This window comes from Denticeps clupeoides, chromosome 17 (genome assembly GCF_900700375.1).
Source record: "Denticeps clupeoides chromosome 17, fDenClu1.1, whole genome shotgun sequence".
Lineage (NCBI taxonomy): Eukaryota > Metazoa > Chordata > Actinopteri > Clupeiformes > Denticipitidae > Denticeps > Denticeps clupeoides.
In genome coordinates, this window is record NC_041723.1 from 5,344,810 (window position 1) to 5,416,898 (window position 72,089).

The following is a 72,089-nucleotide window of genomic DNA, read 5'->3' on the forward strand; positions in this document are numbered from 1 at the left end:
CTGCTGCCACCCACCAGTGAAGGCCCAAGGATCAGACCCCCCCCTCCAACACTGGTTCACTGTTTTCATTCCTTGGAGCACTGACCACTGGTAGATCCTGACCACCGGAGTATAGGAGCTGTAGTTTTGTAGACATCTAGTCATCACAATTCAACCCAAAGTTGCTCAAATACTTACGCTTGCCCATTGTTTCCTCTTTATTTGCAACCTGATGGGTGTGCAGCGTTGCCAGATTGGATATTTTAAAACCACAGGATGAGTAAATGAGAAACCAGACAGACAACGGAATAATGAATTTAAGAAAGTGTGAGAATCAATATTACACATTAAGGAAAAACAAAAATTGTCATCAACTTTCAAAATAAAAAAAAAACGATTTCAAACAGTACAGTAATTATATATTAATGACAAACATATGTTATGCATATAAAAAAACACATTATTAAATCAAATCCACAAAAAAAACCCCACTACAATTCTTTCGAAGGTTCAGTTTATTACACTCACAAACCTCTTGAGACTGAAAGACTTCTTGCCGTCATTTAATAGACGCTGTCACTTTTCATTTGCCACAGGGAAAAAAAAACGTGTACAATAATTCAATCCAAAATGTGCCTCGGTCAGAATGGTTGTAACTCATGACAGACTGCTGAATCACCAAGGCTCTGAGTTTGCCAGGCGGTTCACAATGCACCATTTTCTGCAGCATTTGAGATCCCGGGCTCTGTGCTCCTGACATGGGCGGAGCATCCTGAGACTGCTGTCATTATTCGCTTGTTAAAAGCAGTCCGCAAATAGTCCAGAGATGTAAACAGAGGCAGGCTGTCCTCTGTTCTCTCTGTGATCCCATCTCCAAAAGAAGAAAACATCATAAATCAACAAGAAATCATTAAGACATAACAAAAAAAGAGCAAAAAGATGATTTCATCACAAGTCTCAGGCCAACGGCACATTTGTCATCCCAGCAAGTTTTTATCCCAAGAATAATGAGTGCTTATTAAATTCTGAAACATCCATCATGAACTCATTTTGACTGCTTCTTTTGAAAGTGTACATGGAGAAAAGACGACCTTCAGCGTCCACAGAGCAAGAAGACAAAAAGTCGCAAATCTTAAAGACTGATTGGGCTTTGTTGCAAGCAGAAGAATTTTCTGCATTAACAGTTGTGCTCAGGACAAAAAAAAATACAAATTAAACATATTGTGTCACAGCAATGTCACATTCCATTCCACGCGGACCTCTTTTTTCCTCTTCCTTCCCTCCCCGCTACACAGTCAGGCCTCCAGGTGGATCCAGAGCATCAACTCAGGTGCCAATTTCCCTGGAAGGAGAGCCGGTTCATCAGGGGGCGTTGCCCATAAAGGAGTCCCTCCCCTCGCCTTCATATCCTCTCGGGTCCTCGGGGTCATGCCTCGGTTCTGGGGGTCTGGGGGGGGGGAGAGGAGAAGGTTTAAGAGGAATTCATAGAACTGACCACACGAAACTGGACATCTCGTTTTCTGACCCCCACACACACACACACACTCGTTCACTCCCTCGGGGTTTTGTCACTGTTGCTTTCCCTCCGGCAAAAAGTCTTATTAAATTGAGAGCTTGGGACCGGGTGGCTCCCCGGGGACCTGACGCCTTCTAAATTGCCACTCTGCACGAGAGTAAGGACTTGTCAGCTAGATTTCTTTTTTTGCTGCCGACAATCTGAACTAATCATATTGCTTAATTGGACAGCCCCTAGGGCTTGGGGCGGCAAGTCGACAGCTCTCCTCCTCTTCTCTGCCCCCCCCCCCCCCCCCCGTCCGTCCCTCGTTCAGTCAGGCTGTAATCGCATCCTCTTTCGCTATTTCCTTCCCTCGCTCTCATTAGCCGGACACTTCTCCCTTGCTGACAGCCTATCTGTTGAGGAATATTCCCCCTGGGGGGAGGGTGCCTGAGGGTGGAGCGAAGAACAGATGAGCTCCACCTCTGCATCATGAAACCGGCTTGCCGACACTCCTGAACATGCCCCCTCCCCCTTCCCGGGCCCGTTCCAGACGCTCATGTTTCACCATGAAAAGCTATTTAGTACGTAAATGCGAGCCCCTGCTTAATGTTTCATGAGCCAGCCCTGATCTTTCCCTGTCTGCCATCTACGGCCGTCTAGTCTTCTCTCTTCATCATGTGGACGATGTGTCTCCGGCAAAGGTGATCTCAGCTCCCTTCGTAGGACAAAGAACGACTCACGTCACTCATGGGACAATGTTCCGAGGCTTCATGTTCTCAAACTGTAATTCTGTTTTTGGCACGGGGGGGACGGGGTGCTTTAAATACACTAGTGCGCAGCAAATGTAAAAGTCCCTGGTGAGTCCTCTCTGTCCCTGCCCGATTTGTCCTGTGATTTCAGAATCCTGGAGAGGGGGGTCATGGCGGCTTTTTATGGGTCATTACTTATTCATGGGCCATAATGTATTCAATGCATTAATGATGAGGCCCAATCATTCCCTACCGTGGCCACTAACAGTGGGAAAGCCCAGAGCCGTGGGTCCGCTGTACAGTACGGTGGGGGAGAGGCTTCAGGAACATCTAGAGGTGCCTTTTTACGATTTCAGGTTCTCATCAAGAAGACTTTCGAGGAGCCTTGCGGGCTAGTGGGATCTGACAGGCCGCATAAAAGCCACAGGCGCCCGTCCTGTATTTGAATTCATGCTTCCTTCTGAAGCCACGGGTCTGAGCAGACTCTTCAGATGTAAAATGCCTTTGTGCGCGTCCCAGAGGACAGCGGCCTCTGTCTCCCCAAATTAAAAGCACCGATTCCCCAACACGCCCTCATAGATGCACAAGACGCATGCATCGTCTTGAACAGGCCCGGTACACAGAGGAAGGTTGATATTTACACCCCGTGCCCCAGGAGGCACAAATGCGAGACAGCGCACGGAAATTAAAAGCCGCATCCGCTGCCGTCTTGCTGCCAACTGCAGTGCGCCGTTTTGACAACACACACTGTGCATAGCGATTGGTCTCGGTGACATAAGCATCGATTATTGGTTGCCGTGCAGTGTAGAGGCATAAAAAAAAAAAAAGCAATGCGGTTCATCTACGTGTTGTGCTAGCAATGCCCGTCATTTTTGCCTGTTGAGTGCTATTAGCTACCTGGCATTTTTTTTCTGCAGAATTAGCAGAATTTGTAACTGTGGTTAGAGATTTTGTTCTGTTATATAAGTGCTTTAAGTTTAATTAAAACATAAAATTAAGTTTCATTTTTACTTTGAATTAACTGTGAATAAATGTACAAGAGCATTATGCACCACACCATGGCCCGGGTGATTATTTGGTTCTGATTGGCTGGTAGGTGTGCATTAACATCATGAAAAATAAAGGCATTTTAATCCTTCACTTTCATTAAAGCTATATCCAAAATGGAAAAACAACCCCCGTAACTCCGTGGTAGCAGTCTAGTGGGTAACACACTCGCCTATGAAGCAGAAGACCCAGGTTCGAACCCCACTTACTACCATTGTGTCCCTGAGCAAGACACTTAACCCTGAGTGTCTCCAGGGGGGGACTGTCCCTGTAACTACTGATTGTAAATTGTTCTGGATAAGGGCGTCTGGTAAATGCTGTAAATGTAAAATGTAACTGTAATCACTTCACTTTCACATTTCTAATGAAACAAATTGTAATATTTGAAAAGCTACGTGTAATTTCTTTTTACTTGCTGAAAGGAACTACTCGTCTGTGGGCGGGTTTCAGATCTGCTGCCTCTCCGCAGTGACGGTGATAGTTATGTCTGAGACTGAGGGGAGAGGAGGCTCCTCTGCTCCTGACTTGATTTCGTGTTTCCTGCTCTTGGCTCAGAAGATCAGGGACTGTAACTCATGAATGGGGAAGAGCTGGCAGCGTCTCTCTCCCTCTCCTCGCTGAATAATCAAGACTGTGGCATTCAGACGTGTTCGGCCCACACAGTGTGTGTGTGTGTGTGTTTGGGGGGGACTGATATATCTGATTATACAGAAAGGTTGACTGAGAATAAGGGCCCGTGGCAATCATCCTGGGGACAAATAGACATCCCAATTTGCATTCTCAAACAGTGTTGATGTTGCCTGGATCCACTCCATCACATTAGCCAGGGAGGGCCATTTCTCATGGCCCCCCGGCCTGCTGGATCTGCCCTAATGAGTGAGGCTCCTTAATGGTTATTGATAGGGCCTGGAGGACAGCTCCTTACCCTTGCGCTCTCAAGTGAGCGCTGCACTCCAGCGCTACTTAATGAACTAAAACTTGTAGCTTACACGGGATGATTTAACATGGCTCTAAGACGCACCGTGGCAGGCAGTGGCTGCAGTGGACCGGCAATCTAAAGGTGGCAAGTGATCAGGGCACGACGGGTAATTTGACGTGCCTGTTGCCCCGCGGCGTCCGTCCACATCCGGGTCCACGTAGCGGCGAGAGCCCCAGCGGAGCAGGCTCGCTCGCTGCTTCTCTCTGAAGCCCTGGGGCAATCCCCAAACTCTGTGGACTTCAAGGATTTAGCTGGTTTGAATCTCACATGATTTTTTTGCGAGTGGAGGAAGTAGAGCAGAAAAGAGGAAAAGAGAAAGTGACGGATGGCAAGAGGAAGCACTTTACATAAGAAACTAAGGGGGGAAAAAAAGCCTCAGACAGCCGGGCCACGTTTTTTTTCTGTTTATTAGCGGTTTTCCTTTCTGCGCGTCCTATATTTCATGCTCCCCTACTAAATGGTTCATTTCTATATCTGAGTTTCGTTAAGGTCATGTGCTACACACAATCATAAATCCACAAAAATAATAAATACACACATGGCAAAGTAAACAAAGTACACACTTAAGTCACATTTGCACACACACACATGAACATGAGCTAAGCTCAAAGGGGATGCAAGTGGGGACATTTGTCACGTTAATAAAGCCATGGGCAGAGAAGCCCTTTCCTCAGAGGAAAACAAGTCAACAGAGTATCTAATGCAGAGATATCACACTGTGCCTCCCAGTCAGAGCTGCCATAATTCTCCCAGCATCCCTGACAACAGATCCTACATGATGAATTTTAAAAATAGAGAAAGGCTCCAGAGAGAGTGAGCGTTTGACATGGAAATATAATTTGCCCAAGTGTCTCTCCTCCATTTGTCTGTTGGAACATGTGACAAATGCACATCCTGACCAAGGGCAGGAGCTCAACCGCCGCAGCCGTGTGAAATAAACAGGCTTCACGGAAATGAACCCATGTGGTCAGGTCATTTTCATCAAATCAAATCTTTAACCTACAAGCACCTGGCTAACCATGAACCTACACTGCATTATTGTAAGCAAGTAATCAGCGCAGCTATGCTCATAAAGCTTTAATTATGTTTGCATTATTAAATAGCATGTGTATTTATCTTTCTGAGTCTTTACAATTTACTGCATTATGAAATATGCAACAATATGCTATTAAGGTTCCTGGTTATTGTATTGCATTCGCAAACATGGGCCTGACTCATGACATTACATAAAGACTGCACAGGAATGAAAATAAAAATATATATATATAAAATACGTCCAGTGTCTCCGCTCCATCCTCTAGGAGGAGGTGTGACAAATGTAGATCCCATGTAAGCAACAGGAGCGCAATAACCACAAAAGTGGTGCATTCCTTCACTTAAATGAGCCTATATGGTCTCCAGGGAGAGGTACAATTTCTTCTTCAGTGTGAAAAATAACGCGAGGTAAAATGACGAAATTGAAATCCATGAGGGCAAGCAGTCTGGCTGTAAGGAATTTCAAATGAATGTAATGGACATGAGAGTGGGTGAGGGGGTCGGTTGTAATCACGTGATGGGGTGAGAGTTCGGTAGGCTCATAATAAAGATAATAAAAGCATGGCACGGGAAAGCTGGTAGGTTGCGTTGGCGTGTATGTGCCGGTGGGCTCTCTGTCAAACACACAACACTGGGCCCGGAGTGGGATGGCGGGGGGGGGGACAGCTGCAGCGGCGCTGTCACCGTTCTACCAGAGCGCCAACTGGAATTTATCTTTCTCTGAAGACCACACCTGGCTCGGCCTCCGCTTCCTTACGCGCTTTGCATGCAGATGAGCATTCGTCCAGCCATTCCCACTCGCCAACCCACAGCTGGAAATCTGTCCAGAAAACTCCGCTAGCCAATCTAAATAGTCGATCGCACATCAGCTCATTAGACGATTTTCACAATCACTTTGCCGCTGGGGTAATCAAGGGAATTAATTGGGGAAGGTTGCCTCATGCGTTGGCCCCTGTAATGAATTGCTTATTAATTAAAATGTGAAAAAATAAAAATAAAAAAATAAAAAAAACAGCCAGCAACAAAGCAATCTCGCTTCTGTGTTAGCGAGAAGGAGCGGCTAATTGTTGCTCGGCAAATTTTTCATGGTGATACGTACAGCGATAAACCATTACGCCACTTCAGCGTCCTCCACGCCCAGCAGACGCCTGTTAGCTCGGTTTACCTCCTGGTTTCTCTCAAGCCATTAAAGTCCAATTAGCCAGCAATTAACGTTTAATGAATGTCTAAAAGCGAGTTTCGGGGAGAGAAGAATGGAAATGCGGTGTTGGCTGAGTTTGGCTGATATGAATGATGGATTCTGCTTTCACAGCCAAGCTGGTTCACCTTCTCCATGCCATTTTTAATGCTGTCCTGCTGGTAAATGTTAGTGAGCTGAAACAATAGATCATAGTGGACAGCAAGCAGCTGATCTACGGACAGCAAACCTTTCACTTGACTGCCACTGCTCTGCCCATGATGCCACGCAACTGGTGCGTCTGGGACTGTAGCAAATTTATTGTAATAAGTGAGTTTTATATCATAAATGAGTCTGGGCGTCAACTTGAATAATAAGGGGTTCAGGAGCTCAAGGCATCATTGTGGAAAATGAGTAAATGACTAAAAAGTCAATAAATTGGCCAGTCAAATCAAGAATAAATCTGGTTCACATATTGCACATTTGTAAAAACATTTAAGGAACAAAACAAACTTTTTGGAATGTGGGAAGAATGTGATGAGATAGCCTACGAAAAATGAATAAATGGAGCACTTTCTATTGAACCGAAGTCACTGGCAGTAAAGCTTCTATTTCTTAAAAAAACACACACACAAAATCTTTGTTGGGTGTGTGCAACCTCCAAAGAGCTTTCAAGTCAATGCAACTCAATGTCTTCTGATAGCTGTGTTCAACATCAATGTGAAATACAAAAAATCCAGACAGTATCGGTTTATGATGCAATTTTGCCGAATTTTTTTGGTATGGCATGCAAGAAAAGCCCCCCAGAAAGGACCAATAAACTGTGTGAGCTGACATAATAAGAAAATGATTAATATGATGTCCAAGAGAACTGTAAGAGAAATGTAAGAAAACTTTGTAACGATGGGTATCATTAACACAAGAAGAGAGGATTTGAATCCTCCACTGGGTTATACCTTTGTTCTTGTGACTTCCGTCTTGGTTGGAACTGTGGACCCTAAATACTGTGTCTTCAACATATAATGGACCAGTGCACTGGTCAAGGGTTGGATAAATTGGTTTCCAAGGGATAAACTGTTGGACTTTAAGGTTCTAATGGAGGCAATTTAAGACTCATTGGTTGCACAAGTAGTGCAAACTGGCAAAGCATTGTTTTTCTGAAAATGATCCAACCAGTTACAAAATCTTCTCTCTTTCCAGCTTTTCTAACTATGGGTTAAACTTAACCTTAAAACTTGAAAAACTGGCATGAGGAAAAAAAGTTTTTTATTCGTTTTACTCAGCAGTAAGTGGGAGTGTTTTCCACCCACTCATCCACATAACTTCCTTTACCACCTTGCAGATATGCTGTTCTGAGATTGGTCTTCCTGGCCTTTTTTCCTTTTCATGGCTTACAGCTGGTTTACAGTTGGGAGAATATTTTCTACACGTTCACCTGTCCAGTTCTGGTCTAGACATCCAGCAAACCCTGGAGAGGGAGTCACTAACCTTGCCTGCTTGTCTTTGGACTGGAGAGGGACCCCATGTAAACGCAGTAAAACATCCAGTCTCTACCCAATGTGCCAACAAGATATAAACTACTGCTCATTAACAGCAAAGGATCATGGGATGTGGGATTAGTGGGTTCTGCATCAGCCTGCTCATTTGTACATTTGTATAGCTTCTCAGCTCTATTAGCCACAGCGGGAGCATTGTTATGCGAATGAGCCTCAGAACCAGTCAGAACCTCACATGGCAGAAGAAGCTGGTGACATACTGCGATGCTGCTGGGGAATTACTCAGCTCCGTAGCCTGAGCTTCAGTCACATAATCCTACTTCCAGCCTGAAGGACAGGATTCGTCCCTGCTGGAGGCCACTCTGAGGAACCATATGCCCCTCCTCCATCTGGTGCAAGTTCTCCAAAGTCTGTGAAACAATTCCCCCCCTCTCACCAAATGTGCCTCAAGTGCACCATATGTTTGAACTGTCATGAAGATACCATCACAGCCTCCAGCTGGCCGCTATCTCCTTTTTCTGGAGAAAAGGAGACACTGCATCCTAAGCTTGGACAGTAACAGATTGGAGAGGATGCTCCCAAGAGCTGTGAGGCTTCTAGCGGAGGTCCCAGGGTCTGACAGGTCACAATGCTCCATGACTAATAAACTTTTATGTGCTCTAGTACATCCTTTGCAACGTCTGTCATAAAAGCCTGTCACACCTTTATAAATAATACTGCTGTGTAATACACTTCATCATCTTCAAGCCCAAAAGCCAATTTCATTGCTCTGGACAAATCCAACAGCATAGACTGCCAGTCTGAAGACGTTTCCTCTATGGCATGATCTCCAGGGCTCATTCATCCTGGCCAGGAAAAGAACAGATAACAACAGGAAACGGACTGGAAAAAACGTGGGGCATCGAGGGAGTGCCGCGCCAACAACCACGTGCATGCTAACGCCGGCCGAGGTAATTAAATGCTGCCCACATTGAGCGTCTAAACTCCACTCAAGGTTGCCTCCTCGGCTTTGGCATACTGATGGTGAGGTGGGAGGCGCCGGCTTCCGCGGCAACACATAAATCGCCACGGTGACAGCGCCTGTTGGGAAGTCGCTGAATTAAACATAGCCACGACAACCTTCATGAAATCTCTGTCTCTCGCTCACCCTTTTACAGCTGTCCCTCCTCCGTGGCCGTGACCTCTGTCAAAGTATCAGATGACATCAACTGCCCTCGAGAACGTATCTACGGTAACAGGCTAGCCTAGTATGTGGTTGTGATGTATATATGAAGAGTGCATAATTCTTGACATAATGGGATTTTATGTCAATTTCACAAAATATCACTTGTACTAGAAAATGGGGTTAGCTGAATATTATATTTAATATTATTTAATTGTATTTCAGTATATACATGTAATTCCAAGTTCTAGATATCTTCTATATAATTATTAGTATTTGAATATTGTATTAATTAGCCTAGAACCAAAAGACCGCAAAGTCACTTGAGCAAGACACTTAACCCTGAGTGTCTCCGGAGGGACTGTCCCTGTAACTACTGATTGTCGCTCCTGATAAGGGCGTCTGGTAAATGCTGTAAATGTGAAATTTGATTTTAAGTATTTATCTGCTGTGTATTTAAATGGCCTACTGTCTGAAAGCATTATTTCCCAAAATATCAAAACCGCCTAATCTGGGAACTGAAGCTGAGCACAACGCACAATCAGAGGGAAGATGGGCTATGGATGCCTCTCTTTTTAACCATTGTCTGCTGGACTGTAGTTGCTGCTGTTCTGGATTCAGAATAACATGAACTGTGACTCAAGGTCACATTTAGTTACACATCTAATGGTACTGCCATGCATGCGACTGTGTATTTTGTGTATTTAACTGCCCATTGCTCTATACACAGGCTACTCCAAAGTCACTGGAATAAGTCACTGTCGCCCGGGTGTTATATATGTGGGCGATTTTTCAACCCACAGGCAGTTCATACCAGGGCAACTCTTTGATAAGCAGCCGATCCATCACCTCGGCCCACAATCTTCCAGCCGCATCTCCCCTAAGCTCACACCGGGTCCTGTAATGCCCCGTCTCTTCTCACCAAGTGTGTGTATAAATCTCAGAGCGCCTCCATTTACATGCAAGTTTATATTACTTTCTGTCCGCGTAAATCAGTGGAGTGTTTGGAGAGTATGTGTGTGTGTGTGTGTGTGTGTGTGTGTGGTCTAGCGCCTGTGAGCTCCTGTGCTGATATTAAGCACGACAGCGTTCATGTATATTTAATTAGCTCCCATCTTAGAGTGTCATGAGGCAGCCATTTATAGAGGCTATTTTCCCCTCTCGCTCTAATAACTCAGAGCGAACAGACGGGCCCGCATCAAATCCAGGTGAAGCTCGATGCCGGACGACCTTCAATAGAACAAAGTCTTATTGTCAGAGGCCTTCGATGTCACTGCAGCCCCTCGGTCCAAGGCCAAGGACCAGAATCTGTCAGGCGGGGCTTGAAGACTGAATGAAAGCAGGTGATTGGATGAGCCTGGCTCCGCTGGAGGGGACCAGTAAATAGACACCCTGACTGGACTGTCTGATTTAAACCGTACCGTCCTGTACGTCCTGATGCTGCCATTAGGCCACTTCCGTTTTCAATTTGGGACGTGGCGGCTTAATAAATGTCACCCTGAGACGCAAGGCAGGACGGACCCAGCTCCTCCATCACACCCAGGCTTTATTGTCTCAGTATTTTCAAGCGTCCTTCAGGCAGCTCCTGTGGAGCTCGGCGAGGGTGCGTGTGTTTGCTGAAGTTCCAGCTGCTTCAGAGCACTGGGCGGCACCCCGGCAGATGCTGCAGATTTAACAGAGCCGCGCCACACACATCTGTCCTGCTCCCGCTGCCTCCCACTTCTCCCCACCGACTGAGGTTGGTGTGTGTGTGTGTGTGTGTGTGTGTGTGTGTGTGTGTGTGTGAACTTTTTTACCAGCGAAGCGCATTGTCTTAATTAACACGTTCCGTCTTTATTTTTTTATTCATGGGATCATGCAGATTATTTATTTTTCCTGCTCTGGGATGCCAGCCATGTTGAATGTTTTCTTGGCTGGCTGGGGTGTGTGCAGATGAAAGAGCATCTGCAGGTTCTGGCCGAGCATGAAAAACAAAGAGATCGTCGCACCTGAAAAAGAGGACAAGAAAAGGGAGTGCACACCGGCGGGAACTAATGAGCAGGTGCAGGAAGACAGCGAGCCAGGGAGGTAGGGAGGGTGAGGGATGAGAAAATGAGAAGAGGGAGAGGGAACGAGAGAGGAGAGCTGGAAAATGGTGAATGAGAGGGGAAAAAAGGAGAAATGGGCAAAGAGGGAGAGAGAGAGAGAGAGAGAGAGAGAGAGGAGAAAAGAAGGCATCAAGGAGAGACAAAGATATAGAGATAACGGGACATATCTTCCGGGATCTAGAGACCAAGTATCACGATGTTTGACTCTGCACTGCAGTTTTATATAAAAACATAACGAAAACGATGCATTTCAGAAATACTATAAACTTAAAAATGCTCAGTTCCTTCTCTACAAGACACAGACAACTACCATGCAGTCCTTTCGTGTTTTTATAGTTCTGTGCTTGACGTGACATAAGTGAACGTAGCCTACAAGCTTCGTTCTATACAGCACCAGGAACATACTACCCAAGGACAACAAATGAGAATATATCAGATATACTTAAAAAAAAAGGTGCAGGGGTGTGAAAGAGGGTAAATAGAAGGGAGGAATTAATGAAGGGACTGATGCATCATTCCAACCGGTGTACCAGCAAACGAATCAGAGAAGCTAACAAAAAAACTGAGCGCAACACTAATATTACACTGTGTAACAACAAGTCTGCACTGTTTAATTCAACAACACAACGCAAGGACGGCCGAAGGGGGTGCTATCTATCAGCCAGAGGAGACGTAGCACAACCAAAACACAGTGGCGGAGAGGAGCCCCCCCATCCCCCCGGACTGCCTCTAACACATCAGCCCATCTGCTGGCTTGGCGTCAGGACTCGAGCGAAAAATGGACCCTTCTCCCGGTCCTACCTGCTCTCGGCCGGGCTTATCATCCCACCTTTAATGGTTAGGGGGGAGGCAGGGTTTTCGGCGCCCATTTATATTTAAAACCGCAAGCTTGTGTTATCCTCTATTTAAAAAATCCCTTCAGATTAGCCACACCTTGCTCATATTCCTGCACGAATACCACCTGATCTTGTGTCTCTGGCATGGACATACACAGTTTCCCAGAAAAAAAGACACATAGGAACACACAGAGTGCCCCAGCAGTTGATGCAAATTAGCTCAAATGAGCAACTAAAAAGGCCTTTATCATTTAAAGCATGGGAAACCAGCTTTATTTTGTTAAAGTACCATGCTTAGTATAAGACTGTTACTGTATATTCCTCTATGCACATGACCTGCAATGCAAATAAATTGACTTTCCTCTTCCCTAAAGTTTCGGATAATTACCCAAATACAAACTGCAGAACGTGCAGAAGCTGCAGAACGTTATACATTTTAGTCCCAGGAAATTGATTTCACAGGCCTGAAAATATTAAAAGTCCAAATATCTCTGTTCCCAATGCAGAACCACATAATGGTTCTGATAAGGTCCCATGTTATGGAGATTATTCATACATTAATATGAGTTCCCCTAGCCTGTCTATGGTCCAGCGGTGGCTAGAAATGGCGATAGGTGTAAAGACCGCTTTGGCCATTCTGCATTCAGCTCAGATGGTTGGATCTGGAATTTCTCCCCTTATGTTATGTTATGTCATTTCCGCGAATGCCTGCTCACTTCTATAGGCCTCTCTCCTCCTCATTAGCATTTAAAGTTGCAGACACCAAAAGGGCGCGTCCTGGGAAACTCTCATTGTGTGACTGGATCAAAGTGGCTTCAATTCTGCACCAAGACTGAATTTCGGAAAGAGACTTGAGATACAGTAGTAGGGGACAACTAGGGCACCATGTTTTCCAGCATCACTGTAACAACTTCCAGCAACAAACAGGCCTGCTGTGACCTCTGACCTGCCACCAATTCATACTGTGGTGGGCAGTCAGGATGAATGTCAACTCCACTGGTGTAGAAGACGTGGCGGTCCAATTGGTTTCTGGGATCCTGTGCGAGATTTAATGCAGAGAATGGGAGGGTTCATGAGGTTAGAGGAGGAAGGGGTGGGCTGCCAGGATGGATCACAGGTGCGCCGGTTCCCCTCTTTCCCGTAATAAAGCTTATCGTCCTCAGCAGGATCTGAGCGCAACAGAGAGAGGCTGTCACAGCACATCCCGACTTTCATAAATATAATCTTCCGATTTCATATATTTCCCTTTGAGTGTCTATTTAGTGCAACACCTTTTGCTGTGCGGCCCATATTCACGGTCTTCACTTTTCATTTTGAGGTCCATGTGTGAGAACCGGATAAGAAATAAACACAAAGCACACAAATTCACCCACTTCCACATACACTACAAAGTAATAAAAATAAGTGTGGGGGGAGAATGTGTTGCCATAGCAACCCCACAGAAAAGCGAGATGCTATCAGAGTGTTTATCATGGTGAGATTACTGCTTCCATATTATAAAGAGTCCCAAACAGATAAAAACTGCTGTTAATTTAGATGCTCACACATAATTCTTGCCCCAAAACGTACTCACGCTGTGCTCACATGGGTGCCATGATGTCCTGAGGTCAGTGTAGCATGATACACCCAAAATGCTCCATGAATAGGCGCACGTGTGTGGAAGTTTGTCCCAGTAAGTTACTTTCACTATTTCACCAATCAGGATGTTTGAATTAAGATCTGCATGATTCCAAGACATCACAATTAGAAAATCATGCTTGTGATCCATAAACATTCGACACTGCAGGACTGTTTGCTATGACGCTATCATGAAATGTGTACAACTGAAGAAACAGTAAAATTTTAAACCTTAAAAAGCAGAATGTTCACCGTTTCTCCTTCGAGATACAGACATCTTTGTGTTGGTCTATTTCTGTGAATCCAGAAAACTGCCACCTACTCTGTGGCAGTTATGGAGCCATTTTGAAGAATCCAATACAAAAAAACAAATTTATTGTGGCAGGAGAAAGCGAAGTATATCTGATGCCATTTTACCTTCATTGTCATCATCAAAAGAAAGTAGAAATTGTTCAGCATGAACATGCAGGACTGTTGGAAACCATCCCTGTTGTCAAACCTAAGGTGGTGGAGAGAGGCCAAGAGTGTGAAATGCTGACACCACAGCACAAGCTCCTTGATATTCAACTTTTTGCCAATTTTTTTTTTGCTTATTCCATAACCTCATGTGTTATTTCATATTCATGTGTTTCACTTTTGCTGTATAATGTAAAAAGACCCATTAATGACTATGTGCGTCCACACTTTTGACTGGTACTGTAAATGTTGTAACACTCCTGAACAGGCCCTGTGTGCAACGTCTTGGATTTTTTACAAGCATCTACATTACAGAACAGAACATTTATACAACATTAGCGCACACACACACACACACACACACACACACACACACACTGAGGAGAAGGGTGAAGGGAGACAGCACCACTAAACTCCTCAAAGAGACGTTTAAAATGTTTAATTAAAAGGGTAACAGCCACTGGGTGCCAACAGCTTGCCACTCAACCCCGCCTTCCTTAATAGGCTGGAACCCACAGCTAACGCAGCCCACCTCCACTCAACAGTCTGCTCTCCAACCGGAAGAAAATGCAAACTGGCACCAACTTTCACCCAAACGCCTCGCCCCGTTATCTCCACAGCCCAGTCTGCAGAGCACTGCGGCGCTGCATTATGAAATAAACACGAACCTTAAAGGCTGGTGGCAGAGCAGACATACCAAACCACTGCAAGTGGGTGAAAAGGAAGGGTGGGGGCAGACTGGTATGATAATTAGGGGAGCGAGCCAGGGACTCCTGGAGAGAGAGTTATCATATTAGTATGATTGCATTGCCTGATTTATATTCCACTTTATTTCCCAGATTTGGCTCTTTCCTCTCCCTTGCTTTGAGGCACGTCCGTGTCTCTGGCGACCGCGGCTTCAAGGCAGGCTGAGTTTGCCACATAATTGGGCCCAGTCTCCTCGCTTCTCCCTGCAGGCCTTCCCAGCCAGCGGTTGACGTGACGCCGAGACACAGGTAGCGATTAGAACAGCAACTTCTCAAAACTTTTCAGCCTCTGACCCCCCTTATTAAATCCCAGCGTAATTCACAACCCCACCCCCTGTATTTCAAAGATGACTGATTGGATATTGGGGCAGGCCGTGGAGCACCAGTCCAGAACATATTCATCATCCTGCAAACCAGAGAATAAAACCTGGCCTGCTTTCGCACGCCAGGCCTCATTAAACTTCATTAGCCTTCCTGCGCTGAAAGCCGCGCTGGTTTCTGTTCATGTTGCTCGCGTTGACTGGGGCTGATACACCAGCAATGGACCTTCTTTCTAAATCCACCGTGTCCTTGATAACGGTCACATCATCATTACCATTTCATGCATTGGGCGAAACTGAAGATATACTCTAACAGTCAAACATTTGGATGGACCTACTCATTTGTTAGCCTTGCTTTTTTTTTTAATTCTAAAACAAAACTCAAGACACAGGACTGGAGGTTTATGCTGAACACTTTCTTATCATCGACTCATGAAGTGGCTTTTGATGGTGACACTTTCATGAAGGTAAAAAGAGGCGATGGAGGTAAAAAACACCTCCATCAAACATACTTCACTTTCTCCTGCTACAAAATCGCTAAATATGTTTCTTGCATTGGATTCTCCAAAATGGCTCCATCTTAGTCTCTACAACCACCACAGAGTAGGTGAGTTCAAAAAATTTTGACTAGAAAAAGTATATGAACAAATGTAAAATCGTTGAAAACATATTCATGCCTGAATTTATTTAAAATGAAATCAACACACAAAGTTAGATCATCACTTCCGCCCACATGGTTCTGACCCCTGGTAATGTAACTGTAAAGCAAGAACATACACTGTGAGCTACGAATTTCACAAAAATAAGCCACACCTTGCAGCACAGACTCACTGCATGCTTTCCAGCAATTTCTGGAAACCCTCCCAGCAGCCTTTCAAGCATGCAAAGTAAAAGTTAATGTGCTTAAAAAAAAACAAAAAACACACACTCGTGATACATCTTTTTCAAAACCAGCGTGGAGCCTATTTGGCTATAAAATATTGAAACCCATTGAATTACATCTATCTTAAGCACCCCTTGTAATGTTCAGGTCTTTATAATAACGTTGCACATTGCATCTGCTGTACAACAGGTACAGTACAGGCTCAGGCACCATTTAGAACCCGCTGAACTGTGCCCTTTACCGCAATTTAAAGTGAAAAGTGAGGGTAGAGTGAAGTAGTTCACCATCGACTGGAGTCTTACTTTCTAACTTGTATTTGTTCTGCTCCTCGGTCTCGCATCTTCTCATCTTTTCCCTCTCCCTCGTCCTCTCATGTTCTGCTGCGAGCTCCCCCACCCCACTGAGAAACATAAGCCTGGGAAATGCAGCCACTCGGTTCTGCACAGAGCACATTCTGGGCTGAGTTTCTGTGATGAGGCTTTTTGTGTCAAGAGTGTGTGTGTGAGATGGATTCCTCCCATCGTGTAATCGATCAGTCCCAAATGAAAGTGTTTCAGTGATACCAGAACAAAATCATCGCTACACACTAGTGAGAGGGAGATGAGAAACCAAATCAATGCCATTTGTGTGTGCGTGTCTCTATTTCAGACACACACACACACACACACACCTATGCTCATCAACTCTGAAAGCAGGAAGGTAGAGGGGCCGCACAGCACTGATAATGGAGGAGCGGCGTGCTGTGAGGGTCGACTCCACCTGCCGCTGAGGGGAACGGAGGTGAGCAGTGAGCAGGAGTGGGAGCGCTGAAGGAGAGATGAGCTTTTGGCAGGATGCTCATGTGGATGAATGGGAATGTGGATCCGGCGGCCGCGGCACCGGCGCTGGCATCAGACGGAGAGGATTAGTGCTTCTGCTCTGTAATCGCTTACCTGTCGAGTTACTCCCTCCCTCCATCTCTCTCTCTCAAACACACACGTTCCTTCCCCTGTCTCACAAACGCTCTCCCTCTCCATTCAGCGTTTGGGTGACTGTACGTGTCTCTTTAACAAGTTCAATTACCCCAAACCCTGACAAACATAAAAACGTATTAAATTTAAATCTGATATTTTGATTTATCACAAATCTGGAATTGATTTATTTAAACATGATTTAATTATTTTGTTCACTTGGTTGCTTCGCCAGTTAGAAAAGTCCAATTTATCATTAAGTTGTATATTTTACTGCAGTCACCAAAATACCAAAAATGTATGGATGCCTTAACACAAGAGGTCATTTGCAAGAGTTCATTTAAATACTTATCTTAATCCATAATACATTTCTACTACTACCACTATGACTAATAATAATTATAGAATATTGTATCATATTCATTATAATAGTATGCCTTATCATGATTCAACTGGATGCCAGTATGAATAATATAATTTCATGACTTGCACTTACATTTACATTTAGAGCATTTATCAGACATCCTTATCCAGAGCGACTTACAATCAGTAGATACAGGGACAGTCCCCCCCTGGAGCAACTTAGGGTTGCAAGTGTCTTGCTCAGGGACACAATGGTAGTAAGTGGGGTTTGAACCTGGGTCTTCTGGTTCATAGGGGAGTGTGTTACCACAAGGCTACTACCACCTTATCACTTATCACTTATGACATAGATATTTATCTTATAATATGTTTACACACTGTGCACACCTTAATATATTCGATCACCTGCTTTATTATAAGCTCCCGAAGAATAAAGGAACATATAGATACGTACATAGTCTAATCCACCATCTCTCCATCACCATTCCCCCCTCTTCGCTCTCTATCCACACAGGACCGCATCACATTTTTTATAGTGGAGCTGCAATGCTTTATAGATGGAGATGGAGCGTAGTTAAAGTCATGTGGGTGGTGCGACCTTGGCCAAAAACATAAGAGTCTCCTACCCATGATCCTCCACAGCCTCTGAACATCACCCTTCTCTAGCACAACAAAATGGTAATATCTCACATTTGCCTCAATCTTGCATCAGTTGGGTGTTTTTTTTATTGTTCCTGTGATGCAGACTCCTCCAGCTTTGACAGGTTGTCATGACTACTGCATACTGTTGTGATGCTGATGGATGGGGGCTGTCTGAGAGATGGGACTTTCACAGATTTCAGACAGACAGGCACTCTGCCCTTGAGTGAGTGGATCTGCATTGAGATGGGGGGATATGTGCAGAGGCATGATGGGAAGGCCCCCCACTCAGTGCCAATCCCAGTTTGCTTATAAATGAGAGCACATTAGCTGTCTCTATTGTCCTGTAAGCTAAGAGAGAACACACACAAGGCCCAGGAAATGAAACACACACACACACATACACATACTTAGAATCTAATCACTTATGTGACTGAACATTAAATCACAGCTCAACTTGAATGAAATAAAGCTCCACGCTCAGAGATCTGATGATAAATCCTGCAGCTCATGCACATAAACACACACACATTGTAAACATCTTATTGGACAATGCAGGTCATCACCTTGCACAGCCTTTAACTCCAGTGGGCAGAGAGATGAGAGAACCTAATTGCTTGCCTGCACTGAGAACGTGACTAGAATGTGAAACCGTGTCTGTGTGTATATATGCATGTGTGTGTGCATGACTCAGAGAAATCTTATGCCTTAATTCAATATATATGTAATAAAGCACACACATGCATGCATACATATGTGTGCATGCGTATAACTCTTTTTTTTTTTTTTCAGGTGAGACTATGTGTGGGTGCATGAGTGTCACAGCCAGATTATATGAATAAATTACATTGTGTACGTGTGAGAGACTGTGTATTTGTCCATGTGTGGTTTGGGCGTGTGAGAGGGAGGCAGAGTAAATTAGAGTCCCTGTGTGTGTGTTCATGTGTGTCTCTGTCAGCGAGAGATTCTGTCTATTTGAGCAGGTGTGATTGTGGCTCTTTGTGTGTGTGTGTGTGTGTGTGTGTGTGCCGTTGGATCCAGGCTGAAATTGAGAAGGTGCAACTGGGAATACTAATCCAGCTCCTGTCCTACAGTAGCAGCACCTGGCTCTGAGCTTTTATTCCTTTGTTCTGAAGGTTTTCCCCCGCACGCTGCCAGCTGCTATAAAGGGGTCAGAATGAATCACAGCTGCAGTCTTACCTTGGCCGGACTTCAGCGTCGACCTGAAAAAGAGCGGAGAAGCAGCGCATTTAATATGGCGCAACCAATAACAGTGAGATGGCGTTGATAAAACAAACACTGATACTCATCCAGACCGAGAAAGGACAGTACTGCAAGACTACTGCACTGAGAATAATGATGAACACTCACAAACACACACACACGCTTACACACGCGTCTGGTTTTATTGTTTTGAGAAGCCCTAGGATAACTACGCTGTAACTCATGTGAAGTGACATTTATGAAAAATGCATTTTCTTAACTTTAATCCAATTTCACGACACACTCAATCATATACAACACACACACACATGCAACACATACACAGGGACATTAATAATGAGGATATCCATGGTAACTAGCTACCAAAAAGTGCTCCAAGGAATGGAAGCATTACACCTTCCCTTTTCGGGAGAGTTACGTTTGTCTCATTATCCTCGTCTCTCTCCGCCTCCGCTCCAACAGATCCTAATACTTTGTCAGAATAGCATACCGGTAGAGCAACCTGATAGACCCAACCCTGACCCTAACAACATGTACACTGACATTAAGTACAACTTCTTACCTTTATTCTGTTATATGACGCGACCAAATGTACGTAATGTACATTTATGCTGATCTGTTAAAACGGCCACTATTTGAGAAGGGCTGCCTTAGAGAAATGATTGTGTGGGGATGACTGGCGGTTTAAGATTTGAACCCTCAACCCTTTAGTTACGAGTCCGCTTCCTTACCCGCTAGGCCACCACTGCCCTCCCAGGTCAGAATTTGGTGAAAACTAGGAAACTTCATGCTGGTCATGAAAGAACAGGATTTAAAAAGCACATCACAGTTTTCCATGCCAGTCAAATTAATATCAAATAATATTAAATATTAGTCAAAGACAACACAAGTAAACACAAAATGCAGTTATAAGTGAAGGATTTTATTATTAAGGCCCTACATGGCCATGTGTGACAAAGTGATTTCCCCCTAAACCTAATTGCTTGGGCCACCCTTGCAACAACTGCAATAAAGCATTGTGATAACTTGCAATGAGTCTTCTACTGTGCTGCGGAGGAGTTTTGGCTGACTCATCTTTGCAGAATTGTTGTAGTTCAGCCAAATTGAAGGGTTTTCAAAGTGTTTTCATCTCAGAAGGATTCAGATCAGGACTTTGACTAGGCCACTCGAAGGTCTTCATTCTGTTTTTCTTCAGCCAATCAGAGGTGGACTTGCTGGAGTGTTTTGGATCGCTGTCCTGCTGCAGACACAGGGAGTTTCAGCTTGGGGTCATGAACAGATGGCCAGACATTCTCCTTTAGGATTTTTGGTAGACAGCTGAATTCATAGTTTCATTTATCACAGCGAGTCTTCCAGGTCCTAAAGCAGCAAAACAGCTCCAGACCATCACACTACCATCACCATATTTTCCTGCTGGTATCTGGTGTTACTTTTCACCAGATTTAATGGGATACACACCTTCTCAAAATCCTTGGGGATAATCAAGTTGTATTCTGGCAAAATTGAGACGAACCTTAATGTTCTTTTTGCTCAGCAGTGGTTTTCATCTAGGCGTTAGATTTTCATTTTTGCACAGTCTGTTTTTTGTGATGGAGTTATGAACACTGACCTTAACTGAGGCAAGTGGGGCCTGATGTTCTTTGGATGTTGTTGTGGGGTCTTTTGTGACTTCTTGGATGAGACGTCACTGCGCTCTAGGTGTAATTTTGGTAGGCTCGCCAGTCCTGTGGTTCGCTGGAGTCCCAAAGCTTTAGAAATGGCTTTATAATATTTTCCATTCTGATAGATCTCAATTGCTTCCTTTCTCATTTGTTCCTGAAGTTCTTTGGATCTCGGCATAATGGTAACTTACAGAAAATGTGTTTCACTGGGGTGAAATGAAAACAAGATCAATTAAATGAAAATAATATCTAAATTAAAAGTTAAGTGTGAACTTAATTATCATCTCGGCCTATTGATCTGTTTGCTGCTGCTTGTTGCAACTGGCTGCGGGGAGAGGGGACACTTGTCCAGAACATTTATCACTGCATGTAATGTGTTTTATAGCTACAATTATGCTTTTGTATTATGCATTATGCATTTAATTTCTATCATTTTACTTGTGTGGTAAATGTCTGAAGTCCACCGCCACAATAATGTGGGGTTTTGAAAAGCTGTACATGCCTGGCTCAGGTTTAACTCTTAAGGCCTTTTTAAAGCTCTAATCCATAGCTACATCCACTTGGTCTGTCTGTCTGATGGGTCCAGGCTTCACTCCTCTCTATCTGAGAGCTGCAGCCAATCAGGGATTGGCCAGTCAGACCATACCTAATATGTGTTTCTGCTGGGAGAGGCACAGGGAGTGCCCCCAAATGCCATAATTTCTCAATAGCACTGGTGCGACCTCCGATTTCGCACTATTGAGAAATTATGTTGCATGGGCAAACAAACTGGTTGCACTCTGGAGCCCTGCTGGGTGTCCCTAGAAATATTGAACTCTAGTGCGATGAACCACTGTCAAGTTATGTTTTAACATGGGAGGGACATTTTTTCTCCCTTAATAATAAAATCCTACACTTAAAAACACATTTGGTGTTTACTTGTGTTGTCTTTCACTAATATTTATGATTAAATGTCACAAACATGGGAAAAAATAAGAAATCACCACTGTCAATTGCCTCGGACCAGTCAGAATGACACTGGCACACCACCAAGTGTATCTCATATTCTCATTAGTGGAAGCCAGTGAGCTGGTCTGATGAGTACTGATGTTCTCATCATGTGGAGTCCTGGTATGTGTGCAAAAAAGGAAACTTAACAAGGCACTCATGCGATAAATCACATAAAAAATGGTCAAACCGATGTCGGTCAAAGCTTGTGCCCCTGTGGGACCCGAGGTCACGTACCCAACCACATTGGCAGGAGGGCACCCGCAAGATAAAAAGCAGCAGCAGAGAAAGCTTCTCCTGGTTTAATTAGCATGAGGACACTGTAATAATGGGCCTATCGCCGACCACTGCTGCCTCCCCTCATCTTGCCATTTTAATTACAGTGAGCAAAAGCAGAGAAGAGAAGAGAACAGAGCACAGTGGGAAAAAATGGCACCAAGACGGCTCAGCTTTAACGCTGGGGCTGTAATTGGAAAAGGGACGGGAGGTAAAAGGTAGGAGTTCAACTTGATGCTTTATTCATGACAGTGATGGGGAGTTAATTACACTGGTGCTCTGCGTGTGGGCTGCTGAAGAGCTCATTAGGGAGAGCAGGATCCGGCTCGCCGACGCTCCGCCCTTAGACCCCCCCCCCCTACTGTCCTCTGTTCGTGTCTGCCCCCTATTTCTCCACAGAATGACCTGTGACCTTTAACCCAGGTCTGGACAGGGCAGCAGCTCCCTAATGACTGGATAATGAGGCTGGGCCTCAACATGGTCCCGACAGACCACAAGTTCTTACAGGAAATGTACAGGGGTCTACCAGCACAGGAAATTGAGGTGAGGTGCCAACTTTACATTTAAAGTAGAAACTGTACATGGCAACAGCTGGGTTACCATCCTATCCTCTACAGCAAATTGATATTAACCTTATGACATTTATATGCTGTATATATACTAATATATTCACATTCTGTATGACACCTTACAAAAGTTTGTACAAATTTCTATGTTGACTAGTTTAGATTTGTACAGTCTAGAATTGTCTTTGCTCCATGCTCCACAACCCATGTTTATTCATATAAATATATATCTAAATAAATAAAAACTCAACACACACGGACTGAAAAGATATTTCTACTGAAAATTGCTCTTAGGATGTTTATTGGTGGCCAGGTAATGTACATGTGTATGAGTCGAAAAGCACATGTGAGCACATGTGAGCACATGTGAGCAATCTGCTCATATTCAGAATATACCCCACTGCTCTAAGACTGTTTAACCAAAAATAATGTGCATTTATAGTTAATTATCACATTCAATTTGTATAATTTGTATAATGTATAATACTGAACAATTGCTTACCGCTAAAGAGAAGCATACAGCAAGAGTTTTATTGTACCCTGTACTTGTACATACGATTGAATCTTGGAAAAAAGCTACAGCCAGTTCCCAGAAGAACGCACGCTCATTTCCAATAATGCAGAAAATGTGCTGTGAGTAGTTGCTGTGACCTTGCCTCCTGCAATAAGATTTATTTTAAAAGTGCACCACTGGGGGGAAAAAAAAAAACAGAAGTTGTTCCACATTTTGTGCCACCACTTCTGTGAATGTGCTGAATTTGTATTTGTGCGCGCCCAGGTAATTGCGAGGATGTCTGATTGGAGACAGTAATCCTCTTTAGCCAGCAGCACTCTTTATTGATTTAATGACAGATCTGCAGATTACGCAGCCACAGAGCAATTTTTCTCCGTCCGTCTTTCTTTTTCTTTTTCTTTTTGCAATTGCAAAGGACGTCTAGCCCATTGTTCTCTTTTCTGTCTCTGGTACCTGGGAATCACACAGGATCCTATCAGAAAATGACTAGGCTGTAATTTGGACTTTTTTTCAAGTGTGTATTGTTTTGCAGATAATTTATACCCCGACCATGTATGAGCAGCCATACAAAAAGATTGTAATTGTTAAACTCCAGAGTTTTCCTTAATTTTCTGCAGCCTCCCCGTTTCTGGCCTCTGTGCTTCAAAAGGAATTACGATAACATGTGAGACATTCATGCACGTCTGATCTGACACAGAGTTAATGCCGAGTGAACACTACCTCAGCCGTGACAACGAAGGCAGGCTGGGAGCGGCCGCGTCATGCATTACTCACCCCTCCATGTCTTAAAGCCACAAACAAACAGGGGCCTGCATCGGCATTCAATTAAGGCCTTAATGACCTCAGGCCCGGCCAGAACCATTCCTCACTGCGAAAAGCAATTTCTTCACCTCTGCTGCAGCCATCACAGCCCACCCGCCCAGCTCTAGCACGGCTATGAAAAGTCCCGTCTCGTCTGCAGAAAGTGACAAATGGGCCACGGGGATCTTTTAAATCTGCACTATAAGTAATTGAAGTTCACCATTAACTGTGAGTGTGTGTGTGTGTGTGTAGTTGCTTTAGCGTGTGTATGTGGCACTATATTAAATGTTCCTGTTAATGTTCTTGTGTGTGGCTGCATTGTCGCTGGTATAGAACCATTTGTGTGCTTGAACAGGCATATAATCTGGGCAAAAGTTTTAGGCAATAGTGAAATTAATTAAATGTTTTTTCCATCTTCCCAACAGTAACTGTTCAGGAAGGTTCTATGTAAATGTGTAAAAAAAAAGGAAAAAAAAAAAAAAGAAAAGAATAAAGTGTCCATAATTTAATGGTCTCTCCCAACTCTGTAAACTAATGAACAATCTCCTACATGCGGAAAACATCTGGAAAACAATATTGTGTTGCTGCTTAGAGAACAATAGGATAACAAGAGTATCTTCCTCTGCACACATCATGTCATTGTTTTATGAAAATAAAGAAATTCTGACATAAATGATTTAGGGATTTCTATATTTGATCAATGTTTGATATGCATTTTCTCTGCATGTCAAAATAACAAAATTGCTTGCAGGTTAGATAAACCGTTGTGCATAGGGTTGTATATCTCTGTGTATATCAACAGACATTTATAAGAATTGGCTTGTTTTTATAAGGTATTGAGGTCTGAGTAAGTGAATTGTCTGTGTGCAGGTTTATAGGACTCTGGCCTGACTCCAGAACTCCTTGGTTTGTTTGGGTGTCCTTCATCTGAGCCTGCTGATCAGCTTGGCCTGCCCTGCCCTGCGGTAGCAGAGCCATTAAACCCGCCACATCTGCTCACCTTACAGACGCACTCCTTCAGCTGCACTCCAGCAGCGCTCCTTCTGTCATGCTAAAAACACCCCACTGTAAACACGGAACAGCACATGCTCAAAGATTAAGCTTATTATGGTTCCAAAACCCACACACAGATTGTGCACATTTATTTTCTACATAGATCTCTCCGGCTCTGGCAGTGGGTCTCAAATGAAACCATACATAGCTATAATGTGTTTAAATAAATGAAGCATATATATAAAGTGAAAAAAATTTACGCCTGCTGATTTTGTAAGTTTGCAAATAAACGATCAGTCAATATTTCCATTTTAGTTAGGATGACCCGGATATCCTTGGAAAGCTATTTGGTCTTGATAATGTTGCAGAGTTTAAAATCTGAATAGATTGATTGCTTCTATGGAAAGGTGTCTTTTAAGGTCCCAATATCAGCGCCTTTCCAGTATAAATTAAGACAGGGAGCCAGATATCTTTCTGGTTGGTTGGGGATCAACACTTCCAAGTTCAAGTTGAGCTTTATTGTCAGTTCAGCTACATACATGTTAGACAGGACACAGTGAAACGAAACAACATTTCTCCAAGTGCTACATGTAACATTTAAACAAAGTTACATACTGTTTGTGTGTGTGACATCGAAAAAATGTGCAAACATGGGACACAGGCAGTACAAGACAACCAGTGCAAGAAAAACAACAGTAACATCAAGTAAAAAATGTAGACAACAAAGAAGACAGACCGTGCAAAAAAAAATGAAACATGTAATTAAGGTAACAATGTGCAAATACTGCTGTCTTCACTGTCCACTGTAGGGTCTTGTGGTCCAATGCGGTGTAGTTCCCAAACCGGACAATCGTCCCTCTTTAGAAAGTGGTGAGGATGGATGGTGGGAGATGGGCTTTCCTCAGCCTCCGCAGGAAGTAAAGATGCTGCTCAGCTTTCTTGCCCGTTGAGCTGGCGTTGAGAGCTCAAGAGAGGTTCTGCCCTTGTCTCCACACAAGATCTGTCAATATTCAGTGGAGAATGGTCTCTCCGTTCTCTTCTGAAGTCAACAATCCATGTTCAGATTGTTGACCACACAGATTGTTGACCATCTTTCTGCTGATGAGACCACGGTCGTATCATCGGTGAACTTGGTGATGTGGTTGGAGCTGTGCATCGCAGCACGGTCTTGGGTGAACAGCATTGGACTTAGGAGGTGCTGCAGATGCTGTTCCCGATCTGGACAGAACGAGGTCTCTCAGTCAGGAAGTCCAAGATCCAGTTGCAGAGGGAGGTGTTCAGGCCCAGCAGGCTCAGCTTCTCGACCAGGTGCTGAGATATGATGGTGTTGAATGCTGAACTGAAGTCTATAAACAGCATTTGTTCATATGTGTCTATATAGTCCAGTCCAGGTCAGATGCTGATGGTGAAGGCATCCTTTGCGGAGCGGTTCGGACGATAGGCAAATTTATGTTTATTGCATTCATGAAAATGTGAATTAATTACCATTGAAAGTACCATTGAAATTATAGACTGATCATTTTTTTTTATTGGCCAAACTTACAAAGTCAGCAGGAGTTCAATTAATTTATCCCTGACCGTATAAAACCTGATACTGTAAATAACCTGATGCCTCCTGTATCTATTTTGTCTGTAGTAACATTAGTATTTAAAGCTGGCATTTCATGCTGGTGGTGGTACCAGAGGAGCAGATGCATCAGCCTGTACCATCTATCAGAATGCTAGATTAAATGAATTATCATGGCTGGCATGGTAACAGACAAACATTGATAGAAAGAATTCCAACTGATCTTGCTAAACTACAGAAATCTAAAAAATAAGTAATCTTTAATACGCTCATATTTACACAGTCATTCCTTCATTAAACATAGCAGGTCATAATTAAAGCACAGTCACTGAATTTGGCTCAACACACAAGGCCTAATTATCTATCAAAACGTTGTGTTTACTGGTAATGGCCACAAGTCAGGATAAGATGGTCTAGCAGATTCTATGGTATGATAATGGAATATGAGTCAAATAAGACATTTTAATTCATGGGTTATGTGCTGCCCTGCATAGAGGTGTTATATGATGTGCTGTGCTTATTTAAAATGTAGCCTGTGAATCAGTTGTATGAAAGACATTTTTTCACCACACCCCTGCCCTTTTCTGAAGCATCAGGTCCTGACATTAACAGATGGGCAGAATTATATCTGCCCCATTTATTGTAACTTGCTGCAGATTCGGATGGAAAACTCTGGGGGCGCTATGAAGTCTAGATTATATGTTTATTGTAGAATTTTTTTGAAGTGGATGAATGCTTATGTGGACAGTATTTATATAAATTGTATGAATCACTGCTTGCTCATGTACACACATTTGTGGAACACAATGCAGAACTACAGCTACTGCACCTTATGGAAACATCTTGTAGGACCCGCGAAATATATATAAATAAAGGGAGGGAAAAAGTTCTATATTTACATAATGTAGGTAATTAAAGTTACCTAAAGGTTAGGTCTTTGACTTGAAATCCATAATACAATAATCTAAACAACATCCAGAAAGTGTTCATGTTGCTCATATATTGATTTATTATCTATGTGCTGCTCACATTCAAATTAAGTGTATATTGTGAGAAGTGCATGGCAGTGACTCTTACCGCTGGTTGGACGACCATGGCAGCAGGCTGCTGCAGCATGTGGATCGGTGGGACCCCATCCTGCTCGACCTGATCCAGCTCCCCCAGCTGCTGCGTGATGCAGGCCATCTCCTCCTGGAGACGTTCGGTGTGCACCGTAATCTCTGCAATCTTCTCAGCAGCCTGCGCTGTCAGAAAGGCCTCCTTCAGGTCCACCAGATGCAGGGTGCGCTTCTCCTCCAGTTGAACCAGGCGGTGGAGCTCATCAAACTGCTGGTTCACATAGAGCTCCAGCTGCTCTGGACTCATCTGAGGTAAAGAGAGAGAGAGCGAGAAAGTACATTGATGGGAAAAGTGGGATTTCAGGATGAGAATGTCTCAAAAATATAGAATGAAACCATAGCAGGTGCCAAACAACACGCATTCGGTTCACAGAATCACTCTCAGTCATGAACCTGAGTGTATTCTGCTGTGAGGCGTTCCACCAAATACAGCAGACAGAGATAATACACTGTCCCAGATGAACATTGTGTACCTTTGTTTCTCCAGGGAGTCTGGCTATATAATTAGTCACTGTAAGAAGCTCTGGTAAGAGCAGGTAAACAGCGGTCTCAGTGTGAATGACAGGTTCAATGGAAGAATGACAAAAAAAAATGTGATGAATCTCTTTCTTGTTCCGCTGACAGTGTCATGGAGTGACATTGAATTGTACTTTCCCCCCTTTTTTCCCCATTATGGGGCAGGCGATATAGGAGGCCCTCGTGAGGCTGGCGCTGCTGCAAACCCTACAGAAAATATAGAGCTCGGGGCCTGCCGCGTAGGTGAACCATCTGTTTGGGTTTCGGGGCATCTGAGCGGCGCACAGATTTCTCTTTTATCCCCAACCCAACGGTTCCCCACTGCTGCTCTTTAGCTGCGGCTCATGTGGCACCTCCACCGGAGGCTCCTCACTGCTATGGGATGGCGGACAGCCACCCTCTGCTAACCTGATGGCAGGCCTGTCCTATTCTGCCAACGCGCACCCCACCTTACCTCCATCTACAAGCCTACACTGTCTGGGAGAAGGATCGATTCCAAAAGGGATCATAAATCTCTGGGGCAATACGCCAATGTCACATACAGTAAAAGCCTGACATGGTAGCTGGGAGGAAAGCAAAACCTGCCTCCACCCACTGTATAATAATTAAAAAATTAGCTTAAAATTTGTAAGGGGCAGAGAGAACACATTTTCAAGGGGGCGTGGCTTCACAATAACATTTTTTTAACGTTTAAAGTTTAAGGTTTTTGTTTGTCCTGTAGTCAAACAGGTAATAAAGAGTTTCATTCTCATAATTTCAAGGGAAAATGATTGATAAAAGTCTGGTAAATAAAGTTTCTATTGTGCTCCTCAAACCATTATTGAACCATTATGGTAGTATTATCTTTGTAAAAGAGGGCATTGCATTGCAAAAATACAGGACTCAAAGCTTAATGTCTTCCACAGGGTGGGAGTAGAATAGTGGATAGCACACTCACCCATGAACCAGATGAACCAGGATCAAACCCCACCTTAAATACTCCATGAGCAAAACACTTACCCCTGAGTGTCTCCAGGGGGACTGCCCCTGTAACTACTGATTGTAAATCGCTCTGGATTAGCCCGTCTGATAAATGCCGTAAATGTTAATGTAGGTATGTCAATCGAAATGTCGGATTTTAAAGGACACATACAGTCGTAGCCAAAGGTTTTGAGAATGAAACAAATACTGGTTTTCACAAAATTTGCTGCTTCTGTTTTTATTATGGCAATCTGCACATACTCCAGAATGTTATGAAGAGCGATCAGATGGATTGCAAAGTCCCTCTTTGCCTTGAAAATGAACTTAATCCCCCCAAAGAATAAAAAAATTCCACTGCAATCTTAGCCCTGCCACAAAAGGACCTGCTGAGATAATTTCAGTGACCATCTCGTTAACACAAGCGAGAGTGTTGAGGAGCACAAGGCTGGAGATCAACCTGTCATGCTGATGGAGTTAAATAGAATTTAAAAGGAGGGTGATTCTTGAAATCATTGTTCTTCCTCTGTCAGTTACCTGCAAGGAAACACGTGCAGTCATCATTGCATTGCATAAAAAGGATATTGCTGCTATTAAGAGTTCACATAAACCAACCATTTATTGGATCATCAATAACTTCAAGCAGAGCACTTCAAGTGTTGTGAAGAAGGCTTCAGGGTGCCCAAAAAAGTCCAGCAAGCGCCAGGTCCTTCTCCTAAAGACGATTCAGCTGCGGGCTCGGGCTGCCACCAGAGCAGAGCTTGCTCAGGAGGGGCAGCAGGCAGGTGTGAGAGCATCTGCACGCACATTGAGGCAAAGACTTTTGGAGGATGGCCTGGTGTCAAGAAGGGCAGCAAAGAAGCCACTTCTCTCCAAGAAAAACATCAAATACAGACAGATATTCTGCAAAAGTATAGGGATTGGACTGCTGAGGACTGCTGGGGTAATTTTCTCTAATGAAACCCCTTTCTGTTTGGGACATTTGGAAAAATGATTATAAGAAAAGTTGAACGCTATAATCAGTCCTGTCTCGTGCCAAAAGTAAAGCATCCTGAGACCATTCATGTGTGGGGCTGCTTCTCATCCAAGTAAGTGGGCTCACTCCCAATTTTGCCTAAGAACACAGTGATTAATAAAGAATGGTACCAAAACATCCTCCAATGGCAACGTCTCCCAACCATCCAAGAACAGTTTGGTGAAGAACAATGTTTTTTCCAGCATGATGGAGCACCGTGCCATAAGACCAAAGTGAGAACTAAGTGGCTCAGGGAACAAAACATTACAATTTTGGGTCCATGGCCAACTTTTGTGCACCACTGTACATCAGACCAGACTACATTCTTCCGTAGCTCTGTGGTCCGCCGATGCTCATGTGCACAATGTAGGTGTTTTTTGGGTGGGCATGAGTCAGCATGAACACCCTGAATGGCCTTGGGCCAAGCAAACTGTGATGCACTGTGTTCTTTCTATCAGCATTCACTGTTTTCTATCAGCATTCAATGTCAAATAAACGCTGCACTCAAGGTTTTCTTGACATCAGTTTCTTCCAAAATCCCAATGAACATTAAACAGCGATGGCATTAAACATCGTCATGCGACTGCCAATGGAACACCAATCGCTAAAAAAAGCATATGCCATTCAGAGGGTGTTCATTTCGATTGTCTGTACTGTACACGGATCAGGCAGCCACAGTACCTACTTTTTAACAAAATCACCATGCAACGTCATTATGATATAATCGATTATGCAGACTCGTCACAATGCATCGATTATGAGATTCATTTCAACACCCCTAGTGTTGGGACAGTACCTTGCTCAAGGCAATCTCATTGGTACCTTGGCGGTTCAGCAACCATTTGATTATGAGTCCGCTTCCTTACCCACTAGGCCACCACTGCCACCAGTATGTGTCATTGTGAGGCAATAAAAAAATGGTAATACAAGCATTGCTGTGTTTCACTACAAGAGAGTCCTATTATTTAGTCTATAGCTTAAAAATAGGTTTTAGAGTTAAATAGAGTTGTCCTTCACTAGGTTCACTAAGTGCCTCAGTCTACAGCTCTCTCCATCTTAACACATGCCTGCCTGCAGCAATTTATGCAGTACTGGTAATGATGGCAAAAGCCTAAAAAAAAACTTGACCTTCAGCTGACCTCAGCAGTTACAGATGGGCAGCTCGTCTCCTCAGCTTCGCTCCTCACCCCGCCAGGAGCGCCCAGGTACCCCCCGCTCTGGGGCAGCCATGCGTGCCAATCGTAAATTACCGAGTGCAGACAGGCACCTCCTGCTGGGCCAACACAGTGGAAGAAACCAGGCCGTGCCATCTCCGAGCTCGTAAAGGTCAGGACATGTGGGTCCACTGTCCCCTGTACCAGCTACTGTAGGTAGTACCTGGTGCAAAGCTTTTGCAACATTAGCCAAAATGCTGACATAATATACTGAGGCCATTTTTGTACTAAGATTTACCCCCATATCTTTAAAATTAAAGAGTGAAGTTTGAACCTGGTCAACACTGATATCAAGAGATATTTTGTAAGGTACACACTAAAAACATATTTTGTTATTTATCATTATAGTTTATTCCAATGCCAAATAAGTCAGCATCTGGCATCAAACCATTTTAAGCTAATTTGTTCTAAACCGCGATCTTCACCATAATAGTACAGCTACAGCTGCAAGTAAGTAAAGTAAATGAATATGCTGTAAACCATGACAGATGTTTCATCCTGATTATGATGGACAATTGTCTTAGGAATAACAGATTTAAATAATAAATTATGCATACTCGTACTTTGATGAGGTTAACATAGTGCATTAATTAATGTAATGATAATACGAAGGTCCAAAATCCCTCTCATTCGCTTTCGTAATCCTAATCAGGGTGGTAACTTCCGGAGCCCATCTTCCGGAGGGACATGTGAGCAGGGCGGGGACTCACCCGGGGCACCCGCCCACACACACTCGCTCAAAACCCCATATCTACAGATATTAAGAGCCCCCTACAGTACATGGATTTGGATGGCGGGAGAAAACTGGAAGGTCAGCATTCAAACTCTCGACCTTGGAGGTGTGAAGCCACCGTGCATCCCTGTTTCTATTTTATGGTTATGCTGTTATTGCATTTAGTTGCAAAAATTCTTACCCTTTTTTCGTCCTTCATTTTATAAGGTGGTGCTACCATTTTCCCCTGAATAGAGCACCGCAGTTCAAAAGCAGCTAAATCGAAGCACAGGAATATAAAAAAAAAAAAAAAGCCATGTTCCTGTCAGACAGGGAGAACAGCGAATCCTAAAAAAGCCCTTGGCGTACGAGTCCTGCCTGGGGACAAGGCTGCAGCGCCGCAGCTGAATGCTGTTAATGGGAGGAAAATGCATTAGGGTTAAATTAAGAGCAAACGGCTTTGAACTGTTTGTTGCCTGCTGCAGCGAAGCGGCCTCGTTCCAAACACATTCGCTTCACTTTCCGCCGGCCCGCCGATCAGATCCCGTAAAAAAAAAAAAAGAATATTGCCTCGGTAATTCTGCCGAGAGGTAGCATTTTTAATTTAGCCCAGGACCTGAAAGCGAGGCGAGTCGGAGGGAGCGGGTTGAGAGGCCCTGATAGGCGGCGCGGTGGTTCACACCTCAATCCCGGAACCTCTCACCAGCAGTACTATCTAAGCAGGCTCCTGGGTAATGGCACATAATGTAATTAAATTAGAGTTGAGAGGGATTTCGAGCTGCGCCTTCAAAATACAGATTACTATTATTTCTCATGCCAATAAAGCACATTAAAATGAATTGGGGAGGGAAAAAGATTTCCCCGGCCACATATTTTTTATGCGTCTGGAGACGTTTTGAGGTTTAAAAAAACAAGAGAAGAACAGATTTAGGTACCGGACGGCTTTAGAGTCATGTTTTACTGATGGAATAAGGAAAGGGTGAATGTGGAATAAAAGGTGTTCCGGGCCATAAATTAAATACGGGATGATTAAACATGCTGACTACCCTGCTGGCCACGTCAGACCTGCAGGGACTGTTTTCCGTTCTTAATAGAACACAGAATAATCAGGAGAACGGGGACGCGAGCGGAAAAATGGTGAGTATGGAAAAGAAAGATGAATAGTTGCCCCAATATTCACCAATAAATATGCATAAAGCTTCCACGGCCGCTGTTTTAGATATTAAGTTCCATTCCCTCAGTGGGAAATGTAAATATGCCGTCAATGTGATGAAAATCCTGCTACCTGAGGCTCCCACGTTTAATTAGTCAACTTTAATGAGGATAAACGCATCCCCCTCCACGAAGCACACACCTCACCCCCCCCAAATCCCACATGTCACGGACAGATACGCCAGGCACTGCTTCCCGGCCTGGTCACGGGTTGTGCATAATAAGGCCGGCTTGACATTTAACCGGGGAGGGGAGGACGCGGCGACAAATGCGGATAATGCCTCCTGACACATCACTCCGGCAGTGAAAAGAGGAGCCGTTTCCTGGCCGCGCGCTACCCTCCTCCTGGGAGACGCTGAGACAAAAGGTCCGGGGAGGGCCGCGGGCCAGCACTGATATTCCAGCCTGATAATACACAGCGGCCCGGTGAGAGCCGGCTGCGCTAATGCTATTACCTTCTGCCGGCCCTTCAAATTAACCTCTCTGCATTATACACATGCTCCGCTGGGCTATATCTCCATTGTACTTATATTACACGCCGCCGTTACGTTACGCCCTCTACGGATCTACGCTCCTATTTGTCGGAGCTTGTAAAATACGCTTACGTATGGCGATGTGTTGTAACGTAGTAATGTAACGAAAATAGTTCACAAGGAGAACAGTGGGCAGTGGTGGCCTAGCGGTTAAGGAAGTGGCCACGTAATCAGAAGGTTGCCGGTTCGAATCCCGATCCCCCAGCCTGCCCACTGCTAACCAAGGGTGATGGGTTAAATGCAGAGGACAAATTTCACTGTGTGCACTGTGTGACAATCACTTCACTTTACTTTAACAAGAAGAGGAAAAAGAAAAACGGCTGCATTAGAGTTTTCAGTGAGACAGACGTAAAAAAAATAATAATTCTGTTTCTGAATAAAATAATGAATCACAACAGAAAAAAAACGGCCATGAAACATTACATTTCTTTAATTAATGTTTCTTAGAACTTTTTATTTTGACTCACTCACACTGGACTTAAGCTTGTTGACTGTATTGAACTGCACTGAATAATGAACTTATGTTGTCTAATATAGAGGTACGTTGTTGTCATCCCACCGCTTAGAATAACGGGGTGCAGACTTTACACTGCTATTAAAGGTGTAATAATTACGTAATGTGGGTGGAGGGGAAAACAGAAAAAAGGTCCCTGGGAGACCCCACTCTGAACTGCTCAACCGATTTTAGCTCATATTTGTGCTTGTAAAAGGAGGCTTTTGAAGCCTTGTACGTCTGAACCTGAATTCACCCCAGCACCTCCCCATTCAACAGCCCCTCCTGACAGATCTGCACACTTACGTAACCCTCGCCCGTAGCTGTGCTGTGATAGCTTTTACATTACACCGCCCATTTCTCCGGTGCAATGTCCCGGCGCAACGCAACCGCCGCCAAACTGGTACTTGACATCCAATACCCCCACTCCTTTTTTTTTTACTAACAAATGAAATGTTCAAACATGTCCTCATCCCCCCTTACTTGGTAATGAGAGACGGGTGAAAAGGGCTCCTGGAGAGCTGTAAATATCAAAGAAGAAGAAGAAGAAGAAGAAAAAAAACTTACATCTGGGCTTGTCCACTTAGTTTTGATTTTCTCTGCCATGTCTTGGGTGCAGCCAAGCAAGTCAATGCCTTGTTTACTCTGGAAGGGAACAAGCCGACACAGGACACCCTCATCACTCTCACGTTCCACACGTTCTTCACCTTACCAGCTATTCCATCCTGGTTTCATCTTCTAAAAAAAACTTTTTAAGCTGTTACAATGCAAAACCTCTTTAAATTTGACGAGCTCCGCGTCCATATCTACTTCCTTCTTTCAATATGTGTAGCGTTGTGGTAACGTTGTGGTAACATTGTGGTAAAAGAAATGGTGGATCTCACATGTGTGGCAGCATTTTTTAACTTCTATTTCTCAGTCAACTTGATATATTGTTCTCTGGTGAGAGATCGCTGACATTGGCTTGTGACGGCCGGCCTTTTAAGATCTATTTCGCCGATTCGGACCCACTCCTGTCGCTCAGCTCAGACCTGGCCGACCCAGGGCGGCCATCTGCGACTGGTGCCATGTTAAATCTCTGTTCTCAGATCGAGGTCTGGCCGAATTGATCGAGTCGCCCACAAAGAAGGTGACTTTGTAGCTTCGTCAGCAACATTTCAAGTTCCTGCTGGCAGGGTGTTTAATTTTCAACACCGAAGCTTGGTCAGGAACTGCTGTTTCGCTTTTACAAGACATGCTGGAATGAGTTTATTAATACGTCATATAGGGCACATGTGAGTCGATTCGAAACTTATAGGGCTGGGAATGTTTTATTATTATTAATAATAAAACGCTTGAATAGGGACAGGGCCGCCATCGGGCAAGTGCTGTTTTTTGATCAGCTTTTTGAAGTGATAGAAGGTTTTCTTCTCAAAAATAAAGATGAACATCATAATTCAGAGCTTTGTGTTGTTTGCAAAGCCCCATTAATCTGCTTGCCGCTGTCTCCTTCTCATGGCACCACGGGTTTCACTGCTGCCTTTGGATGTATTTTTTCAGACTTTACTTTGGGGCGTTTAGCTTTAGGGCGCTTAGAGGACAAGCTCTAATCTCTTATTTACAGACACCTGTGGGAGGACAGTTAAAAGCCCCTTTAATGTCATGAGACGTGACTGAGCATTGAAAGGGACTTTACATGTTAGAACGCTTAAAAGCTCACAAGCTCATGGTCAAACAGGTCAACGTGAATCCATTCGCTGTGGAGCCGAATACGTGCAGTAAACGGTTTATATGGATCGTGCAATGGATTCACGTAATACAATGGAATTTTAGTCCGAAAGGCGAAATCGGAAGCATTTCCTCCGGTGGACCTTCATGCACCATGCTGTAAACGTACTGCTGCATGGCGGTGGGTTACAAGAGACTCACCTTCTGCCACAGGTACGCTTCGCGCAACGTTATAATCTCGTGGCCGCGGTGCTCGCCCTGCACGGCACACACCACGCAGACGATCTTCTCGTCGGGTTTGCAGTACAGCGACCCCTCCTGGCCGTGCTCCTTGCAGCGGAGCCTCTCCACGGTCACGGTATCTCTTCTCCCCGCCCCCGCCTCCTCCGGCTCCCCCTCCGGTCCGCCGGCCCCGTTGGCCTCAGCTCCTTCGCCAACGTTCCGGGGTCTGTGGTTTTCAGCCCCCTCAGCCTCTGGCTGCTGGTTCCCAGCGCTGGGGTCGTGTGGGGCGTATGGGGTGAGTGCGTGAAGGATGTGTTTTTTGGCATGGATGTCACAGAACGCGAAGGAGCAGGTCGGACACACCTGCGATGCTGGCTGAGCTTCGTCAGGGTCGCACACATCACAGAAACCATCAGTCTGTGGCAGGTCACCGGCTATATCCCCTGGGCCTTCCCAGCATGCACCTCTGTCAGTCATGGCAGGCAGTGCAAGATGGGAATTTCAAAAAGCCCTGGAAAAAAAAAACAGAGGACACGTTAAAAATAGCCACAGCTAAGGGACCATGGCCACCACACACACACACACATACACTGAGAGGCTAAGTTACAGTCAGCTGTTCAGTGCTACCACACACACTGAATGCATTGGACCACAGAAAGCCTGTGTGCATTTTTTTGTCAGACGAACCACACCAAGCCCCCCCAAACGCACGCAAAAAACTTTACACAAGACACACAAACTATAGCAACAGGTGTTATGCAGGTTTATCTTCCTCTAAAGCACAGTGGGATGTGTTCGGTCCAGCCCCGCCTTGATTGCCTTATTGATGTCAATAGATGAATTGAATCTTTCAGATTTTAATGAGAATAAGACTGGAGTCATGATGTTCAGTCCCAGTGGTGTTAGCAAACCCCCCTGAATCAACCTCGCATCGATGGCCCCGTGATTTTAGAGATGGACCCTACTTTTAGACCCTACTCTAAAATCGGAGGGCCAGGTTGAGGCGGCGCTGTCAAAACGCAGTCTCGAATCAGAGACTGAAAGACTGAAAGAATCACCTTTCTTCGGAATCAGGTCGCAATTGGCGCCAAACGCCACAGCTCGATTTTTAACTGGCATAAGCAGGTGAGGGGCATATTTCTCTCTTCTTCACCGGCTTCCAGTTCGTTTTAGAACCGGGTTTTAAAATTCTTTCATTTGTTTTTAGGTCTTTCAATGGCTCTGCCCCAGCTCATCTGTCTGAACGTCTGCAGACCAGAGGCACTTATCTTTACCAACATCACGTTACAAACTCGTGCAGTCGAAGCCCCACGTCTATGGGATGACATCATTTACAGCATTTAACAGACGCCCTTATCCAGAGCGACTTACAATCAGTATTTTACAGGGACAGTCTCCCTGGAGCAACTTAGGGTTAAGTGTCTTGCTCATGGACACAATGGTAGTAAGTGGGATTCAACCCGGGTCTTCGGGTTCATAGGCGAGTGTGTTACCCACTAGGCTACTACCACCCTATGGGATGACCTGGCAAGCCATGTTAGGTAGAACCCTTCACTCACTCACACTTTTTTAACTCCCTGGCTTTCCACCCAGTGTAAGGTGGTGACTTTTGTGTGTCTTTTTCTGCTTGTATAGATTTGAAAGTGAAAGTGATTAGCTGTCACGTGTGACACACCACAGCACAGCACCCAGTGCACACCTAAAAGGTGCCGGGGAGCAGTGTGTGGGGATGGTGCTTTGCTCAGTGGCTCCTTGGCTGGTCGGGATTTGAACCGGAAACCTTCGGATTACAGACCTGTTTCCTTAAGTCAGAAATGTACTTGCTGTTAACTACATACACATGTTCTTTGCATAGGTTGGAAGGTTGCCATTTTGAATCCTGAGCCGCCAAGGTGCCACTGAGCAAAGCAGCATCCCCACACACTGCTCCCCGGGCGCCTTTCATGGCTGCACACTGCTCACCGAGGGTGATGGACACGTTTCAGAGGACACAATTCAGAGGACACGCCGTGTGCTGGGCTTGCTGTGTATCACAATGACAATCGCTTGACTTTCAAAGATGCAATACCTGCATAATTCTATAGGGGCAGTGTTGCGAGATCGGCACTCAATAGAGAATTTTAAGATACAGGTATTAATTTGTTTATTTGGACACTGACTCCTTGTGGTAAGGAGTGCACACTACAGCTTACGAGGCAAAGGTACGCACGCAAGTACATCAGCACAAACGTTAAAAACAGCCTACGGGTACACATACGTAGCGCACAGCAAGTATATTTCTGGCTTTACCCGCTAGGCTAACCACCGCCTACTGTATTACATTGTTTCAGTGATTTATTACTCTTCAATATTTTATTTAGTCATTTGATATTATTTTTATTACTTTTTTTATTAGCATTTTATTTGTTCAGCCTCGTTGTAATTCATAAAGCGCTTTATGAATAAAATTGGTATGGTATGGGATGTTAACAGCGACAACAGACTGGGACTTGGGTTTGACAAAAACAAAAATTCTTAAGGATATGTGTAATATATTATGTATTAAAATGTTATAAATAATTCATTATTCTGTATATATTTTTTAATGAATTCTTGGAACGATACGATTCAGCTGACAGCAAGTGAAAATATGAGAGAATTCTCCCCCACTGGTAACGCTATGCAACAGACATAAAAGAATGGTAAATAGACGGCTGCATGGATTATTTGGGGAGAACGTGTACATTTTCTAGCTCACCATACACGTGCGGGGCAGAGAAGCAGGTTTGCCTAAACGTGACGGGTCCACTTTGGCAAGTAAACACTGGTAAACATTTTTAACTGGTATAAGCAGGCATATTCCTCCAACGCTGGCCTCTCTTCACCGGCTTCCGGTTAGTTTTAGAATCGTTTTTAGAATTCTTTTATTTGTTTTTAGGTCTTTGAATGGCTCTGACCCAGTTTATCTGTCAATACTGTGAACACAGTTTATTTGGTAGACAGTTTTCTGTACAGGCCAAAAGTTTGGACACCTTCTCATTCAATTAGTTGTCTTTATTTTCATGACCATTTTCGTTGGTAGATTCTCACTGAAGGCCTCAAAACTATGAATGAACACATGTGGAGTTATGTACTTAACAAAAAAAGGTGAAATAACTGAAAACATGTTTTATATTCTAGTTTCTTTGCTCTGATTACTGCTTATTCTCTCGATGAGCTTCAAGAGGTCGTCACCTGAAATGCTTCTCCAACAGTCTTGAAGGAGTTCCCAGAGGTGTTTAGCACTTGTTGACCCCTTCGCTCTGCGGTCCAGCTCACCCCAAAACCATCTCGACTGGGTTCAGGTCCGGTGACTGTGGAGGTCAGGTCTCCACTTTTTGTTAAGTACATAACTCCACATGTGTTCATTCATAGTTTTGATGCCTTCAGTGAGAATCTACCAACGTAAATGGTCATGAAAATATAGAAAACACATTGAATGAGAAGGTGTGTCCAAATTTTTGGTCTGTACTGTATGCAGAATTTTGCATGCACGCAGTAACACCCACTGAGTTCTTCTGCACATGCAGACTCCTCTTCCTCCTCCTCTATACTTCCCATCCCTCTTTCTGTCCCTAGGCCCTGTGCCCTGCGTCAGGCCCCGATCTCCTTCATTCAGAAGGCAGGCCGCTCTTCCCGCCAGACAACGCGCAGCGTGAAGGCGACTACCCACAAGCCCCCTCGGCCCGACGCATCCCAGTCTCTCACGGCGATCCCCCTCCCGCCGCTCTGCGCTCGGCTGAGGCTGCCTGGCACCCACAACAACAAGAACGGGGCCTCGGTCTGCAGGACAATCACTCTCTCTCACACACACACACACACACACACACACACACACACACACACACACTCACACTCAGCCTACCCGCGCGTCGCTCACAATCCAGTGTGTTCGCCGGCTGCGGCGGGGACGTGCGGGCATCGACACCCCCTGCGCGGCCGTTCTGCTGCTTCTCTCCGCTCCACTTTCACTTTGCAGCGCCGCGTCGCCGCTCTTCCTGTTCCTCACTTCCTGGGTCTTTTTTTCTCCTCCTTCTCCTCCTTCTTCCTGCTTCTCCAGCGCCGGCCAGAGCAGGAGAACCGGCCCGACGAGCAAAAAGAGACTTCATGTATATCGTGTGTTTGTGTGTATATACACACATACACACAAAATATACCAATTATATGTATATATGTGTATATATATGAAAGTGATTGTTTTTGTCATTGTGAAACTTTGCAGCACACAGTAACAGAAAGAAATGTGTCCTCTGCATTTAACCATCACCCTTGGTGAGCAGCGGGCAGCCATGACTGGCCCCCGGGGAGCAGCATGTGGGGACGGTGCTTTGCTCAGTGTCACCTCAGTGGCACCTTATCCAGAGCGACTTACAATCAGTAGTTACAGGGACAGTCCACGCGGAGACACTCGGGGTTAAGTGTCTTGCTAAGGGACACGACGGTTGTAAGTGAGGTTTGAACCCGGGTCTTCTGGTTCATAGGCAAGTGTGTCACCCACTAGGCTTCTAAGTGGGCCATATATGTGTATATATTTTGTTTGTATGAAAACATCACAGTTGGTTTGGCCTAATTACACCGCAAGTGTTAATTTAATATTTTACAAATATTCATCATCTAATATAAAACCAAAGTCACCACTGTTGTGTATAATCTGCATATTGTGCACATAAAATTATATTGTGAATAAAATTATATATTGTATGGTGCATATATTTACATTTACTGCATTTATCACACGCCCTTATCCTGAGCGACGTACAGTGACAGCGACAGTCCCCCTGGAGATGCTCAGTGTTAAGTGTCTTGCTCAGGGACATAAATATACACTGAAAATAGCTAAACTTTTAATTAAATTTTAATTAATCTGTCACACCAAACATTTTAGCATTGCCATAATGTGAATAAACCAAACAAACCTGTAGGTAGCATTATAGTAATGTAAAAAAAACCCCAAAAATTAGACCGCTGAGATAAAAAGAGCAAACTACTGTAATGAGAAAAAACACATTCAATGAACACTGGCTAAACATAAAAAAAAATAATACTAATTAATCCGTCACACCAAATATCTTTGACGTAATGTAAATGAGCAGGTTACAGTGGGTTCGACTGGTTTACTACGGCAATGCCAAAATATTAGGTGTGACAGATTACTTACATTTTTTAAAGTTTAGGCAGTGTTCACTTTTTTCAATGTAATACCCACACGTTATTACCATTATACTACTACTATCTTGGTCCTGCATATTGCACTGTGTTCCTTGAGAGACACCAACAGCGTAAGCAAATTCCACATACTTGACCAGATACTTAAAATTTCATTTTTCATGTGTTCATAACTTAAAAACTATTTAAAATAACCAGACATATGAGCAGTATTGTAGTTTTAGGTGGATATTAAAATAACACTTATTGATGCACACAGAAAAAGGTCTGAATGGTGTGGGTGGCCAATGCCTCATAAATTCCTGCAGACCCTTAATCAATACACAAAACGCATTGATTTTTCCAACGCCTCAATCATCATTCCTGCACAAACAACACAAAGTGGCTCAGCATAATTTCCTTCATCAGTAACAGTGTTTCCCAACCCTGGTCCTGGAGGAATGTCTGCCAGTACGTTTGTATTCCAACCCACATGGCTTCACAACCTGCCACACTCATTATTAGGCCATTAACAAACTCCTGAGCCTAATTAAGGTAGAGTTTGCATGAAGGCGTTTTGGCAGATGTTCCTCCAGGACCAGGGCTGGGAAACGCTGATCTATAACATTATTTCTGTTAAAAGCGTCCGCTTTTTTGCTGCACAAAATTTGAATAGTTTTCATGCTGTTCTTTGCTGACTAGAGCTGCTGTACTTTAGCCACTGTGATCCCCAAACTCAGGATATGTGCGTGAAATAACTAGTTGTCAGGACTTGGACATTGGGAGGGGCTCTGGTCCCGCGTTCCGGACCAGAGTTGTTATTTTGCATATGTGTTCTCCTGAAAGTGAAGCGATTGTCATTAAGAAACACTGCAGCACAGCACACGGTGACACAATGAAATCTGCATTTAACCATCATCCTTAGAGAGCAATGGGCAGCCATGCGCAGTGTGTGGGAATGGTGCTTTTTCTCAGTGGCACCTCAGTGGTACCTTGGCGGATCGGGATTCGAACCGGCAACCGTCTGATTACGGGGCCACTTCCTTAACCACTAGGCCACCACTGCCCCCAAAAATGAGTCCTCTGCATTTAACCCATCACCCTTAGTGAGCTGTGGGCAGCCTTGACAGGCGCCCGGGGAGCAGTGTGTGGGGACAGTGCTTTCCTCAGTGGCACCTTGGCGCTTTGGGAATCGAACCCACAACCCTCTGATTATGGGTCCATTTCCTTATCCTAGCATATCAACGATTACCTTGTTTCCACTGTGTCGTTGCCCGGTCGTCGTATGTATTCCATAGTTCCATGGAACTTAAGCACACGAAAGACAGGAAACCAGGGAAATGTTCAGATCATGTCATGTGCAGATTATTCACAAGGGCTAATAGTCATGTGTTGTTAGTAAACCCTGTCTTGTGAAGTCGAGTAATTGTGTCATTTTTCTATGCCATGTGACCAGCGTGAATACACTGGTATTCATTAGATTTTTTTAGGGGTACGCCTAAACTGAAAAGTTGTTACAGAAAAAAGAGAAACCAATGAATCATTAAAAGAGAAGGTCCTTCGGTCACTCTTATCCACAGATGACCTGGTGCTGTCACTTCATTGGGATCATAGAATAAAAAAAAAAATCAATATGGTAGAGAAGGAGTGTTAGGAGCAAGAGAGGAGCACTGTCAGAGCGGATCAGCCTCTCGGGGGTGATGGACAGCCGTCTGAGGACACGCTTCCTCATTCGCCATGTGCTTGTCTGCCGAGACGGCAATGTAAATCACCGCTGGCCTCAACCCAGAATGCCAGTTATGATGGGATTACAGGTGATTACTTGGCTGTGCGTTATTACTCACATGCCAAGAAGCATCAATTTATTTCACCTTTCTTTCATTTTTTCAGACGAAACGAATCAACGAATCAGTCAGGATTATTAATGCTATTCGACCCTACTGATCACTGCAATTATTTCAGCACAAGGCTTTCTCATGCACAGGGAATATCTTATTAGGGTTTTTTTTCTGTGTTACAGAGCTGTAATCTATATCATCAGTCTTAAAACTCAATAAAAGAACAAAAAAGGCATGCGTGTCATTTTAATTAAATTTGTCACTGAAAATTATTCTTTCGTAGTTTTTATTTGATGTGTCAAACAAGTTTTTTTGACACAGTGGTGACCCAGCGGGTAAGGAAGTGGACTTGTAACCAAAGAGTTGTGGGTTCAAATCTTGAGACACCAAAGTGCCACTGAGGTCCCCTTGAGCAAGGAACAGTCCCCACACACTGCATTTCAGGTGGCATTCGTGTTGTGTGCACCATGTGCCAAGCTGTGTTTCAGTATGACTACAGGGAGTGCAGAATTATTAGGCAAGTTGTATTTTTGAGGAATAATTTTATTATTGAACAACCACCTCAATGAACCCAAAAAACTCATTAATATCAAAGCTGAATGTTTTTGGAAGTGGTTTTTAGTTTGTTTTTATTATTAGCTATTTTAGGGGGATATCTGTGTGTGCAGGTGACTATTACTGTGCATAATTATTAGGCAACTTAACAAAAAACAAATATATACCCATTTAATTCATTTATTTTTTACCAGTGAAACCAATATAACATCTCCACATTCACAAATATACATTTCTGACATTCAAAAACAAAACAAAAACAAATCAGCGACCAATATAGCCACCTTTCTTTGCAAGGACACTCAAAAGCCGGCCATCCATGGATTCTGTCAGTGTTTTGATCTGTTAACCATCAACATTGCGTGCAGCAGCAACCACAGCCTCCCAGACACTGTTCAGAGAGGTGTACTGTTTTCCCTCCTTGTAAATCTCACATTTGATGATGGACCACAGGTTCTCAATGGGGTTCAGATCAGGTGAACAAGGAGGCCATGTTATTAGTTTTTCTTCTTTTATACCCTTTCTCACCAGCCACGCTGTGGAGTACTTGGACGCGTGTGATGGAGCATTGTCCTGCATGAAAATCATGTTTTTCTTGAAGGATGCAGACTTCTTCCTGTACCACTGCTTGAATAAGGTGTCTTCCAGAAACTGGCAGTAGGACTGGGAGTTGAGCTTGATTCCATCCTCAACCCGAAAAGGCCCCACATGATACCAGCCCAAACCAGTACTCCACCTCCACCTTGTCGGACTGAAGCTCTCTGCCCTTTACCAATCCAGCCACGGGCCCATCCATCTGGCCCATCAAGACTCACTCTCATTTCATCAGTCCATAAAACCTTAGAAAAATCAGTCTTGAGATATTTCTTGGCCCAGTCTTGACGTTTCAGCTTGTGTGTCTTGTTCAGTGGTGGTCGTCTTTCAGCCTTTCTTACCTTGGCCATGTCTCTGAGTACTGCACACCTTGTGCTTTTGGGCACTCCAGTGATGTTGCAGCTCTGAAATATGGCCAAACTGGTGGCAAGTGGCATCTTGGCAGCTGCACGCTTGACTTTTCTCAGTTCATGGGCAGTTATTTTGTGCCTTGGTTTTTCCACACGCTTCTTGCGACCCTGTTGACTATTTTGAATGAAACGCTTGATTGTTCGATGATCACGCTTCAGAAGCTTTGCAATTTTAAGAGTGCTGCATCCCTCTGCAAGATATCTCACTATTTTTGACTTTTCTGAGCCTGTCAAGTCCTTCTTTTGACCCATTTTGCCAAAGGAAACATTTCCCTGGTTTCCTGTGTCTTTCGTGTGCTTAAGTTTCTTGATTGTTATACAACAACAAATTATTACTTTTATAGTGCAAAATCACATACAGTATGTATCAATGGGCTTTGACAGACCCTGCATTTGAGACCTCACACACTTGACCCATCTGCACAAAAATTCCACTACGAAAAGGAGAAAAAAGAAAGTAAGAAACCTTGGGAAAGAACGATACAGAGAGGGACCCCCTTCCAGGGTAGAGCAAGCCTGCAATTGGTGTCAGAGCAGGGCTGGTAATCATTTATCCAGGAAAGAAAAATGTCCATTAAAAATTAGGGACCCCTTTCCAGTGGTCACCTGTAATATGCTCTAAATGTTCCTGTATGTGTCACGGTCTGCTGCCACAGCGAGTGACCTGCCACAGCGAGCTGGCACCGCGAGCTGGCACCGAGTGACCTAATGATTGGGTCCTGATTGCTCCCAGCAGCCACTGATTAGGCGTGAGTGATCAGGAGTCTCCAAGAGTGTTTGCAGGACACGCTAGTGTTTAAGCTCTTGAACATTCTGTTAAATCTGTTAAACGTTAATGGCGGCCAGTCACATGTTCATTTTTTGGTCATCGTGCCTGTTTCATTTTCTGTTACAATAAATACTTACCTTAAAAATATGTTGATCTCTTGGGTCTCCTCCATCCTTCCACTGAGTGGCATGACTGTAGTCCTACTGCGCCCATTGTCTTTGTCACCTGGCTCTGTTTCCTGCCATGGTTCTTGTTTCGTCCATGTTTGTGTTTCAGAGTTGTGCATTTGCGTCTGTCCTGCTCCACCGTGACTGCACATTTGTTGGCACTCTCAAAATCTTACATTTAGTTTCTGCCACATAGAACAGGAAACTTTTTTAAATAATCTTTTTATTATAGCAGTATTTTAGTACCTTTGACCTCGGTCCTTCACACCACCATTCATAATGAAAAACCTCTTTTTTGGAACTGGTTCTGAAACAACAAATCCTTAAACAAATCCACCAAGACATTACTAATGTCCAGCATTGATCGCAGAACAACAATATCAGACAGATTCACCCCTTCCACCACAGTCTGAGGGTGCTGTATACTAGCTGCAAACTACACACAGAACTCACTATCATGTTAATACAACCATCATATTGAGATGTGCTTTATTATATTGTGTATTATCCAAACTAGTGATTCACATTATCAATAAAAATATACACCACTGCTTACCAATAATGCTTGAAATTATGACACTCACATTACTGCCATATGTGTCAAAAATAGATTAAATGGAACAAACACACATCTGAAGTGTGGAAACATATAGAGCTGTGGCAATCAAATCAGAAGAAGAAAATATTCTTGAATGTCTAGAAAGATTGATATGTAGGAAACTACTTGGAATAATGAAGCCGCTCTCCGTCTGGCAACAGAAGATGAATGGAGGATGGTTAAAAAAAAAAAAAAAACAATAAAAGAAAGTGAGCTGCTGAAAGTCACCATAGAGGATAAGTTTGACAAAAAGGAAGACATTGATTTCATGAAACGTTTCTAACATCCCACTAGGAATAATACTACGTCATCACGTCAATTAACGCTTTACATCCTTCTGAGCAATCTGGATGTCACAGAACGAACTGAGATCTTTTCTCCACTCCAGGTGTACTAATTTGAACACAACTCACCAACTGCAGCCACATTCCTGCTCCCGTCATGGTCTTCTCGTGTTGAGGCTGTGGTGGATTTGGGATAGGTACTCTGTGTTCATTTGAGTTGCCTTAGACTGATAGGGACTGGACAGGTGATTGATTGCTCATGCCTGTGGGAGGTGTGGTGAAACAGATCAGCCTCCTACACCACCCTCAACTTGGTTCTCCAAGTTGGTTGCACTTTTCTTTCAGTGTGTTTCTGCTCACCGACACATTCTAGTTCATGAGAATCCCAGGAGGTTAGCAGTTATTGAGATGCTGCAACCCACCTGGCCCCAACAACGTTCCCGTGTTTGGTGTCTTAAACTGAACCGCAGAGTTTTTCATAAGCAAGGCATAAACGAAAATAAAAGAGTGGTGAATACATGAATGAGATTTACACTCAGGGAAGCTGTGAACTTTCTGGCTACTTATAACAATCCCAAATAACAACAAGTTCAAATTGTATTATATTGCCTGAATCAGGCGATAAACACAACACGCCTCTCGGATGGGACGTGTGAACGTGCTGATTGTTTTTGATCTTCGAGGATATTACGGATGCCTTCCCCGCCGTAAATCATGTGACAGCGCTGGCAGCGCGTCGCCCTCCGGGTCGTCGGCGTAACGACGGCTCAGCCGCCTCCACGCCTCCATTAGTCACGGCCCAGACAGGCCGGCACCGAACCCATTAAACCTCGCGAAGAGCAGCCCTGCCTCGTCAGAACCGCCTCCCACGTGCCTCCCCGTCCAGACGCACACAAAAGGCCGTGTGACCGGCGGAGGACGGTGGAACGTGCCTGCTTTACATAATCACACACGCCGCGCCCGAGTCCGGTTCTGCAGCTGGGGAGCGGGCTTAACCCACTCATTCCCCAATTCCTCTCTTCCTCGCACGATCCCACAATCGATAGCCACCCTCGGCACGAGCCGCGACTCAATAAGTCAAGGGATCAATCTAATTGAGGCCATAGTCCTGCGGCCACGCGGAGTCGGTTATCGTAGTGCGGGGTCTGATCCGGAGCTATGTGCTCTCGGCGAGTTGGACGTGAACCGATTTCGAGAGCACCCAACCAGAGACGTCTGTTTTACACAATAAATGGCTTCAAAATGGCTCCATTTACCGTACCTGGACAGGCAGGGCGTTAAATAGCAGAAATGGAAGAAATGTCGGGGTGAAAAACATTCAGACAGAGCCATATAATGGGAAAGGGTCCTGCTCAGTGCTACATATCCCTCAGAGCTCCGGCTTTGTGCCTGCAGGGATAATTTGCCGGCGTCGTAAATATATCACCGCTCGGTTGAAATCACCTCACAGATCAAAGCAAATCATTTGACAGCGGCATAAAAGATCCAATCCGTTAGGGATCAGACGCTAGTCATTTTGACACAAAGAGTAAAGGAGCTTGTTTTTACTTGTGGGAAGCGTGGCAACTTCCGTTTAAATGATGAGAAGGGTCTGGCTTGAAAGAATTCAGATGACATTGGCTCCACGGCCATTGGCCTTGATTCCGGAGGTTTATTTTCTCGTTTATGGTCCTTCATGCTCATGGTAGGAAGCCTCAGTTGCATGAAGAAGTTTCATCTCCACTTGGTCTGGTTTTCTAACACATGGACTTTGTTAGATTGGTGAGCTGCATATTAACTCATATAATAAAAAGTAATTTAGTGTGTTTACTGGAATAAGATTGGTTTACTGGAAATGCTGTTTGTAGGAAGCCTAAATTACATGATATATAAATGTTTTTGCAGTATGTTACTATTTCTCTACATTTGGATCACTAGGCAAAAGCATATGGGGAAACTATCATTTCTGATGCAAGAATCGCCAACTTGGTGGCAAACGTCGCATGGAACTGCTAATTAGAGTGTGGCATCATCCAGGATTGTCCATCTACTGACTTTCTGGTAATAGTTGTTAACACTGAAACTGGCTGAAGGTCTCTATTCCTTTGTATATAAGATTATTTCTGCGGTACATATTTTGCTAGCTATATGCTGCTGGGTTAAGCGCATTTCTTTCCTAACCATGGCTGCGCCATGTCACACGGTGCAATCACAATGGCACACACCGACATCTCTGTACATCTCCGTCTCACTACAGTTGCATTACTTTGTGGCAATCGATCAATGGCCTAGGCCCTCCACACCCGCCAGCTCTGAGAACGTATCACTTTTTTTTTAGTTCCTCACATCATGCGCTGCATTATAAGAACTGATTTCACGAAAACTTTCACATTCTGTAGCTGGGCCCCTGCTGATAGTTACAAGGGTACATCATTTCCTGACATCTTGCTTCTGTACGTTCAAGAGACAGACAATCTCACGTCACACCCATGCTGAATCACAGATGGAGAGCACTCATTGCAAGGGAACAGAAGGATTCGAAGCCCCAAAATAATCCCAGAGATGGATGGAAGGGTAGATAGCGGCAGACATTCCTGCTCGTTACGGATCTGCTTTACGTCTCGGAAGGCGAGTCGTTGCTTGTTCTGAGTGCTGCTGTGCTGCTTTTTAAAAAGAGGGCTAGTCAGAAAAGCACAAAGACTAACTGTCAAACATCAAGACTGCAATACTTCCTCAAGAGAGGCAGTAAAATAGCCACAATACTGGCAGGTCTGAACACATAAACTAAATGCACAATATTCGTACATTTGACATCCTTTAAAAAATTGGACTGATAAAATGTAGAAAAAGTTTAAATAGAATGTGGCATCGGGTAAGGAAGTGGACCCGTAATCGGAAGGTTGCCGGTTTGAATTCCAAACTGCCAAGGAAAATCCCCACACACTGCTCCCTGGATGCCTTTCATGGGTTAAATGCAGAGGACGAATTTTGTTGTGTGCACTGTGCTGAGTATCAGCATCTACTTGGGCTCTGCATTGTTTATCTAGCAGCTATTTTCACTGCCTTTGCAACAAACCCATAGACTGTGGATGCAAAGGCAAAGTACGGACTTGTAGGAGAGAATCGTGTTAAAATGAATTGATTGATGCCAAAGGGAAGGACGATTTTCGCATTTGTGTCATTTATGAAGTGGTATTCCACGATGGCACAAGTCCTGTGCCTTGGTGCAGCTGGACATTTCCACATTTATTTTATGTCTGCATAATGTGAATAAGGTCAGGACACCCCAAATTACTTATTAAGTTAATGAGTGATTTTTGTTATATAGTCAGTGCAAATAAAGTGCTAAGCTATTAGGTGTCCATGCAAGCACATTAATCTGGAATCTTCATTAACAATGAATGAATTGAAATTAAGACCATGGTCAACACTGCAGCTTTGGTCAATGTCAAGAAAGAAAATAGTTCCCCGTGTCCCTCTGATGGCTCCAAAATGCCACCCTGGACCCGAGGCAAATGGTGACAAATGGAGCAGGGCCAGCTTGTGCCCGCCTCCCAAGGCCATCCGTGCCATCTGTACCTAGTGAAAAAAAAAACAGGCTCTACCAGCGGCTCACGGCTATGCCATCTCTGAGGCCTGGCGGCCCATCGGCAGATGTGTGAGGGGCTTTTATATGTAACGTCAGAGGAGGGATGAAACGCGGGGACGAGAAGCCATCAGAATGTTAATGTGGAGAGTGTCTTCTGTCGCCGTGACAGCAAACAGAATTGAAAAAAGAGAGGTGCTGTGCGGCTGTGTGAGTGTGGGGGACGCCGGGGGGGGGGACGAGAGAGCAAACCCAAAAGAACAGAACTGGAGTGTAGAGGGTCGATATTGAATTCCCCTCCTGCAGAGGTGAGCGGGGTTTTCATGCAAAAGCGGAATGAAAGGACATGCCTGTGCACCTCGCTGCCCGAGTCAGTGTCCAATATCAACTCCTAAAACCATTACTGAGCTGCCAACGGGGACACACACTGCTGACACAGCGCTTTTGGGGGACGGCCAACACACCTCAGAGGGAAGTGGCGACGGATGGGTATGTGTGTGTGTGTGTGTCAGCTATTGAACACATATATGAGGGAGGACACAGGGGGGAGTGAATCCGAATAAAATGCAGATTTAATGAAAGTTAAGCCGCTTATTGATTCAGCTGACTGTGCACGCGTGTGTTTGCGTGTGTGTGTGTGTATTTTACGGCACACTGTGTCTTAGCAGAAGACAAAACTACTCAGGGCCAAAGCAGATTATGAGATTATGCGCAGGCATGTAAATAAATAAATAAGCGCCAGCCCAAACGAAATGAGTCGGAAACGATCCTTGTCTCTACGTCGGTGCCCGGGGTGAGTGGCAATCAGATGCCGGGAATGACATGGGTGCTTGGAGGGTGATGCTGAGGACTCAGAACATAACCCTACCCCCCGAAATCAGCGGAAGCAGGCACCGGCCTTATCAAGGTCATCGGGGAAGAAGCGGCTGTGCAAAAAATACCGTTGAAATGCCTGCGTCCCGTCAAATCCACGCTGCGGTTCCTCTCTCCCCAGGAAAATCAAATCAGATGGCCCAGGAACGACAGAAAAATCTATAAGAGTTTCTTTTGTGATGAGCGTATAGAAGGGTACATTTATATAACTGTCAAAAAAGTGGATTATGCGTGTCCAGGCAGGCTTGCCTACATGGGACTGTGTCCGTGCGTGCGCGTGTGTGTGTGGGTGTGTGTTTGTGTGTACAACTGAAGGCAGCAGATGTTACGTTCTGTCTGCCAGTCTGAGCTGCAGACTATTTTAGGCTCCACTCTGTCACTCCAAACCCAGAGCGTATGCTCCTGCTCCTTTGGGAGCGGAGGGTTCTGAAGGGGGGTAGGCGGTGGGTGGGATCTTACCCATGCAAAATAAAGGGAACTTCACAGCACAGGCCCGGTGCTCGAGGACAGCACCGAGCCACATGTTCAAATGAGGAGGAAAAAATGAGGAAAAACAGACGTCCTGTGCTGGAAATTTGAAATTAGAACCTATGATGCTGTTAGCAAGTGGTGAAGGAAAGGGGGAGGATGCTCCTGGCTGGGGTTGAGGACCATGTGACAGAATTCGGATCCCCTGACTGATCCCCTGGTGCCATGGATGCATTCAGCTCCCCCTCCAGGGTGTAAATCCAGCCTCACCCCCAGGAGCCGGTTGGAATGAACATGAGGGTGGTAGTAGCCTAGTGGGTAACACACTCGCCTATGAACCAGAAGACCCAGGTTCAAATCCCGCTTACTACCATTGTGTCCCTGAGCAAGACACTTAACCCTAAGTTGCTCCAGGGGGACTGTCCCTGTAACTACTGATTGTAAGATGCTCTGGATAAATGCTGTAAATGTAAATGTAAGCGCTGTGATGCACAGAGAAGAACCGATAGCGTTCTGTTATTTTTTTCTTGTTCGAAGGGGCGACCTACACTTAACAGGCGCCTGAACGCGGCCCGTTAAACACTTTTTGTTTATCATCAATCAATGCAAGCGTTACATGACTTAAAGCAAGGCTCATTAGAGTCTCGGCGCAGGAAGATGACAGCAGCTTGTACATCCATCAACTTCACCCACACTTCAAACAGGCTTCAACGAGACACCGAAAGCGCCTACTGTTCACCAGAATGTGCCGCTGTTTTTTATAGATAGGAGAAATGTGTCAGGTTGTGTGGAGTCGTATAAGCTCTGTTCAGGTCTAAATAAATCACGAATAAAAGGAGGAAACGTGAGCATTGCAGCAGACACCAGGAAGAGATGTGAGAGAAAGTCACAGAGAAAGCCAGATGACGAAGAGACAGAGAGAGAGAAAAGTTATTATCTCTTCCCTGCCTTTGTACAATGCCCCTTCCCCCCAACTGTCGGCCCGTCAGCACCTCATAAATCCTCTCATCTCATCCGTCAGGCCGGCTCTGATGTCCAGGAATGTCCACGAAAGATCTGAAGCCAAGTGAGTTATGGCAACACCTGGCAGGGAGGAGTGTGAACTTCTCCTCTATTTGTCAGATACACACACACACACACACACACACACACACAATCTTCCAGTCACCTTCTCCAACATCTAATGTTCTGATGGTTCCATGAAATCAGTTTTAGCCTCTTTGACACGCCAGAGGCTACAATGATAGCAGAGCAGGGGGGGTTGTGGGTAATGAGAGGGTGGGGCAGGGTGGGGTTAGGTAAACACAACATGGCCGGGGTCGCGGCCTGGTCTGGATCCGTCATCTCAACCCAGCAGGATCCCACATTCTTGACCTCACCTAACAGCCTTCTCACCGCAGACACGCGTTCCCACGTCCACAAGGGAAAACACCAGAGGGTTCTAAACATGGCCGCTAATAAGCACACCGAGGACATTTTCTTGGGGGGATTTTAGGTCATTGGAAGAGGAGGAACTACCTATACGGCAGTGTTCACTTGCTTATTTTCTCTAGGCTTATTCTGCAAAAATCATTGTAAAAAACAGTCCGTTTTTAATTTTATAAAAGTTCATTCATTTTCAACAACTTCCGGCATTCTTTTTGCAGTGTAACACTCTTAAAATACAGCCCACGGTGTATGGCCGATGGGACAGACTCAGCACGTTGAGGAAAAGTTTCCTGCCATGCGTTGTTGAGTGTGCACCGTGCGGAAATAAAGATAAGCACGAAAGCCCTGGCCCTATCGCTGCCCAATGCTCCATTTTCACGCTGTCAGAATCCTCCCTCTGTCCCTCAGCATTCGTTATGGGGACGGAGAAAGGAGGCGAGGTGCGAGAGGTAAAGTGAAATGAGGATAATTCCCATGGCGGCCGCTCCGCTCCGCTCCAGACAGATTTAGATTCCGTTTCAGCAGCACAGATTTCAACGGCGGCGTCTTTATTGCCACCTGGACTGATTAGTTCACCCTATCAATTAGGCCAATGCAGCATCGGGAGGCCAAGAAGCAGTGTCATCAGCATTTATAATAGCCTGATGGAGACAGGGAGCGGAAGTGCTGCATAAAGAAAGTAAAAAAAGTTTGAAGTTCAAGAGTTTTTTTGCATAATGAATTGACTTGGACGCCGGTATTGGGACTGTAATGAAGAAAAGTTGAATATATTAAAGGGTACATGCTAAGCCATTTCCATTTTCTCGAGCCCCCGGTGGCTATGCTACAAAGAGATTGCCTGCTGTTGCCAGATGCCTGATTGTATCATCCCAAAAATCGTAATTGATCAAAACGCATCGTTAAAACGATCAGATTTTAACTGTTGCCATTGCAGACAAAAGTGCAGCCTGGAATGGTTTTTACGGTCATAATTCTTTCCTGCTGAGGACAATACATGTGAGCACAGTTTCAGTAAGACAGCAACCTTCGGGGGAGACCTGTTTTCTACATCTTACCAATGTCAGTAACATTTTATTCAGGCACAATAGAAACATATGAATCTGCTGAGAAGTATAAATCAAGCATAGTGCCACAGAAGTAACAGAGACATTATAATGGAACAAACCTTGACACATTGATGCTATTATATTTTATATTTCCGGAACTTTTAAATATCAAGAAAATTGAAAGATGAAGAAAAAAAAGTCGGAGCTCCCCTGTAATTCAAACTATGCATGGAAGTCTATCCTGACACTTAACTGTGAATAATTCATGTAATGGCTGTATTTAATATGACAAAAAAGGGAACATAGCTATATTACGAGAGGCTATGCTAACACTACGCTAAAATGAGACGTGCCTGAAATACATGTACTAATACAGACGTATTATTTCTGCCCGAGTAAGATGTGCTCAGGCTTGGGAATGACGTGAGGCCGGTAGAAGCACCTGCATTGGGCAGATATGCTGTATGGTGGGCAGTGGTGACCTAGCGGGTTAAGAAATAGACCCGTAATCAGAAGGTTGCCAATTTGGATCCCCGAACCGCCAAGGAGCCATTGAGGTGCCACCTACCAAACCACACGCTGCTCCCCGGGCACCTGTCATGGCTGCCCACTGCTCACCAAGGGTGATGGTTAAAAGCAGAGGACACATTTCATTGTATCATTGTGCTGTGCTGCGGTGTTTCACAGTGACGATCACTTCACTTTCACTCCATGAGTCGGCATTTCTGACTCATAATTCTTACCTCTGCTACGTCGAGTGAAAACACGTTTGCTTTATCCCTATGGAACGGAATGTCTCGGAACCATGATGATGTGCTCACCTTAGCAAACATGTTCACCTGCAGCAAGCAGTGAGCCTCTCATCTAGAAGCTTCTTTTTCCGAGAGCCACGTTGCCCACTCAACGACACCGACCTGCATTTACTGCTCCATTGTTTGTCTCCCTTTCACGGGAAACACCTCGTCCCTGTCGTTTGAGAGTGGAGGGCCCTGGAGGACAAAGGGACCACGCCCTGCAATTACATCCCAACTGCAGCTCTCCAGTGCAGGGGGACGCTGGGATTTTTTTCCCCCCTTGAGTTCTCCCTCAAACTCGGATGAGTCAGGCCGGAAGCGCCCAGCCTCTTGAGAAGCGGCGCGGAGCCCGGCGTGGGCGGGTTGGAATACCTGCCGAGCCGTGCGCTCCCTCCGAAGCAGCCGCGACGCCACCGCACCTCGGCAGTGGGTGTTAGCAGGCCTCAGATCTGCGCCGAGACAATGGCGGGCTCTCCGCGAGGTGCCGGCCAGGCTGCGGCTGCTGTAATCACACCCTCGTGGGGCTGGGCCGCCGCTGCGGCAAGTGCAATTTACATGGAAATGGGCGGATTACCATTGCACGCGGTCCCCCGAATGGCGTTATTATTCATGACCGGGGACGGAAGAAAAAAAAAAAAAAACACAACTAGCAACACAGCAAAGCGTCCCGAGATAACACTCCTACACCAGCGGTCAGCTTGGAGAAAACCCACGACGCAGTCGCCCGGAGGAAAGCTGCCATAAATCACTTTCGCTCGGCTGTTTATTTCCGGGCGAGGTGTCGCCGGCGTCCGGGAGAGGACGAGAGTCGCTCGGCTTCACAAACTCCTGCCGGTGGATTCATCTCTGTCCCCTTTTCTCCGCGTACGGGAGCCCACTGGGCACACACAAGTGCGTTCCAGCTGCCTTCGACCGAAACTGGCTCATTTATGCAACAACAATGTGTCCACTCAAGGGCTTTAGAAGAGAGGAATCCATCATCACAGAGCTAACACATCCTGGTCTGGATGGCTTGTGAAATCACACACACACACACACACACACACAAAGTTCATGTTTTCAGAGAGTAATAATGATTTACATACAAATTAAGCCCAATGCAAATCAAGCCAAATTTGACTTTCCTTAAGACGACGTCTCACAAGTCCCATGCCAGATGGAACCACGAGATTCGCCGGGCGGATTAAACAAAATCCATCAGGCATGTCAATCAACGGCATGCTGCTTCCAAGTCAACCAGTGCCAAAAAAAAAAAAAAAGAGAGAGAGAGCGAGAGGAGCGGAAAGTTCCGGAAATTAAATTCACTCTTGACACGTGGCTGTCAATCACAACTGACTGGTTCAGGGATGTGATAATGGAGTTAGGGTGTAAATACTTCTGGCGTCTTGTAATTGTGAGGATTGCTCGGCGGGCATTAATCTCAGCGCCGCAGACTGCATTCTAATTGGAGGGGGCAGGGAAGTGGAACCGACGGTTTAACAAATCAAAATGAAGCCGACTGGTTATTGACAATAATAGGCGGTGTACGTCAAAGAGGCCGCTGTGCATATGTACTTTTATAGGCCTTGTAATGGAAGTCTTTCAGGTTGGGGACATTCATCCAAGCCTTGTAATGAACGCCTATCTGAATAGAATATTGCGGCCCTGGTTGCTCTCTGCTGAAACCATTGCGGCTGGCTTGAGAAGTTCAGCTCTGGCAGAGGACTGAAGAGCATTTGCTGGACGGGACAATGCTATTCTGTTTCATTCATGGCGGCCTGCACCACACCGCCCTGCGCCCAGATCTGTAAAACCCATCTTGGGAATAAGTTGTGATGGAAGTTGTGATTGCAGAAATACACCACTATAACCACATATTTCAGTATCAGTCGTCCAATGGCGGTGCTTCTGTTTGTTTTCTCCGAGACACTGAGTGAAGCGCACAGACTACTGACAGTAGAGGTGTGAACCTTCACTGGACTCACGATTCGATTCGATTACGATTATCAGTGCCTCGATGCATCCCAGACATTTTCTACATGGTCACATGATGTTAAGGTGCGCCTGTGTGGACGCTCTGATTTGCTCCAGAGCAGAAAAACTTGTTACGTCCGCACTCACCTTGTAACAGTTGTATATACCGGTGCTTCTCCTTTAAATGCACACGGTACTATGTTGTGGGCGGAGTTAATCGTCTGCCCCGGTCCTGATGCAGATCGACATCTCCACCAAGCAGAGGAACCGAGGTCCTTGTATTATTTCATTTTGTATTACATAAAAGCAGTAATATTTGGTACGTGTGATGTCCAAATTGGTCACGTGAAAATACGCGCAGCGTAAAACTCCTACCCGGAGTGGCGCTGTTCCCAGATCAGGCTGAAATTGAATTCCACGTCATCATGATATTATTGATTATGTTCTGCCCTGCATCGATGCAAAATCGTCCACGTCTGCATCTCGATGCATCGATTATAAGATTAATTTTAACCTCCCTACGATGCAATATCGCCCACGTCTGCATCGCGATGCATCGATTATACGATTAATTTCAACACCCCTAACTGACAGACTCCAGCGAAGAGACCAGCAGATAAATCCTGGTTCCTGGCAACTGCTAAACGAGAGGGTCACCACAGCCACCACCACCGTAACAACTAAACCTTCAGGGATCTTCAAATGGACCAGTAGCATCATAATGGACACGTAACGTGCACCATGACACTGGACTACACTTTGGACTTCTCCACAACTTTTTCTCTTATTGGACAAACCATCACAAACAAACATCACGTTCCTTGTGTGCAGAATGGTCAAGTGTGTTGGGTGTCAACTGTAGGGCCTGTCAAAGCCCACTGAGATTTTGCGCCATATAAGAAATAAATGTTGTTGTTGATAGTGAATGGTGAGAGTCATTCCTTTATCGACATAGGTCTCCATTAAACATACACATATGAATTTGGGTTTTATGGGTTTATTATTCTAAACCCATCTGCACCACAGCTAAGTGACATTTTCCACAATATGTGTATATTTTTTTCTAGTTTTGTAAATGTATTCATACGTATAATACTTATTTATATTTTTCTTACATATATCTCTTGAAATCCCTTGAAATCTTGACGCCTGCTCTGCTTCGCTGGAGTTGTCAAGGAGAGGAGCCATCTTGCTGGCTATCCGGAAAAGAGTTTAGTAAGTTGGGCTAATACTTTCCTCCATCTCCGTGGAGGTCAGGGAGCGGAAGAGAAATGAGGGGAGGAAGATCAGGAAGGAAAGGAAGTGAAGAGTAAGCAAAACAGACGCTGGGACCTGGGGAATGAAAGATGGAAAAACACAGAGGCTTAGTCACGCACGGTTCCTTCAGCTCCACAGCACGTCTGGCAGGCCTGCTCGACTTGGCCTGACATGAACGTCCCTTCATCTATTAGTGCATTCACCCATTCATTCGTCCATTCTCCAGAAACACTTATCCAGGCCAAGCTGGATCCTATCCAGGGCTAAGCAGGTCTCTGTATTTATTCTTTTGAACGCAGCCGCCTTAAAAACACGAATAAATTAATAACTTATTTCTTAAAACCCGTCGCTGCTTTACTTTTACCTCCGTAAAATGTGTGATGCTATAAGCACGACAGGGATTATGGGGCAGAAAAACAGTTTCGTTTTACACCGCATATTAGTGTTTCTGCATGGAATCCTGTATTCTTTTTTTTTTTGCTCCTCATTCGGCGGAATAACGTTGCTTCACGACGCTGTCAGAAAAAACGAACATGTGGACCCCTCATTGCAGGGAAGTCACGGTTTAAGCTTCTGCATAATCTGTTCTAATGGCCTAAAAAAAAAACACTGTTCCTCTCTTCCAAGAACGCGCCGGATTTGAGCAGACAGTCTGGTAAAAGCGAGGGTTTTCAGATGTTTTTCTTGCAGACACACACACACAAACACACACACGCACACACCATCTGCTTCACTCGCACAAGCGCTCCCATTCACTCTCGATAATGCAAACGCCCTGACAGAAGAGGAGTGTGAAGGTGTGACAGAGAGAGACGGTGAAAGGAAGTGAAGGGCTGGAGAGATTCAGGAGATCTTTGTTGTCAGCCCGTGTTCCATACACACGTGCGCGTAAATATCGTTCCTCTGGCGCGGACGTAATCAGTTTGGTGCAGCGATGACAGCGATGCAGGCACTGCAGAGGCCATCAGTGGGGCGGTTGCTCTGTTGCACCTCTCTTTACCTTCGTGGCGGCTCCGGAAACAGCTCACAAGAAGAAAAAACCACAAGCAGCCAGCAAGTTTTCAACACAGGGACTCCTTCAGGACGGCTGGAAAACCAAGTCTAACAAACCCCGAGGTTTCAAGGTGCCACTGAGGAAAGCACCGTCCTCACACGCTGCTCCCGGGGCGCCTGTCATGGCTGCCCACTTCTCACCAAGGGTGATGGTTAAATGCAGAGGACACGTGTGTCACTGTGACAAAAACTGTCACTTTATCTCACTTAATGTGGCTGAGAATACCTGAAATGGTGTCATCATAGCACACTTCAGTTGCTCTAAAGAGCCAGGGTGGTATTGGCCGATTGGGTAACACTAGCCTATGAGCCAGAAAACCACAAAGTCCCAGGTTCAAACCCCACTTAATACCATTGTGGCCCTGCGTCTCCAGGTTGGACTGTCCTTGTAACTACCGATTGTACAGTACAGGCCAAAAGTTTGGACACCTTCTCATTCAATGCGTTTTCTTTATTTTCATGACCATTTACATTTGTAGATTCTCACTGAAGGCATCAAAACTATGAATGAACACATGTGGAGTTATGTACTTAACAAAAAAAGGTGAAATAACTGAAAACATGTTTTATATTCTAGTTTCTTTGCTCTGATTACTGCTTTGCACACTCTTGGCATTCTCTCGATGAGCTTCAAGAGGTCAATGAGCTTCAATGAGCTTTTCCAACAGTCTTGAAGGAGTTCTCAGAGGTGTTTAGCACTTGTTGGCCCCTTTGCCTTCACTCTGCGGTCCAGCTCACCCAAAACCATCTCGACGGGGTTCAGGTCCGGTGACTGTGGAGGTCAGGTCTCCACTTTTTGTTAAGTACATAACTCCACATGTGTTCATTCATAGTTTTGATGCCTTCAGTGAGAATCTACCAATGTAAATGGTCATGAAAATAAAGATAACACACTGAAAGAAAAAGGTGTGTTTAAACTGTTGACCTGTACTGTATGTTGCTCTAAATAAAATGCCATAAATAAAATTTGGAAAATGGGAAAAATACTGAAAAAATATTGTTTAATACACAACCTCATGTGTGTTATTTCATTGTTTTGTGTGCAGATTTGTTCTAGAAAAAGAAAGAAAATCCATAATTTATCCATTGATGAGGGCCATGTTTCACCAAAAATCTTGGTTTGGCAAGAATCCGTCATGGCTCCTCTTCAGCTGTTCAGCTTTTGTCCAACAGAATGTCTCATACAGGACTATTTAATGTTATAGCAAGTTACAAAAAAACCTTGTACTCATCTTAACACCATGCACTGCAAAAAAATATTGTATGTTTAAATAGTGGGAAAAATAAAAAACCAACTGCCTGTGTGTGTGTGTGTGTGTGTGTGTGTGTGAGTGTTTGCTGAGATCGGCCTGGACTTCCTCAGGAATGTGTGAAATGTCCAGCCCGGGACAGACGTCTCCCAGTGTTTACCTGTAACCAGGCAGCTGAGCCGGCCCAGCCCGTCTGCTGACACCACCAGTCGGCCAGCTGCCCCGTCCCACGCCGACCGGAACCAGATGGTTCCCATGAATCCCCTCTGGCCCTCGGTAAGAATCCCAGCAGGCTCGGCAGTAACCAGCACACGCTGCCCAGACTCTGGGGAATTCGCCGCCTCGGGGCGCGGGCAAAATTTGTGGGGCTTTGCGGTGAGGCGGAGCAGGCCAGATGTGGCGCATGTGGACCGCGAGGCGAGATGAACAAGCGCCTTTGATGTTCCCCTTCAGTTTAATTAATGACAGAAAAAGCGGCCTTATAAACCAAGTCATATTTCTTAAAAGGAAAAATAAAAAGCCGGCTAATGTCTAATTAAACCCATCAGGACGAGACTTTCATTTTCCGTCTGAATAACAGTGGAAGACGGTGGAACGGGCGGACCCTGGAAGGGGTGGGTGTCTGTCCTGCTGTTTTTTTTTCTTTTCTGGTTAATCCCAAGCGTCTGCAGACGGTCGTAAGTCTCCCAAAGCGCTTGGCAACGGCACAAGCGCCCCCCACCCCCCCCCCCCCACCCCCCAGTTTAAAATGACGACCCCCTGCAGACTCCCACACCTGATCGAACCATGTCTGAAGGCTAATCTCTGGTTAGCCTGGCGTCTGGAAGATCTACGCTTTTTAAACCCCTCCCTGCAACAGGAAGAGCACAGATGAGGACAGATGAACGGGGCCTGCAGGGGCCTTTTTTTTGTATATTGGAAATTTCAGGGACCACGATGGGATCACCAGCGAGTCAGGGATGATGCGGGATGAGGGGGAGACGGCTGAAAATCCCGGAGAACGGGCAGAACGTCGCAAGGAAAAAACAAACGGCAGCAGATGTTTGTCATTAGAACCGTAATGAAAGACATTTCCTCCTCCTTATGCCCAAGCAAGCGGACAACAAAGGAACGTAAGGCTACCCAGGGGTCCTTGCGGGAATTAAGTTAGCACCCATCCCTCCTCGTACGGGCTCCGAGCAACTCGGGGGGGACAGAAGGGGATTTCTGTCCAGGGGTGGGGGATGAGGGGAATCGCATTCTCCGCTCACAATGGCGGCACTGTACCGAGCACACAGGGGCTTTTATGGGCGAGACAATGAGCCGGGAATAAATGGCACGCAGAAACGACTCGGGCCACTTAAGAATTTAATGACGAGAAATTTCGTTCGAGTACAAAACAAACAACCAAAAAAAAAAAAAAAAGAGGACTGGAATGTTGTGGCCTACTGAAGTGGGAGCTCAAGAAAAAAAAAAAAGGGGCGATGACAGTAATGTCCCTATTCACAACGAACATGACAGGGGACGTGAGTCCAACATGAAACATCTGCAACATCTGCACAGAACAAAATGAGACGCACCCCGTTACTATACAACATCGAAAGGTCAAAAGGTCAGAAGGTCAAAGTGTACAGTTAAGGCTCGTTATTAAACCCCCCCCCCGGCGTCCCGGCCGTACTTGGCGCGGCAGTCCGCGATGTGGCCGTGCAGCGCGCCGATCCTGCGCTGCAGCGTCCGCGCCTGCGCGTCGGACAGGAAGCCGAGGGCGGCGTGGAGCGGCTCGCGCCGCCGGTACAGCTCCAGCAGGCGCGCGCGCGCGTCCCCGGCGCGGTGCAGCTCGGCGACGCGCCGCGCGGTCGCGCGCCGGAAGAGGCAGACGGAGGCCAGCGTGGCGCGGTGGTAGCGCTCCCACGCGTCCAGCACGCGGTAGCCGTGCACGAGCCCCGCCTCGTTGTCCAGGAAGACCAGGCGCGCCCCCGGCGCCTGCAGCAGGTTGCTGGTGTCGCGCCGCATGGCCGCCGCGTCCCACTGCAGGCTGAACAGGTTGCTGGCCAGCCGGTCGAAGTTGGCCGTCAGGTAGTCGAACAGGATGAGGTCGCTCCACTGCACCAGGCGCAGCAGCCCCGCCGCGGTCTGGTTCTCCAGGTCCGCCTGGCGCGCGTTCAGCCCGCGGCTCTCGGGCCGCAGCAGGGCGGGCGTCGCCACGGCCGTGAGGTTCGCGACCCACTCGGTGAGGGACACCACCGCCCGGCCCGACCACTGCAGGCCCTCCACCCGCCTCCGCACCGCGGCCCACTGCTGCCCGGCCCCGCCGACCAGGGAGAGCGCCAGCGGCGGCAGGTTGGAGATGCCCAGCAGCGCCGCCAGGTAGTAGGACAGCGCCTCGCCCTGGACCTGGTCCGGGTCGATCCCGTAGCGCACGCAGGCCCGGCTGCCGTCCGAGAAGGTGGCCAGCTGGTTGGAGACCCTGCCGCAGCCGGGCTCCAGCGAGACGACGGGGCTGCTGCGGGCGCGGCGCCTCCACGCGCGGCCGTGGTCCTCGCCGAAGCCCGGCGGCAGGAAGCTCTCCAGCCTCCCGCTCCAGTAGACGCCGTCCTCCGTGATCTCGCCCAGGGTGCGTGGGAACGGCCGCGCTTCGGGACGATTCCCGCCGGTCGCGTTAAAAAGCGCGCTCCGCGCCGGCGGGACGGCGAGCAGGGCGCGGAAAGTTTTGGCCGGGAGCTCCGGGACGGAGTCCGGCGGCGGCGGCGGTCCGCGTCTGTGGCGCTCCAGCCGCTCCTCCAGCCGGCTCCACACGTACAGCGCGCCGGAGCAAGTGCACAGGAAGACCAGGGCGAGCAAGTTGGAAGAAGCCGCCCTCATGTCTGCAGAGCCTGGGACCGAATCCTCCCTCGGCCCGGTTTTATTCCATCGGCTCCGCTTTTACGCCGAGTCCGCGGGGGAAGGGGTTCCGGCGGCAGAGCGGCGGCCCGCGTCTCCATCGCCCAACTCCGCGGCGAGTTTGAACGGAGTCGCTGCTGCGCGCCGAGGAGGGCGCCGGACGCGCGAACACGTGACCTGGACAGCGGACTGGTGGGCGTACCGTGGGAAGCGGAGGGATCCACGCTAATGGACTGGTGTGTGTGTGTGTGTGTGTGTGTGTGTGGACGAGTCAAAGTTTGAGATTAAGGAACGCTTCGATTCTACTGGAGGCTGAGACATTTGGGATCCTTTTGGATAATTTGTCTCGGTTCGTCGCGGAGAGTCGGTTCTATGTTCGGATCGTTGTTCGGTTCAAGCGGCCCCAGGACTGGAGGCTGGCAATTACGCAACGATTCGCTTTATATACCAAGCGGAACATTTAATACGTCCGCAGACAACGTATTTTCCCACTAATGTCGTACATGCAATTAAAAAAAATAGAATCGTGTTTATGTTACCACACCCACAAAATTATTTATGCAAATACCGAAAAATTTTATTTTTTTCGATTCTAGGACAATTTATTTGCTTACTTGTACAGTGAACCTTTATATTATACAGTCGACATAGTGTCTGTGCTATTGGTTTTTGCTGCTCTTATCTTGTACTGTCCACTTCCTGCCGTGACAATGTAAATTTCCCACTTGTGAGACTAATAAAAAATTATCTTGTATTTTGCATATTTTTTGCATTACTAGTAGAAGCAGTAATGAAACGAAGTCCGTCGTCCACTGAAACAACAGTGACAGCAATAAAGAGAAGCTCCGAAAAAAATAATTCATTGACCAACGTCCCCTTTGCCAACGGCGTGAGTCAACTGGATGACTCGTTCAAAGAGGAGAACCGTCCGTTCACAGCCGAAAGAGAACGACTCACCAGCCGATTACGCTGAAGGCTTCGTTTCTTTAACGCTGCTGCCGTCAGCTCTCGCTAGACACACTCATCTCAGGCGACATTAAGACTCCACCACGGCCGAGTGAAAGGCATTTACATCTAAAGGCCATTAGCCTTTTTATGTACACAGACGTTAACACCCCCATAATGAACGACGCCAGTTTGTCTTGCCCACTATAAAAGAGTGATTCGAGTGGGTAAAGACTTCATTGAGTTTTGCATGAGCGTGGAATGAGGCCGTGCTTCCCGCAGTTTCATTTCAGGAGTCCTGTGTCACCAAACTAAAATGAATTGCATTCTTAATTGGCCGTTTATTAGACACACACGCTGAGCTACAGAGAGAGAGAGTGAGAGAGAATTGAAGATAGCAGCCGATACAGGAAGAAGCCACGGCCCGTTTTAATTCAGCCCTTGTTTTCACAGTCAGCCAAGTCTGAACTTTAGTTCTTAATCAAATTAATTGGATTAGATTTTTTATTATTTTTTTTTTTACAGTGGTGCAGTAAGCATACCAAATTGTAGGCCAGATCACCAAATTGTAGTACCTGACACCACATTACACATGAAAACCGACTGTAATTCCTCTTAGACACGGCGAACTTCAAGACAACGTCGCTAAATGCCACAGACAGTCCGATTCGGCACGCTAACAAAACCTGAGGGTGCCCCCCCCCCCCCCCCCCCCCCCCCCCCCCCCCAAAACCCCGTTTAGCGCAAGCCTGGGCATGCTCAGATATCAAGCCTATCCCTACCCGGCCATATTCCAGGCCAGGGTCTGCAGTCCCAGCCGCCGCCCGGCATGAGCGGCCCGTAACCAAATACGCCGGCTTCTGTCTGTGCAGCCGCCCGTCTCGTCTGTCACCTAGGCCGCAGTCAAGCGCAGCCAGACAGCCCCCCCGGCCTGTCGCCCGGGCCAGGCCACAGCTGCGAGGCCCGGCCTCTCTTGTGGTGGCTGGTCCCGGAAGTCGAGCCTCTTGCAGGGTAATGGCTCGTCGCCGCCCAGCCTCGGGCTGAATTGTGGATGCGCCGGGCCCGCCGTTGCCGCTCGACAGTTCCCCTGGCTACAGGGGCCGAGGCGGGTACGGGGTGTGGGGGTTGGGGTGACATTCTCGTTCCAGCATTCCTGCTGGGCTTCTTTGCTTCCTGTCCCGCGGCCTTGAGCGCCGTCGGCCATGAGGACTGAGGTGCGTATTTATATATGTGGACCAGGGGTATTAATCCAGTTAATTGCAATAATAGGCTGTTATTAATCACGATTAATCCCAAATTTAAAACGGTAGTCCCTGTTTGCATTTTCGGTAGGATGAAATAAATCCAGGTGTCTGAGTTATATCACGATTACACGTTAACGTAAAAACGGATTTTCCACACCAGACGCTTCGCCCTTCTGAACACTTTGGTGGATTCACTGCTCTGTAATTGCAATTGAAGGGATAGAATGTCTGCAGGAATTATAGGAGCATGTTTTCTTATATGGGAGGGTGTCAAGATTAGCATACATGAATGGAACGTGTCCATTCAGATGCAGACGTGTGACAGATGATGAGGGGAATTCCCTGAATCACTGAGCACAGGAATAAGGTCATGAGCGGTGTGTACTACTGGCTTGCATGGGCTCCATTGATGGGTCACAGTGATTTTTTTGGATTGAAATATTTTTATTCTCATGGGTGTGGTCAGATCCAAGTAAGTGATTTGATGAACATGACAATAATGAAAATCATGACCTGGTCTTCAGTCGATGGACCTTAACCAAACTTGAGCCAACTTTTGGAGCCATGTCTTAAACAGTGTCTCCACAACCATTATGAAAACAGGTGGGGCAGTGGTGGCCTAGCGAGTAAGGAACCGTCCCCACACGCTGCTCCCCGGGCTCCTGTCATGGCTGCCCACTGCTCACCAAGGGTGATGGTTAAAAGCAGAGGACACATTTCGTTGGGTGAACCCCACTTACTACTGTTGTGTCCCTGAGCAGGACCCTTAACCCTGCAACTACCGATTGTAGCTCGCTCTGGACAAAGGTGTCTGATAAATGCCGTTAATGTAAACCACCAAAATCAAGAAAAGATATGGCGTGCATAAATCGAGTAGAGGATCGGAGAATCTGGGACAAGAAGGACCTGAAGATCATTTTTTACCTGTCGAAACATTACCTGTAGTGCACAGGTTTATAGACGTGTTCTGCAGGACATTGTAATGCACCTCTTGCTGTCCTTTTGCAATCTTTTCAGTTGCATACTTACAACAGCAAGGGCACAATAAGTGTTTTACTGAGCACATGGACGAGTGTGTGAGTGAAAGACATGGGGAAGAGCTCAAGAACTCGACAGATTGGTCCGTGCCGAGGGAGGAGGTGAATGATAGATGCCCCTTCTGGAGGACTCGGCGCTCATAAACCACTCCAAGGTTCCATTTCAGCCCTTCAGACAAAGTGCCAGGATTTAGCCATCTGCTCAAGATATACTTTTCCACCCTCACACTTGATTTTTCATTTAAAGTGACTGAAGCCAACCAGGACCCAAGAAACAATTGTCAAATATAAAATGAGGCGCCTTGGGGACGCCACTCCTGCATCCAGCAAACAGGCCATATTGGCATTTCTAGTGCAACGTCTGAAGACATTAAGGGCATCTCCAGAGACCACCGTTCTCCTTTTATCAGGAGGCAAAAAAAAATCAATGGGCCGTCTTTTAAATGTGAATCCTGTACAACGCCTTCCAACTGAGAAGTTCGCGGCCTGCTTCGTATTTTATTTTTAGTTTTTTTTTTTACCTTTTTAACCTTTTTTTACCTTGTTCACCAACAGGCTGGCCGCATCGGTTGACGACGGGCTGACGAAGATCTTTTTTTTTTTTTTTTTTTTGTTTTCGCCAGTTTCGTTGTTATTATTCAGGCCAAGCTGCAGGTCTGCGCTGGGCCGACATCAGAGCTCGATGCCACGGCCAGCTGGCGAGAGTGACGACAATCACGAGGCACGGAAACCGGGGTTTTGACGCGGCTGCAGGCCAGGCCTCCAACTTTCTCAATATTTAATGCTCTAGTATTAGCGCGCCTTTGCCAATTTTCTCAGGCCCGTTGGTCTTCCCTGATAAGCCGGCCCATGGTTTTCGGAAATGATTAATAGCGTTCAACCTTGGCGCAGCGCAGCCTCCTCACTCACCCTGGGTAATTGCTCTTTCAGCCATGGAGAAAAAGGACGACTTGGACGTTTGATGTACTTCCTTCCTCTTGGTTACCCTGTCAAGGGACGTTTTTTTGTTTTTTTATTTCAGACGCAACTACAGACGGATCCTGTAAGAAAGACGTGAGAGGCAACCTGAGCACAGAGGATGCGAAAGGAAAAGATGGCCGTTTCATCCAGTATACAAGATTGCAGCCCTAATCCCCTATTAAACTATTTAGAAGGCCGGTCCCCCCATTCGCTGACTTCCACGGGCTCAGCATCTGTGAGAGAAAAAATTAGCCAACAAAGAGCTCAACTGAACTGGAGAGTCCGCTGTGGACGTCACAGATAACAGTTCGTATTTGAGACGACAATAAAGCCTGACGAACTCTACATCGCTCTCTGCATGGCCGCTAGGATTAGGAATCGTACTCCGCCGCACCCTCGTGTTCCCCGCGAGGCCTTACATGAAGTGACGGCGGCGATGAAAGGACACGTGTCTCAAGGCCACTTCGGCCAACACATTCAATCCCATTACTTCAGACTCCCCCCTGGCCCCCGGGGACCCGGCGTAGCTCTCGCCCCCTCAAGTCCAGAGTGACGCAAGATCCAAATTAGAAGCGAAAATGAATTGCGAGCATGAATGGAGAGCTCTGAGGCTGGTGCGGATCTTGTCTGAGTTGAGGTCTTGAAGTTCTGACCGCAGTAAATGAGGGGTGGAGCACTCAGATTTAAGATTTGGGCCGCTCTAATAATAATTTCATTACGTAAAGGTTCCATAATAATCGTCTTGGCGCCTGTATGATTATTCATACAATTAATCTTCATTGGTGTGACACACAAGTTTTCTTGAATTATACCAAAAATAAATATCTTTATAAATATAAAAAATGTAAAAAAATTTAAATCGATGCTGTATGGGCCGATGCTGTGACTGTTGTCGTGGACATCTCAGCAGAGGGGCTTTCCACCGGGTCAAGATGTAGGAACTGCACCCTGTAGCCGCACCCTGGAGCATCGTAACGGGGCAGGGCGCGGGGGTCAGGGAACATCACAGCGCACTGGAAATGAAGATAAGCCGGATAGGGTGGGCCGGGAAGGGGGAATCGGCCAGGTTTCCATTGGGAGAAGCTGTCAAAACATACAAACCGACGGTTTGGTTTCATCACGACAGGCCGGGGGGGGCTGTCTGGCTGCGCTTGACTGCGGCCTAGGCGACAGACGAGACGGGCGGCTGCACAGACAGAAGTTATTTTTTTTTCTTCCCCTCAGCAAACTGTCAGGAAGAATAATGTTTCTTCTTTGACCCAATTTTACAAGTTTCATAATGCTTCTGTGTTTTTTGCGATGCTATTAAATGAACAAAGCCGGCCAGCGGGGCTGGCCCTTCCTTGATATCATGTCGCGGTTCCTCCCACGGGAACGACTGCGGCACCACTTCACCCATCTCCATTACACCGACTGGGACGGGTGAAATGGGTTCTTTTTGGGCCCGGTCTGCTCAGATAGATAAGTGTCCCTCAACACCAGCAAATGTCACCTCCTACTGTCACCACCAGCCCGACTCTGTTTAAAGCAAGAGTGATCGCCGCCATTAGGACAAGGGAAGAACAATTGAATTATTTAGCAACCCCGGGAAATGGAGGATGAGATGCTGGCTGATGAGTAATGGGGCTCTGCAAACACACGCCGCCCACCGACACACACACACACACACACACTGACTCGGTGTGTGGTCTGTAAAATGCTGTGAGTTTAATGGACAAACAGGGGCCAGTCCTCCTCGGCATGCTGATCACTCGATGATCCCGGCATCAGAGGAAATTGATATTCTGTACAACATTGAAAAAGAGCCGATGGGAAGGCGTCCGGCCACACCAATCTTTAAAAAAGTGTCTCATTTGTCAGCTGATGACCCCAGTCGGTCTGTGGTTTGTTGTGAAGGCCAGCACTGTTCATCAGGGCTATGGCGTCCTCTAGAGGACGAACAGTGGCACAGCGCTCCATTTGAAAACCTGACTGCATTTGAAGATTGCTCGCCCACTGAAAAGTGATCGAAAGAAGACTAATGTAGGCGTGCGGTGATAACAGCACCATTCAAGTAGCCCCACAGCCTGGCCGTCAGTACATTTTCCCCCCTCATGCTCCCAATTTAGCACTTTCTTAAAAGAGCGAGAAAGGTTACATAGATTACAGCGGCTTTGACCTTAAAGCCCTCAATCTGAGGGCGCTCATTAATTATATTCCACTTATGGTCCAGATTTATGATTCCAAAGCTGGAGCAGGACTCAACGTCTCCTCCCCCTCCACAGGCCAACTTGTTGTGTTGAGGGGCGCTTTGGATAAAGTTTCGACCAAAAGGGCGTGGCAGCAAAATTGCACCGAGATTCTTCGGGAACATTTTACTGTGGGCCAGCAGAGGGAAGCACAGGACATGCTGGCCAGCAGAGGTTCCAGCAAAAACATCTGCTTCAGCTGTACAGTAACCTCTGCCCAGGGCACCGCTTTAAATATGTGGATTAAGAATAAATAAATAACATTCTTTTTTTTTTTTTTTTTTCGCGCTAAACGATAACACATGGCGGCATATTTTCCTGCAGTTGTGAGCACGTGATGGATTTCACACCCATTCCCCGGGGCCATGCATACACAACCCACATATAAACAGACACACGAACACACGCATTTTCCCCTGACAATGGCCCACAAGGGAAGGGCAAAATGGCGCCGCTCTCTTCTTAGGCGACAGGAAATGAGTTGAATTTTGGATTTTCTTGATCTTTATCTAAACATTTTAAACAAGATTAATTGCTAATTAGAAGACACCCAACAATTGCTCCTGTCCAATTTTTATGTTTTTCAATGACACGGTCCCTCCTTTTCACTGAGCTGAGACAATGTATTACAATGCTTTATTTATTATTATTATTCATTTATTATTACTGTAGTGCATTATTATGCACTGAATTATTACAACATAGAGACATGCATTAAATTAATAATACACTACATAAATCAGGGTGGGATGTGAAAATACATGCAGTCTAGCAGTTTTTAAGTCTAATATGTCTAATAAGTCTAATATTTTTACTACCTTGTCTCAAAAACCGGAGCACAAGAGAACCAGTGTTACTGTGTTACTGTGGGAAATGATGCTAATAACATGTAACAAACAGCACGAGCTGTCTATGGTGCTGATTCCTCGGGTTATAAGGGGTTAATTGCATTCACCCAAGGACATGCACTTGATTGCCTGTGGTTTTTCCTCTTGTGCCATGTACTCACGGCTGTAGTCTCACCTCAGAAGGACCTGTTAAAATCACGCCTCAATTCAAACACTTACATAACAGCAGCCAAGCAGGCAGCTGCAGACGACTCTTCTTCAACCGTCCACCTCCAGATGTACAGCGGGGGAAACAACGTGAAGCACACACTCACACCGGTCCTTACCAACGCTGAAGAGGTGGTTCATGTTCCGACATGGTATCTATTTTTTTTTATATATATTTTGTATATAAGATCATACACAAAACATTACATAACATTATTGACTGTAGGTCCAGGATTGCTGACCGCTCCAGTCTTTTTCAATTACAAAAACACACACCAGCTCGCAGGCCTGCTTTCTCCCTTCCTGCTTGCAGACGCCAGTGTTCCAGTCCCCGTTCCCATGGATGCACACCATTCCAGGACTGTAAAAGTTACATTAAAAAGAACCCTGCAGCGGTTTTCTAACTACCAAACCATACGCCTCGTGAAAAATGCACAAACAACAAAGTGTGGCCGAAACAGGCCGGGAAGCTGAGGCATTTAAACTGCCAGTGTGAATTTAACAAAGCAATGTTCTCCTCAAGGTCAAAGATTTCGAAAGGTTGTGAGAAGGTTTCTGGGCTGCTGTGCATGATTGAAAATACTTGTGGACCACAAGCAAATTTGGTTTTAACCACGGCTGCCCTGTCGTTCCCCTGCACTCCTCAGTACTGTGCTGAACCCGCCACTCCTCGTCCCTTGCTCGGCCCAGGATTTGTGGTCAGGCTGGCTACATGCACACTCGTATATAAAACGAAGGAGGGGGGACGCTGCAGAAATCCAGCAATTCATTTATTAAACCACAATGCCTGGGTCAAGGGGGGATCTAGGGCAACGTAGAGCAACCAGTTCACCTAACCTGCATGTCTTTAATACTGTGTGAGGAAAAAGGAATGCTCACACTCAACAGGACTTGAGCATGCTATGATATAGCACTATGACATTTTACATTTTCAGATTTACATAAATTGATTAAAAAAGCCAAATAACTTCTTGTATCTTGAAGAAGAAAATCGAATTATTTCTGTAGCCCAGAAGACCACCATTAACTATGTTTTATAAGTTTAAAAGTTTAAAATGGGGAGGACCACAGCGGATAACAGCTCTCACGCACACATGCGGGATGATATAAAGTGAAGTGATTGTCATTGTGATACACAGCAGCGCAGCACAGCACACTCTGCACACAGTGAAATGTGTCCTCTGTATTTAACCATCACCCTTGGTGAGCACTGGACAGCCATGACAGGCCACCACTCCCCCAAACCCACACTCGACAATATGACAAATATCTCTTTCTGGTATTTATTTAAGTAAATCTTAAGGACACCTTTGACCTTACATTATCAAACGAGCTCCGCCCTTGCTTGGCACTAGTTTGAAAATAGTGCCCTTTGTCCCAAAACGGAAC

At 45.7% G+C, this 72,089-nt stretch overlaps 2 protein-coding genes across 2 annotated transcripts; both read right to left on the minus strand.

Annotated features, from left to right (window-relative positions):
• Positions 1-479: 479 nt before the first annotated feature.
• On the minus strand, positions 480-40,347 carry trim44 (tripartite motif containing 44). The gene is made up of 6 exons (XM_028957272.1): positions 40,191-40,347; positions 36,287-36,818; positions 34,946-35,023; positions 27,686-27,973; positions 19,220-19,242; positions 480-1,426 (listed from the first exon to the last, which is right to left on the minus strand). Exons 2-6 carry the CDS (start codon positions 36,782-36,784, stop codon positions 1,342-1,344), a joined length of 972 nt encoding a protein of 323 aa, XP_028813105.1. The 5' UTR covers positions 36,785-36,818; positions 40,191-40,347; the 3' UTR covers positions 480-1,341.
• A 21,448-nt stretch (positions 40,348-61,795) lies between these two features.
• fjx1 (four-jointed box kinase 1) lies at positions 61,796-63,529 on the minus strand. The gene has a single exon (XM_028958684.1). It carries the CDS (start codon positions 63,211-63,213, stop codon positions 61,999-62,001), a length of 1,215 nt encoding a protein of 404 aa, XP_028814517.1. The 5' UTR covers positions 63,214-63,529; the 3' UTR covers positions 61,796-61,998.
• Positions 63,530-72,089: the final 8,560 nt, after the last annotated feature.

What these genes read in the sequence shown, in the direction of transcription:
- trim44 (XM_028957272.1), bottom strand. Translation starts at nt 36,784, where the DNA reads ATGACTGACAGAGGTGCATGCTGGGAAGGCCCAGGGGATATAGCCGGT. An exon ending in CCATGGTCGTCCAACCAGCG is followed by an intron (nt 19,243 to 27,685) that starts GTAAGAGTCACT and finishes GCTCTTTTTCAG; the next exon opens with GTCGACGCTGAAGTCCGGCC. An exon ending in GACGCTGAAGTCCGGCCAAG is followed by an intron (nt 1,427 to 19,219) that starts GTAAGACTGCAG and finishes CCCCCCCCCCAG; the next exon opens with ACCCCCAGAACCGAGGCATG.
- fjx1 (XM_028958684.1), bottom strand. Translation starts at nt 63,213, where the DNA reads ATGAGGGCGGCTTCTTCCAACTTGCTCGCCCTGGTCTTCCTGTGCACT.